At 42.8% G+C, this 71,865-nt stretch overlaps 3 protein-coding genes across 4 annotated transcripts; all 3 read right to left on the bottom strand.

Annotated features, from left to right (window-relative positions):
- Positions 1 to 17,721: 17,721 nt before the first annotated feature.
- LOC311103388 (MICAL-like protein 2) lies at positions 17,722 to 29,417 on the bottom strand. The gene is made up of 18 exons (XM_084144952.1): positions 29,133 to 29,417; positions 28,109 to 28,157; positions 25,926 to 26,067; positions 25,365 to 25,543; positions 24,039 to 24,169; positions 22,894 to 23,409; positions 22,599 to 22,749; positions 22,171 to 22,280; positions 21,496 to 21,701; positions 21,264 to 21,374; positions 21,100 to 21,162; positions 20,869 to 20,933; positions 20,565 to 20,688; positions 19,317 to 19,419; positions 19,116 to 19,189; positions 18,870 to 18,984; positions 18,647 to 18,693; positions 17,722 to 18,567 (listed from the first exon to the last, which is right to left on the bottom strand). Exons 1-18 carry the CDS (start codon positions 29,273 to 29,275, stop codon positions 18,464 to 18,466), a joined length of 2,433 nt encoding a protein of 810 aa, XP_084001078.1. The 5' UTR covers positions 29,276 to 29,417; the 3' UTR covers positions 17,722 to 18,463.
- Positions 29,418 to 33,384: 3,967 nt separating this feature from the next.
- On the bottom strand, positions 33,385 to 34,795 carry LOC311103888 (visual system homeobox 2-like; the record flags this gene model as incomplete). The annotated part of the gene is made up of 3 exons (XM_084145519.1): positions 33,385 to 33,825; positions 34,097 to 34,254; positions 34,561 to 34,795. The coding sequence occupies 3 exons, from the start codon at positions 34,793 to 34,795 to the stop codon at positions 33,385 to 33,387; spliced, it is 834 nt and encodes a 277-aa protein (XP_084001645.1).
- A 6,252-nt stretch (positions 34,796 to 41,047) lies between these two features.
- On the bottom strand, positions 41,048 to 68,522 carry LOC311103410 (integrator complex subunit 1-like). Of its 2 annotated transcripts, XM_084144979.1 has the most exons (48): positions 68,434 to 68,522; positions 68,010 to 68,091; positions 67,628 to 67,912; positions 67,301 to 67,497; positions 67,074 to 67,211; positions 66,809 to 66,974; positions 66,423 to 66,528; positions 66,093 to 66,279; positions 64,465 to 64,610; positions 64,012 to 64,153; positions 59,536 to 59,712; positions 59,263 to 59,371; positions 59,070 to 59,190; positions 58,850 to 58,927; positions 58,571 to 58,752; positions 58,355 to 58,451; positions 58,141 to 58,232; positions 57,980 to 58,040; positions 57,678 to 57,875; positions 57,333 to 57,462; positions 57,055 to 57,234; positions 56,731 to 56,880; positions 56,454 to 56,633; positions 56,208 to 56,312; positions 55,816 to 55,983; positions 55,520 to 55,631; positions 55,256 to 55,414; positions 53,074 to 53,220; positions 52,791 to 52,889; positions 52,493 to 52,614; positions 51,953 to 52,210; positions 47,540 to 47,699; positions 47,192 to 47,323; positions 46,425 to 46,605; positions 45,874 to 46,003; positions 45,693 to 45,808; positions 45,476 to 45,563; positions 45,045 to 45,316; positions 43,789 to 43,918; positions 43,547 to 43,680; positions 43,177 to 43,369; positions 42,752 to 42,879; positions 42,511 to 42,617; positions 42,189 to 42,302; positions 42,022 to 42,092; positions 41,808 to 41,899; positions 41,498 to 41,607; positions 41,048 to 41,362 (listed from the first exon to the last, which is right to left on the bottom strand). In XM_084144979.1, exons 2-48 carry the CDS (start codon positions 68,065 to 68,067, stop codon positions 41,247 to 41,249), a joined length of 6,624 nt encoding a protein of 2,207 aa, XP_084001105.1. In that variant the 5' UTR covers positions 68,068 to 68,091; positions 68,434 to 68,522; the 3' UTR covers positions 41,048 to 41,246. The 2 variants fall into 2 exon arrangements, with proteins under 2 accessions (XP_084001105.1, XP_084001104.1); XM_084144978.1 differs by lacking the exons at positions 66,093 to 66,279; positions 66,423 to 66,528; positions 66,809 to 66,974; ... (3 more) ...; positions 68,010 to 68,091; positions 68,434 to 68,522 and having other exon boundaries at positions 45,874 to 46,000; positions 64,465 to 64,606.
- Positions 68,523 to 71,865: the final 3,343 nt, after the last annotated feature.

The raw sequence follows: 71,865 nt of genomic DNA, 5'->3' as shown, positions 1-71,865 counted from the left end.
TCCTAACGAGTCATGTTTTTGTTTGCTAAGAGGTTGTATAGGTCATTGATTTAAATAGAACGCAGGCCTGTACTCTCAAATGTTCATTTGTGATGACTTTCTCACTTTCTCCATCCAATAGATAAAGCATGTCTGTGAAAGGACACATTATAATTGAGTGGAATTAGTTTAAATGTTCTGCCATTTCAAACCACACACAGTAGCCTACATTGTGCTTCGATATACATAGCTTAACTAAATAAGTTCCGCTGCCTTACAGGGAAAATGATAACAGGACAGTATGTCCATAGTGGCAGAGACCCTGCAGTTGTGTATTCAGTTATTTACTGGTTTTAAAAAGTGTGTGTGAGCAGGGTGAGCTGTGAGCTGTGATTAACACCCCACTTGGCGGTGGAGCCCAGGGACGGTGGTGTAAACGCCATCCTTCAGCAGGTGTAGGTTACAGCAGAGCATATGCCGTCAGGTTGGATGGGGCTTCTCTGCAGAGACTGTGCTCCATGATCGTTTCCCTGGGCCTGCCTCTGCTGGGAACGGGCGTCACTCACACAAACACCATCTGCCAGGAACAGGTTCACCTGCTAGGAGCATTTAACAGAGGGCCTAAGAGTGGTGCCTTCCACTCTAGAAGAAACCCCATGCACCTGCAGAGAGTGATGCCTTCCTCTAGTAGAACCTGCAGAGAGTGATGCCTTCCTCTAGTAGAACCTGCAGAGAGTGATGCCTTCCTCTAGTAGAACCTGCAGAGAGTGATGCCTTCCTCTAGTAGAACCTGCAGAGAGTGATGCCTTCCTCTAGTAGAACCCGCAGAGAGTGATGCCTTCCTCTAGTAGAACCTGCAGAGAGTGATGCCTTCCTCTAGTAGAACCTGCAGAGAGTGATGCCTTCCTCTAGTAGAACCTGCAGAGAGTGATGCCTTCCTCTAGTAGAACCTGCAGAGAGTGATGCCTTCCTCTAGTAGAACCTGCAGAGAGTGATGCCTTCCTCTAGTAGAACCTGCAGAGACAGACAAAAGGTCAACAAAAACGCTTTGTTCTGTTTTGTTCTGTTTCTGCACAGCGACACGGCTCGTAGTTTCTCTTTAGAAATCGTCCATGTAAACATTAGAACACCAGAGACAGGAGACACAGGGATGGATCCTCCGCCCCAACCCAAGACTGCTCCAGGATACCTTTCCCTTTGCTAAAGAGAGGGGAAAAGACACCTGAAGTGTTTGACGCTAAATTAGGTTTTCAAATACAATAATTAGCAGTCTCCCCCTAAAGGTAAATTACCTGCTACCCAATTGAGCTGCGTTCTAATTATAGGCGTACGCCTCAGAGCCATTGCCAAGGATTCTCGTTCCTGTGGTGGAAGATGTGAAACATGTTCAGATACATGGAGACGTGGTAACGAACGGCCTGAAGAAGACAGAGCTTAAACACATTGTGTGTGTGTGTGGATGGACCCATGCTGTGTGAAACGCTACTGTGAGCCTGACACTTCAGCTTCAATGGAATTTAGTGATTTCTCACATATAATAATTGCATTGTGTAATGGCTACTCTATGGTGGATCACTCACGTTTTTCACTCACGTCAAAATGGACAAATTAAAAACATTTTTGTCAGACTATCTGTGCAGACTAGTTTTGGTCTCTTGCATATTGTAGACGTCACAACACTATAAAGCACTTTGTACAGATACAGGATGGTGAAAGGGTATAGAATATTTGCACTCACCAGGTAATAAAAGAGATCCAGTCTGTGATGGAGGTCTAGGTGCCCTTTGGGTCTTGGCATTTTCCATTGTTATAAGGACTCTATTCTCCGCATGGCGGCAGTGTGACTGCAGACTGGTAGGGGACGGGCTGGGGAGACACTGGAGAGAGGGGCCAGTAGTCATTTGAATTCATCACTGCTTCTGATTCCCTGACACTAATTAATATGTAAATTTCACATTGTTTGTTAGCTGCTATGTCAAACTTTGATGTGAGGAGATTTACTGTAGATTGAGGCCTGGATACCTGCCAAATATCCTAGCCAGTCGGTAATCTAATATTTTATTTAAATAGATAGACTAATAAATGTCTCTATAGCTTAGAACCTGGGAGACAGGCTAATGATATTTTATTAAGCCAGAGTAATTGAGGATCCCATCAAAATATGTAATTAAACACTTAAGCATAATTATGCAACACAGTAGGAACCCTGATGAATGAATTAAAGAAACGTCAATACATCAATTTATTTGGATTCCTTTGTCCCTTTTCTACTTGTCATGATTAACATTTTAATTGGCTTCATTTGTGGCCGCGTAAAATAAATGTATACTTTATTTTTCATTAGCAATAAAGCTGGGAAATTAGAGCTGAGATGTGTTCATTGTAAAACAGAGAAGAAAGTTGTCATGGACACAAATAGATCTCCTCAGTTTAAGGTAAAATGTGAAAAAGAAAGAAACTCAGTCAATTGATTCTCCTCTGTTCTAAACATCATGCATCCATTCTACAAAAACATGTACTCCTGCTGCATAAGGACCAGCACAAGCTCTACGTTGGATTGGATATGGGAAAAGTGTGCTTGTGCGTATGCATGTTAGTGTGAGTGCCTGTGTGTGCCTGTCTGTGTGTGTGTGTTATCAGCAGGCTGCCTAGGTTTGATGCATACCTGGAGAGCAGCTTAATATCCTTGGGCTGCCACTACATGGCAGGCCAGGAGAAAGATTCACACACACACACACACAAACACAGAGACACAGGCAGAGACACATCCCTGGCCCCGGTGGAGCCATTTACCTTTCTCCAAGTAGGTTCAAGATATTAATTAAGATAAATCTAACTCAATTCACACATTCTGCCATCTGGTTATTTATCAGAATTATGTTAATCATTTCTGTAGGGCACGAGAATTATTACCCATTTTGTGTATAATTCATATTAATATTCAGAATGAAATAATTCAGTATTCTGGGTCCATATGGACCCTGTACACCGTAACATCTCTTCAGCAGAGTAGAATAAGGGAAAACACACAGACAACGCATTCACATAATGCATGTGTCAAGCATTCTCCCTTAAGTGTTTTCACAAATAATATGGCCATGCAAAAACTGTAATCACATGCAACCACACAGCCTGGAGTGATTATGATATAGGTCATACATTTTAATTGCCTTAGACTACTAAACAATAATTTTATTGGTCCAACGATCCATTCGCTCTACTTAAATGTCAGAGGAGCCAACCCACGATATGAGATGAAGTAGTCTGACAATGACACATTCTGCTCGAGTTGCTTATGATTTGGACTAATCCAAAGCAGCATTGTTGGCTGCTAGCGGGGGTAGTTAATTAAACACAGAGGAGATAATTAAGATGAGATGACTGTGTGGATCACTGGTCAGTTTGCCATTATTTGGGGGACAGGCCTGGCAGGTGGCACAGTGCTCTGTCAGGTGACAGCTCACAGCCTGCCCAGCAGATCAGATCACATGATAGCAAGTCAGCTCACTGTGGTTCCCCCTGGTACAACCCCCTACTGTTACACTGAAAATCTTAGTTGTTCAACCAATACTTTATTTCTGGGCAGCTTTGAGCATGACTTTCCAGCTATTTAGTTGCAAACTGGTCATGTGCCTGGGGCAGGGGAGAGGCAGGGGTAAAGGGGAGTGCCAGGGCTGAAGCAGATCACACTCCAGCACAAGTCAAGCACTAATGAGGGTGAGGCTGGGGCCAGACGACGGCCATGTGATTACATTTAGATCTGGGGGGAGATCTTGACCCACGGTGGCCCGCATCTAAGTGACATTTACCCAGGATAACCACACTGCAGCTGAGGCTTATTAACCTTTTATAGACCTGAGCACCTCCGCCCGTCTTACTTGGCAAATGGATTATTAAATAGACCAACTACAACATGTAGGCTATTTTGGGAAGTCCCGTGACCATCTGTGCACTAGCTTTGGGTAGGGGTTAAGTGTAGCGAAGTAGTAATCTTTTCAATATTCCTCTAGCGACATTATTTGAGACTTGTAGAGCACCGTCCCACAAGTACCAATGATTCCCTGCAGGGAAATAATCTGGCATACTTTCAGGAAATGATATCCTGATTCCCTTCATAAATTGTAAAGTATCGCTTCTTTCTTTCAGCAATTTGGACCATTCAGCTGAACATGGAAGAAAAGCATGGATATTGAACAATTGTAACTATCTCCTACCCAATCGATAATAAATATTGCATTTCAATGGTTAAAATCTGGATCACATTTGTTTTCGAATTATGTCAATGCGCTGCCAGACAGACTGAGATTCTTGTTCTTAATAGAAAACCACAGAATGCATAAAAAGAAGACAGGCAAAGCTCCAGGCCTAATATCATGCTTGTAACCACCATACATCGGACTCCTATGTCTGAAATGCTATATAGCTGATTTTCCACCCAAACCAAAAGTATTTTAAGTCGTGTTTAAGTGTGCTGTATCCACCAGAGTCTGGGGTGCTTTGCCATGTCAAATCAATGCTTTCGAGTCGTGGAGAAGTCAGTCATATTTGACTCGGTTTTGCATTTAGGAGTAAGTGGATCATACTTTAGGCATTACCATGCTTGTGTGGCAAATGCTTTCTCATATTCAAATTGGAGATTATGGCGCAGTGTGTGAGAAATGTCACCTAAGAGCAATGACCTACATTATGTATAGCATTCCTTCAGGAGCCAGTGGCTTTATTCTGCCACCACCACTCAACACTGGCCACCATCTCCAGGTCTGAGACCATGCCCCTGAGTCAAATATGGGCTCCAGTTTAACTTAACAATGCATAGAAGAAACGTTAGCATTGGGTAATATAGTAAACGTTTAGCATCAAGCCTTTTTGTGTTCTGTAAACTAAAGATCTCACCTAATAGATCTCTAGATAAGTATATTTGATAAGGGGGCTTCACTGAGATGTATAGACATTCCAAAAGGAAACTTCCCATATAAATTTTTGGCATTTCTCAACACTCACAGTCCCAACATTTGACTCCTCCATGATATGAAGAAATTAAATGCAGATATGAATTTGTCAGTAGACTGTTACTTGCGCACTGTCAGTTCAGAGCCACAAGTCCCATACATCTGAGATTGCAAGGGTGCATGCATTTTTTAACAATGCAAGCTGATGGGCACAAAAAGGCATACCAATGAGATATAGAATGAATTTTAGCACCTTGAATGTCAGCATTAACATACAGGTAACTGCCTAAATAAAGGAAACAATGAGGGATACAAAGTATATTGAAAGCAGGTGCTTCCACACAAATCCAATCAAAATTAATTGTCACATGCGCTGAATACAACAGGTGTAGACCTTACAGTAAAATTTTTACTTACAAGCCCTTAACCAATAATGCAGTTTTAAGAAAAAGAAGTGTGAAGTAAAAAATAGATAAGTAAAGAAGTACCGAGTCAATGTGCAGGGGCACAGGTTAGTTGAGGTAATTGAGGTAATATGTACATGTAGGTAGAGTTAACAATGCAAATAGTCCAGGTAGCCATTTGATTAGCTGTTCAGGAGTCTTATGGCTTGGGGATAGAAGCTGTTAAGAAGCTTTTTGGACCTAGACTTGGCGCTCCGGTACCGCTTGCTGTGCGGTAGCAGAGAGAACAGTCTATGACTAGGGTGGCTGGAGTCTTTCACAATTTTTAGGGCCTTCCTCTGACACCTCCTGGTATAGAGGTCCTGGATGGCAGGAAGCTTGGCCCCAGTGATGTACTGGGCCATACGCACTACCCTCTTGCCTTGCGGTCGGAGGCCGAGCAGTTACCATACCAGGCAGTGATGCAACCAGTCAGGATGCTCTCAATGGTGCAGCTGTAGAACTTTTTGAGGATCTGAGGACCCATGCCAAATCTTTTCAGTCTCCTGAGGGGGAATAGGCTTTGTCATGCCTTCTTTACGACTGTCTTGGTGTGTTTGGACCATGATAGTTTGTTGGTGTTGTGGACACCAAGGAACTTGAAGATCTCAACCTACTCCACTACAACCCTGTCGATGAGAATAGGGGCATGCTCGGTCCTCTTCTTTTTCCTGTAGTCCACAATCATCTCCTCTGTCTTGATCACGTTGAGGGAGAGGTTGTTATCTTGGCACCACACGGCCAGGTCTCTGATCTCCTCCATATAGGCTGTCTCGTCGTTGTCGGTGATCAGGCCTACCACTGTTGTGTTATCGGCAAACTTAATGATGGTGTTGGAGTCGTGCCTGGCCATGCAGTCATGGGTGAACAGGGAGTACAGGAGGGGACTGCGCACGCACCCCTGAGGAGCCCCCGTGTTGAGGATCAACGTGGCAGATGTGTTGTTACCTACCCTTACCACCTGGGGGCGGCCCGTCAGGAAGATCCAGTGCAGAGGGAGGTGTTTAGTCCCAGGGTCCTTAGCTTAGTGATGAGCTTTGAGGGCACTATGGTGTTGAACGCTGAGCTGTAGTCAATGAATATCATTCTCACGTAGGTGACACAGGTGTGGTTCATGAGTTAATTAGCAATTATGCTTAGGGTATAAAAATGCCCAGTTGCCCATTAGTTTGGCTACCATGGCTAGAAGAGATCTCAGTGACTTTGAAAGAGGGGTCTCAAAGGAGCATAGGGGGTTTAAACTGTGTGAGTGTGTGCGTGTGTGTGTGTGTGTGTGTGTGTGTGTGTGTGTGTGTGTGTGTGTGTGTGTGTGTGTGTGTGTGTGTGTGTGTGTATTACTATCCTTGTAGGCACCAAAAATTCTCAAAAGTCCCCACAAGGATAGTAAAACAAGAATAATTACCCCGCATGGGGACATTTCCCATGTCCACACGAAGACAAAGGCTATTTTTAAGCTTAGAAGTTAGGTTTAGGGTTAGGGTTACAATTAGGGTTAGGGAAAATAGGATTTTGAATGGAAATACATTTTAGGTCCTCACAAGGATAGTAAAACATATGTTGTGTGTGTGTGTGTGTGTGTGTGTGTGTGTGTCACCAGATTTCAACCCAATTGAACACTTATTGAAGATTCCTGAGCGGCGCCTGAGACAGCGTTTTCCACCACCATCAACAAAACACAAAATTATGGAATCTCTCATGGAAGAATGGTGTCGCATCCCTCCAATTTATGTCAAGGTGCATTGAAGCTGTTCTGGCGGCTCGTGGTGGCCCAACGCCCTATTAAGACACTTTATGTTGGTGTTTCCTTGGATAAGAGTGCTGTGGGTTAGCACGGATATGTTAGCCGAGCTACAGTAGTACAGGGTTGAACCAGAAAGGTCATTTTACATGTAGTATAATTGTGTGACTTGGTTCTGCTGTCTAAAAGTATTTTTATGATAGTGGAAGAAGTTTAAATTGTTAGAGGCTAGTGTTGAAAAATGTAGGCTAGTGTAGTACTGACTGTATTGTAAATAGTAGTGGGATAGTAGCCTTTAGTGGGATAGTAACAGAAGTAGTGACTGCAGCAGTAGTGGACATAGTATTAGTAGTAGTAGTAGTAGTAGTAGTAGTAGTAGTAGTAGTAGTAGTAGTCAAGGTTATAATAGTAAACTAACATTGAAACTAAAACGTATCATAACAAAACAATTTAGTAAACTGAATTCAAATAACTAACAAACCTGTTTGAAAAACTAAAATTACACTGACACTATTATGTTCAACTCTAAAATTAACTGAAATCAAATAGAAACCTGATTTATGTTCAGTTTGAGTTTTTTTCTCTAAAATGTTTTTCTAATGGGGTTTTCAAGCTTCTGAATCTGGCAGGTCACATTGAGATTTACTTTAATTTAAAGGTCGACTCAGCGAGATGCCGTTGCCACAAGCAGCACCGCAGATTTTGGTCGTGTTCCCCTGCTCAGACGTTGCACGCATCAACCAATGGTTGCGTACCACGTCATCGACTGTGCAGTCGAGCACCAGAGTGCTATAACATGTAGGTCGTGTTCCTCTTCTCAGACATTGCTGACGCATGCCAGATCCTACAACGCCTAGATATGTATTATATGTGTTAGTTAACCACATATGGTATAGCAGTCTTATGCCTGACTGCATAGTCGATGACGTGACACAAAACAATTGGTTGATCCATGCAACGTCTGAGCAGGGGAACGCGACCATGATGTGGTTAGCTGATAAGTAAAATACCTATCCAGGTGTTGTAAGATCTGGCAGGCGTCAGCAATGTTTGTGCAGAGGAACGTACCCATTGCAATGCAAGACTTTGCTCTCACACAGTCACACAGAGTATCTGTGCATGCGCACGGGTGCGCGTCACACTGCTACAACGTGGTAGCTACGGGACCAAAACAGTGGAGTAGTTTAGCCTCGCGCTTGGTTGTTGAGGAAATTGACCCACTACTACTGTTTACTTGGTGCTTCTATTTCATCTTGCTGAGTCTACCTTTAAACCTGACCAAACCTAACATACTGTATGACCTGACCCATCTCCTTATGCATTACTGCCCCACAGTGGCAAGAAGTAACATCCCAAAAAACACTCAAACTATACAACACGTAAATGGCTCCTAACCTTCCACGCTACTTTCTGTCACTAACACTGAAACTGAAGCTAAATCATATAAAAACTAAATAGATTTTCTTTATGAAACTTAAACTAAATAAAAACGTGTAAATAAGATCTGAAAACTTACTGAAACTAAACTGAATTTCAAATAAAAATCTTTAAACTAATATAAATAATATAAAACATAAAACTATAATAACCTTGGTAGTAGTTGTAGTAGTAGTACATTGACTGTGTAAAAGTAGGCCTAATAGTAATAGTGATTGATGTAGATTGGTAGGTTTAGCTATGCTAAGTAGGGTAGTGTTTAGTGAGTTTCAAGTTTCAAAGTTTATTTGTCACGTGCACAGGATACAGCAGGTGTAAAACAGTACAGTGAAATGCTTACTTGCAAGCTCTTTCCCAACAATGCAGAATATAATATTTTTTTTTACTAATAATAATAATCATAGAATAAAAGATAGAAACACTAGGAATAAATACAGAATGAACAATGACACGGGGTACCAGTACCGAGTTGATGTGCAGGGGTATGATGTAATTGAGGTAGATCCAGAATGTACATTTAGGTAGGGATACCTATATGGCAACAGGATAGATAAACAGGATAGAAAAACAGCAACAGCATATGTGATTAGTCAAGAGTTAGTGCAAAAAGGGCCAATGCAGATAGTTAAATAGTTAACCAATACCTACCCGGACTAACTATTTAGCATTATTATGGCTTGGGGGTAGAAGCTGTTCAGGGTCCTGTTGGTTCCAGACTTGCCATGCGGTGTCAGAGAGAACAGTCCATGACTTGGTTGGCTGAAGTCTTTGACCATTTTTAGGGCCTTCCTCTGACACTGCCTGGTATGGAGGTCATGGATGGCAGGGAGCTCGGCCCCAGTGATGTTCTGGCCGTACATACTACCTTCTGTAGCGCCTTGCGGTTGGATGCCAAGCAGTTGCCATACCAAGCAGTGATGCAGCCAGTCAGTCAGGGAGTACAGGAGGGAACTAAGCACGCACCCCTGAGGAGCCCCGTGTTTAGGGTCAGCATGGCGGATGTGTTGTTGCCTACCCTCACCACCTGGGGGCGGCCCGTCACAAAGCATCATCACCGGGGTTCAGCTGTGTGCCCACTGTGCCACCATTAGGCACAAATTGGGCACATTGCCCTAGGATGAGCTACTTTTGTAATGTTTACCATGCTTGCCAAATCAGAGCTTAATATCAAACTGATCATGCAATATAATATGCTTTGATGTATTTGACCATTTTCAACGATGTTGTCTACTTTAAACGTCTTCTGCAGAACCGCTGGACCGATCGGCACCAAATTTGGTATATACTGTAGCATCTATGGTTGCACATCTTCAAACGCACGATATTCTAAGACTCTAGCTGAAACAATATGGCCGCTATGAGCCAATGGCTTGATTGAATGGTTTTTCCTGTCCAACAGCGCCATGATGTGGCCAAACTCAACCATACTGTACAGGTTAGCTAGACTCATATCCTTGAGCATGTGTGTCAATTTTCATCATTCTGAGTCAAACAGATCGAGAGATATAAAAATGTGCCTATTACAGCGTCACAGTGTGGTCGATATGAAGGTACTTTCATATGTTGAGTCTTGACAGTGTTTGCAACCTGTGTTCCAAGTTGTGATAAAATACAGATATCTGTGACTGATTGATGTGCCAGACCACGCCCACGTGAATGGTTATTGGTCAGTAGTGGCCATGTTGTTTAACATACTAGCCTGGAAAATAGTGGGTTGAGAGACCTTGGTCCATAGATGCCAGATATCAAGTTTAGTGCAGATCGGTCATTCGCTGCTAGAGGAGTAGCGTTGTTCTTCACAAAATTCTAAATGCCGGAAAATCCATCATGGCGGACTTTATGTGTCCTTGAGGCAAATGTGTTCCTTGTGAGGAGAGGGACATGCATACCGAATTTCAGGACTCTAGCGCAAACAGGGTGAAGGGTGTGAGCTTTCAAAGTTAGCATTTTCAAATCGCTTGTTATAGCGCCACCATGTGGCCAATTGGCATGACATAAGAGGGTGTGGCCCATGGGCCTTTACGATCATGTCAAGTTGGGCTGTCCTAGGCCTTACCATCTCAAAGGAATTTGCATGTTATTTTCCTTGGGGGAAGAACCTGGAATAATAATAATAATAATAATAAACGCCAACAAATACAATAGGGTTGCACCAGCTTAGCTGCTGAACCCAAAACAGTCATCAATATAGCAGCAGTGTTAGTGGTTGGTGGGTGTGTGAATGGTGATGTGATCGTGTGCACATGAGTGTCAGTGTAGGTGAGGATGATGTGTGTAGAGACCAGCGAGTGTGCATAGAGTCAGTGCAGATAGTCTGTGGGTGAGGGTGGGCAGTCATTGTCAGCTGTTCAAGAGTCTTATTGCTTGGGATAGAAGCTGTCTCGGAGTCTGTTGGTTTGCTAAGGTATCGCCTGCCGGAGGGTAGCAGAGAGAACAGTCCATGGCTGGGGTGGCTGGAGTCTTTGGCAATTTTTCGGGCCATCCTCAGACACCGCCTTCCTGTGTTAGGTTGTTACAGTGGGTTAATTTACTGGGTTGGAGTGAGCTGTGTGGCATAACCAGTCTTGGAATGTGTTCCCCCAGTGCTATAATAAAAAAAAAATTGAAAGGCCTATTGCAGTTAATTTAACAGTGGGAAGTTAGCTTAATGAAAGTAGCTGATGCAGTTACTAAAACAGCAGTACCTCTTGATTGGTAGATGATTGGTTATTTCTGTTCTGATTTCACATTTGAATAGCATGGAAACAGACCAAGATTTCATACCCTTGAAGTTTGTCTAAGTTAAGAGAAAATGTAGTTGATGTGGTTACTAAAACAGCTGTATCATTTGATTGGTAGAAGATATCTGTTCTGATTTCAGATTTGACTAGCAGAGAAGTAGACTAAGATGTCATACGCTCTAAGTTTTTGACTAAGTTGTTGGGAAAGTGGTCAAAGCTGATGTGTCAAAAGTTACATTGTTAACAGTAAATAAAAGGTTGGAAGTGATGGGAGTTAACAATGGGAGCTTTAGAATGTTGAAGAAATCCAATTAAGGTGGATGAAGTCTTTTTAGGATGACAAAAAGCTTAGTTTAAAAAGTATAAATGGTTTCAAAAAGTTGTATACAAACAACCTATTCCAGACCAATCTGGATGTTTTAAAGTTTGAATTGAGTTTCTAGCGTAAACGGTGTAAGAGGAGCAGCGTTCCAAATAACTAAGTCAGAATTAAGTTGTACATTATTTAAAGTGAGACTGGCGTCGCAACATGTTAGCCCTGGGCTAATTACTGCCCTAGGTTAAGTATAGCCCGGGGCTAAGACTGCACTGCACTGCACTCAACTCAACCTTACAGTGCATAATGCAGTGTTGGAGTGTGAGGGAGAGTCAACAGCTTTTTCTAATGGGCACAAAGCAGGCTCTCCTTCATGCACATCCTCAACATGTTAGATAAATGAAAGCGTACAATAACCATACAACGTAGTTTGGGTTTAATGCTCCAAAGTCATGATGAAGTGTGCCAGCATCAGACGGCTGGTAAAAAGCCATGTGAAGAGGCTCAACTAAAGCCACAGACGTTCATCATGGCTTTTACGCTATCAAAGTCTAATCTGTCGGGGATTTCATGTGTGTTAACACAACTACAAACGCAGAGAGCAAACACTTCGACAACAGTGCATAAATGTCTCGATATATTAAACAACCAGACAATAAACAACCTATTCAATTCCAGGGATTTGCATGAGAAATGGGAGTATTAGTGAACACAGACAGACGAGTCCTCTCAACACAGACATCCTCAATATCTACTTTCAGAAGAAGACTGATTTCAAACATTATCCTGTGAGTGAGAGGAAAGGAGAAGAGAGCCAAGCCCGACAGAGCGAGAGCCATGTCTACCTCTCAGTTTTGGGCATATCTGTGCTCACAATACCATAGATTAGTACAGTGTCACCACAGAGCTGCAATAAGCTAATTGCTTAATTAGCTGACCCAATTCGATAAGCTTCTTTTAGCATATTAACAAGAGCTATGTAACAAATAGCTGTGATTCATGACGACTGGGTTTATTTACGGGATTACAATTATGAGGGTGAAATACAAAATGTTATGGTCAATAATGCTCCTTTCATGAAAGTTCTGTAAAATAACATTTGTGATCATGTAAAACAACATTTCCAGTCCATCACATATTCATGATTAGAATGCTCAGACTACTTGATATGCACAGCTACTTTACGTCCTCTCTGCGTCAGTGTCAGTGTGTTCCTGTCTAAACAATTCAGTTCAATCTGGGAATGATTTCACTGCACTCTCAATAATTCTGGACAATGGAGCATGAGGGTTAAACATAAAAATAATTTTCTTATTAGATTGAAATAGACTCATTTACATTTTCTCCTCGCATACTTTACATATACTGTATGATCTTTTGCACAGCGCAGGGAGGTCTGGGTAAAAGAGCACTATTTGTATAAGATGAACTCATCTATATGCTAATTCATTGCCATGTAGACCTGCTTCATTTCTCTGATTCATTCCTGTTTACCTATTAGCTGTTATAGATGCAAAAGAAAATTAGAATATTAAAAACCAAAAAGCTGAGGGCTACAAAGCATTAGCAGTACATCACCTGTTATTATAGTCATATTAGGGTGCCATTGCTGGCCTTTGTTTAAGCTGCACCCAAGAGCCAGGCTCCAAGTGAGGTTTCATAAATAAAATGAGCCATCCCTTTAGTTAAGTGGGACCTGGTGCACCTGACAAACCATAATGGGGTTTCAAATGTACCTAAGCCGAGACAATGTCATATGGAAACGGGTCCAAAGCCTGTCTTTAAAAATGTAGCTTAGGTTTCTTTTCAGGGGGCAGTCAAACTTAGTGTCTCAAAGCAACTCTGTTACACTTGCTTAGAACTACTGTGCAAGTTGAATGCAACTACCTTTACTAAAACGACGCATGGCAACACCAACATGGGCTTATATGGGAGATGTGACAGATCATATTACAACCAGAGCCTAAATGCTAATGTAATTTCACATGAACTGTGCTTAAAGAGATCCAATCGACCATTCGCTGATACCCACTTCCATTGTGTTTAAGAGGATGACAACCTCCCTCTTATTGTCTAAGTAATTCACTAAAATTGCCACTTATAGCCGCTCAGAGTCGTACGTTTCATCTCGGAGCTTCCTCTGGTCTTTGCTACTCATCCCATTCCGACTTCCTTCCGAAAACGCCACCACTTCATTAACCTTGCCAGGCGATAGATAAGACAGGCATTGCATCAAAGCCGTCTGCCCACAGAGAGAGAACAGAGTCCAGTCTCTCCACTACACAGCAGCCTTCACACACCCAAGCAGAGACACTCCACTTTTGTGTTCTAAACTCTCTGCCACACATAGGCTGTCTGAGAAACTAACTACTGTATATCCGTTATGTGTTAAACAGTTTTGAGGGAGGAAAGTGTGTTGTTGTTTGAAAGCAAGATGAACGTCCCGCAATGCACTGTCCACAATTGGAGCACTGTCCAGAATACATCCAGTAGTCTGAAGGGAACATATTGTTTCTTGTGCTCAGTTACACAGAAACACTGTCGATGTTGCATTGACCTATAACCTTAGAGGCATGGACATGACAGGAGTGCTTGATGGAAAAGGCAGTGGAAAATAACTATTACCAAAATACAGTAATTGCATCTGACAGCAATAATTACTGTAGCAACATAATACAAATATTTACCAAAATAATTTACAAGACTTCTATTTCTACTACACGTTTGTTTCACTTAATCCCTCTGCCCACAATTTCTCAAAAAAATGAAGGGTAGAAAATGATTTTCCTTTGGAGGAAACTGCAAATCCCTGTCTGGATTCTGTTAAAAGGCTTAAAATGTCACTAAATGCCAGGGCTGAAACTCCTGCTAACATGTAGGTCTTTAAGACAAGATGTTAAAGCGTTGAAAGTTACCTGAAATTGATGAGGTTAATATTCTTATCGCAAGCTGAGGGTTCTGTGAAAGTGGATATTGAAAAAAGGTAGACTGCACCGTAACCCTTCATATTAGAGGGTATCAAACAGGACTTCTGCATTGTAAACAGCAATTGCTCATTGAATTGTTTATCATAGTATTTAGATACTGGAATACAATGGCATAATTCAAAGAAATTAAATATTGTGGAGAAGACATCACTATCTTCATATGGGGGTATTACTAAAATATTACACCAACCAAGCTGTTCTTCAATAGCAGACTAGAATTCAACATTAAATCACTTAATACATCCCTTTACTGAACATCTGAAATGCCAAATATGTCCACAGAGGCCTCTCACTTATGATTAGCACACTTTCTGATATCAAAAGGACCAAAGGCCAAATTTTGTTCCTAGGTTTCTTTGGAGACCATCCTCTCTGGGTTTTCAGCCAAATGTGAATCACAAGTAAAATACAGTGAAGTCAGTCATCCACTGAGCCAGCACATAGGCTGGTGAGAGTGAGACATTCTGGCATCTATTAAGAATTACGTTATGTATATTGTGTTGGGAGGGGAATTTTACTGATCCACAAAACCAGCAGGAAAAGGATAAGTGTGAGAGTTTTATAAGACCCTGTGGTAAAGCAACTGCATTGCAGAATCTCTGTTAAGTTAAAAGTTGCTGTGGCGTTGAGCAGAAAGTCAGGCAGAATCCTGCATGCCCACTGATAACATGGTTGGATTAGGGATGTTTAAGGGAAGTGAAAATTATTCATTTGAGATGGATGAAAGCTGCACTTGTCAAGTCTACCAGTCATGCACTTTATATATTTCATTTCCACTAGCCAGCATGCATAATTTCTCCTCAATGCAAATTTCTACACACTGTAATTGTGAGCATATTTACCTCGGCCCTCTCAAAAAACGTTCTCTGACACAGAAAAAGTATTGTCTCTAAAATATGAATTCTCCATTGAAGGCAAGCAGTGAACAAAACAATGCGATTCAGTTTGCCATATTGAGAATCTAATTTCCTATATGCATTTACAATTTAATAACTACACAACTAATAACTTTTATTTTAAATAATACTTTAAGATCAAATTAATGTGATGAGGGTTAGACCCTGGTTTTAGCACATTTCAATTGTGTATAGTGTCTGTCAGTCCACTAAAAGGGCTGCAACTACTGTATTATTATAAGTCATAAAGTCTTTCCCTTTCACTTAGTGTTGGTCTTACAGCCTAGCAACTCATAGAACATGTCTGTCTCTGTACAAATATTATGATCTCTCTGATGAGAATTAAGTCTCCAGCCTGGATGGCCAATAAATTAGAGGCACGCTTCTCGTTTACTCATCAGAGCTAATGAGCCTGATAAAATTACCTCGAGGATCATAATTACAGGCTAGTGGCAGAGACTCTGGCACTCTGAATGAGTACAACACACACACACATTTTATACAGAGAGGGTTTTAACCCATAGGCCCTCAAAATGCTTACTGGTGCCTTGTTACTATAGCAATTAAGCTAAAACTATCAAATAGAAATGATTATACTATATATGGGTAGTGTATTTGATTGTAAAACATGCATAAGAATGCAATACATTTCTATCCTCTACATTGAGATCTACTGGTAAGAATACCTTCGGTGCCTGTAGAGTACTGCACCATTCCTTGTAAAAAATAACTTCAATTAATTGAATGTAAAAACCTGAATAAGTCAGTATAACATGTGTAATTTGTCAGAGCCAGTCCAACACATTATTGCCACCCTTTCATCAAGATTAACCACTCCATCAGTAATGGCATATTTTGATGGACGGCAGCAGCGTGGACACAAGAGCTCACCTCAGAGGATTTCATTTCATCACATTCACAGGACAAATTGTTTTACTTATGAATATTAATGTCCCTCTAATTTGAGGCCGTTGTTAATGCTTGTCGCTAGGAGCCTAGCAAATCAGGTCCCATTCCTGTTAAAACCATGTATTAGACACCCCCCTGACACTAAGCCCTCGCCTTTGATTCTTAATTGCAGAGGTGCAAGCATTTGCAGTAGATGGGGCACAAAGCTTTAATTAACTCTAATATCACACGTATTCGGTCTTGACTGTCACCCACATCACGCATGGTGTACTGCACCAATATCATCCCCAGTTCCTCTCAGCTAGAAAGATGCTGTTCCAAGTTCGTGATCACAATTTCACGCATCTTCAAAAATTGGGGGATGTCGTTTATAAGTAGCTGCAAATATATTGACTTGAGCAAATTCTTGATGCCTTCCCTAAAACCCACATTAAATGCAGAGAAGTATGTAGCTCTGAATGATCACTGCTGTGCTTTGATACTTAAGTAATGTCCCGGCCTAGCTGCTCCAGAACATCATGTTGGATAAGGACTGTGGTCTGTATGGTAAAATCAGGCTGTAACTTTATGCTTGTATGGGATAGAAATCAAGGAGTATAGGTTTAGATTGTTCAGTTCCTAATGAAAAGTCTGACTTGTGAAGAACTCTAGGAATCAAATCATATTGAAAATACATCCCCTACAGTTGATCAAGGAACATGTTAATTGAAACTATAAGCAATTATATGCCATGAGATTTTGAAGTAAAAAAAGGCCTACCATTAAATTCTACAAGACCTTAAAAAAAGTTACATATTAGTGCTTTCAAAACCAAGGATGTTCAAATTATTTATTGGACAGCAAACTCATTACAATTAAAAATATAAATACACTTTATGTACACATTCATTTAACATCCCTTCCAATTTTTTAAAGTCACGAGACATTGGAACCTGTGCATACCTTAAACAGTATTTTTACAGATGACTCCAAAATGCCAACATTTTTTAAAACTTAAAATATTGCAATTATGGACCAGGCATAAAACAATGCTTCAGTACATACATTAGTATATAATGTTTAATTAAACCAGGTTTAAGATTTAAAAAGCTCAACATAACCACTAGTTTATAAGCCTTTTCCTGGCCCATAAGCTACTGCTCTACGTAATCTTTCAATGTTATTGCATCAGCAGAGTTGGAACATTTTGCAGCATTTATAAAATTAGCAAAGAAATTAACTGTCTGTACTGTGGCAAATTGGATTCAGGTTCATATATATATATATATATATATATATATATATATATATATATACACACAGTAAAACCATGGTGCCACCTACAGCACAACAGGAGAAATACAGCTTTTAAAATGTGGCAGCGTAGAACATGCTTCTCCCCACGTCATCCGGTCTGCAGCCTGATCTCACTCAAAATGTTATTAGATGTTTGTGGTTACTAATAACATCCTTTTTGAAGCATAATAAAATAAATACGTCGGTATTAAAATAATTACACCTACTGGAGCTAAAAAACATCAGCACGCATTAAGGCAATTTCTCTTCTTTTGATACTAACAACTTAAAATCACAGTGATATGGATTTCCCTTTACCATTATACGGTGCAACAATACCAGTTACATTATTTTGCATTTGACTCATTTTAACAGTGACTCTTCAACACCTCTTCACAACAATCCCAAACTAGATGTGAGGAAAAACAGTGAGTGAAAAAAACAAGAAGCAAACCATAAATTATGACATCTTAGATATACACCACAAGGAACAAAACATCAGATTATGATCAGTCAAGTGTCATGAGACCAGTCTCAAGAACAACAACTGAACACTAAATGTTTTCAAACAAAAAGCCTTTCTAAACAAACCTTTGCGACGAAACACCCACTCGATCTGATATGTAGCTGAATGTTGGTCTTTGACCTTCAGGCTCAGCAACATAAACTTGTTACTTATTAGCTGAACTCCAATACCACAAGTTGATGTATACACACATACACACTCCGTATCACTTCTTGAAAAAGTTAACCCAATTTAAAACATCCCAGACACTACGACACATACTGCACCCCCCAGAGCAGGATAGAACAATTATAACACAGTCCCCTGATCACTCACTGTGACCTTTTTACTACTTTTTCGTCTGAACAGCATTTTGAAGGAGGACTTCCTCTTGATTTTTGATTTTTTAAGTCCTGTCCACCAGAACAAAGAGGAAATTACATTAAGCAAGGCACGTCCCAGGGTTTAAAAACAGGGGCATTTTAAACTCACCAAGAGTCTGCATCATTTCATTCAACTGCTGATCCTCTTCATCTTCCCTGAAATGGAGAACATGTTGTGGTTTTTCAAGTTAGACATCCAGCTTGATCTCAGTGACACTCCAGTCACCACTTGAGACCATTGCAGATATTGAAATGCTCCAAAAATTATTTTTTTTAAAGGGTCACAACGCACATCATATTGTACAAGCAACAAAGTTGCACTATTTCCCTACCTGAGCCTGTCCTCATCCAGTCCTTCTACGATGGCGTTTCTACCGTTCACAATCTCCATCAACCTCTCCATCAGCCTGTCCTCTCGCCGACGCTCCTCTGTGGACTTCAGATGATCTGTGATACCAGGGATAAACAGACCTGTGTTAGAAATAGGAGCGCTACACTACAAAATGGTAGCTGCAGATCTGTTTGGGGGATGTAAAGTGAACAGTTGAGATGCTGTGTGTGAGCCTTGTGCCTCCTACCTGGTTTCTCCAACAGTCTGCGCAGCTCACCTTCCACCCCAGGCTGCTGCTCCTCCAGGTCTTGAGTCTTAGCTCTGACAAACGCAATAAGTGATTTTTAAGCCACTATAAAATCCAAAAGTGTGTGTGTGTGTGTGTGTGTGTGTGTATATATATATATATATATATATATGGGCAACATTTCACTTGACAAGTACTCACATGTACACAAGCTCCGACTCCCTCCTAATGTACGTCTGCTTCTTTCGGATCAGGTTGAACCAGTCAACCATCAGAGGGTCCATCAAAATGTCCCCCTCGCCCTCTGCAAAAGGCCAGTGTCAAGGAAGTTCATTGGCAATTCATAAAATAAATGACATTTATTTGTGCAAGATTGAATTAACAAAATTAATCACATTGTTCCAGTCCAACATGCACATTGAGCCTTTGTCAGTGCCTAAGGGCTGTGTGTATACAAACACACACCAGCCACAGCCAATTGTACAAACTGGCCTGGGACAGAGAGAAGAGTGTCCCATTAACTCACCCTGCCTTCTATCAGCAGGACAGCCAGGTGCATGTAAGGAGTGAGTAAAGCAGTGAACCGGATGATAATACTAATATAACTGTGCCCAGATGGTGACCTTGAGCAGAGCAATCAGGCACCCTATTCCTCCTGCTCTGTCTGCAGCCACAGCCAGTCTCTTGGGCTGTTCGGCTCTCAGCACCACCTCTCAATCGCTCAAGGGGGACGGCTAGTATCAGAGGGAGGAGGGGCCTCATGTGGGCAGTGCCCGCATCTCGCCTCATTTGGCCATGGAGGGAAATGGAACCTGTTCACCAGTCACACCTCTCCCCTCCAGGCTGTGTGGGTTTGGATTCCTGTGTAAAGTCCCAGGTGGGCTAGCAGGGATAACAGGCTCACCATCAGAGTACAACTCAACACTGAGAATAGTGGAGGGACTGGGCCATTTCAATTGAAGTACATTAATAAATATCTAATCATAAAGGCTGGTCTATTTGGACATAAACTGATGCAGAACCTCAATTGCATACTCCTCGCATCCTCTCTCCTTCTCAAAACCCATTGAGGAGAAGGTCAGAGGGGAGGGACCTCTGGCTTTCTCATCCAATGGGTTGAGGCGGCGGCGAGGAGAGAGGACAATTGAGATTCTCCCATGGTGTCCTTCAAAATCCTGTCCTGAAAAAGACCCAGTTAGGGTTGAAACAGTCAGTCTTCTTTAACATAACTTTAGTATCATAACTGTGTGCAGAATCACTTGTTGTTTATGTCCTTCAAAAAGCCAGACCAGTCCCAAAACCAACAACTTAACAAAAATGTAAAAGCGAAACAGTATGCACAGGACACCACTCTCCCACGTGCTTTGGCAAATGAACAAATCGCTATTAGTCAACATCAACAAAGGAGGGAGGAACACGTGGAGTAAAGAGAATTTCCTTGGAAAGTACCTTCCTCACAGCTGCGAAGCCTCTTCTCCATCTCCACTCCCTTCCTCTCCAAGTCACCCAGGCAGTCGTCAATCTCACGCAGCTCCTTCACTATCTGATCCATGGGGATATGATGTGACTTACACTGAACAAAACAAAGAACAACCCATTGTGTAACTACCAATTGCTAATCCTGTGTAATTATCTAACTATGAACTAGAAATTTCATTAGAACATTACATAATTTCACATAGGATCATTACTGCCTCTGATAAGCTTTAGTAACGTGCCACTATTTATGTATGAGACAGAACTGTCAACTTACCAAGGGTAACCTCATTTCAGACCTGCAGTTGTTTGTGGGTGACAGATACTTTCCATTTTTGGAGCCTAAGAGGTAGATAAAATAGGATTATTACATATTTAATGGCTGACAGTCAGGGAGCCATTGTTAACTTCTGAAAATAAACAAGCTAAGACATAAAAGATTAAAACATCTCAATGGTTGAGAAAGAACGTCTGGTAATGGTGATAGAACATGAAGGCCCAGTCTAACCTGTGGAGCCCTGGTGAGGCTGTTTAGGAGACATAGGGGGATAATAACTGACATTCTTTGAGCCTAAAAAGCAATCAAAATGTAACTGATTAATAAACTGCAATATATATAGACTCCAAATACATTCTTGCGATGCAATCACTGAGTGGAGTTCTTGTCTTTACCCGATCCCGCAGAGCTGTGGTGAGGCTGATTTGGAGTGGGGACCCTGTGCCAGACAGGAACCAGGGGAGGAGTGGACGACAGAGTAGTAGAATAATTCCCATTTTTAGTGCCTAGAAGGTGAAGCGCGATATAATTTAAAACCCCAACAAGTCATCGAAAATGTTAACGCAATCATTTACGTGACAGTAATCGCTACTCTGCCAACTATAGAGGATAATCAAAAGCATGTACCCAAGCCTCCGGAGCCGCGACGGGGCTGCCTGGGAGACGGAGCTCTGTGAGACAAAGGGCCAGGTGGAGGAGGGTTGAAGGCTGCTGGGGGATTCCGAGGAGAGGTAGAGCTGATGTTGACGATGATACGAGTAGCGAAAGACTTCGAGATGGCTTCAGGTTTGGGTTGCTCAACAACGATCGCTCGATCCTCAGAGTCAGAGATACTGGAGAAAGAGGGTGCATGTAAGGAGCAAGAAAATATTGGACTTTCCCTGAAATCAACCATTTTGGATTGAACATACAGTAAGTTCAGACAGAACATTCAGCCTCACCTTATATATTTAGGAATAATGGGAGGTGAGAAAACAGTGGAGGGGTCATCAGGGGTAACTCTGGGAAACTAGTTAGTGTTGCACTAGGGTTCATTTCAGCCATAGCACTCCTTGGGACTTGTGAGGATGGGGGAGGAGAGTGGCTGCAATTTCAGCCAGTCAGCCATAACAGAGCAGGGCGAGGCAGGATTAATCCGCAGGCTGGAGGAGTGGATACATGAGATGCCCAACTGGTTAGCTCTCCATATCAGATATAACTGAATCTCTCACCCGGGTGACAATACCTGACTTCCCTTTGTGTGGATGTACAGGATTAGAAAGAGGTTGATTAACAGATAACTGATGAGCAGTCCAGACTTACTTCAGTCCTGGTCCATTTTTAACAGGCTTGAGCTTTGATCGCCAGTTAACAGGAGCCTCTGCACAGTCTGCATTTACAGCCAGAGAAGAAAGGAGAGTGCATGATTCAAGCTCCTTATCAAATTCTACAATTCAATTTAGTGTATATAAAAAAAAAAAGGGCTAAACAAGATGGGATGACAAAAAAACAAGAAAAAAGTCTGATAGTGAAGACTGCTAATGCACTAGCAGCTTATCTTAATGCTCTTAAACTGGATGGAAATGCTGTTCGTGGCTACATCCTTGTCTTAACAAGGTAATAGAAAGCGTTCCAGCTTTTGAAGTTTCTCTTGTTCCATATGACCTATAGTAAAAACCTGATCTTGATTTTAAAAAAGTTCTCAAAATTAAGTGGAATTGAAAAAGCTTGCCTTTGGTGGTGGAGGATACAGTTGTTGGTCTGGCACTGGCTTTTTTGACAGTGTTCAGCAATTCCTTATTGCTGGTGAAGGGTTGGGCTGCTTGTTGTCCTGCTGTGCCTGACCCACATTTAGCCTGCTTCCAGCTGGGGAGGTCAGCTGAGCTTGGCAGGTCTCCAAACCTGGGGAGACAATACTTTCACCATTAGGATGGGAAATGTACATACAGTATTAGCTGACATCCACAAAATGAGATGAACTGTGGCCATGCGCACTTGAACAAGAATAAAATCCTGTAGGTAAACCCACTGGCCTTCTTTTCTCACCTCCTTTCTGCTGGTTGGATAACAAAGTATCTGGTGTTATTGTTGTTGCAGTTCGCCTCAACTAGTTTCTTGGTAATGACAGCCCTGGCTCGGTTCTTCTCTTCCTCAGGACTCAGGGGCACCCTCGGCAGTCCTGAGGGGGCTGGGGGCTTCTGGCTGCTGGGGGGGCCCTCTGGGGATGAGGTAGATGACTGGAAGAACCTCTGCCGTGCTGCCTGGGTTCTCCGGGCCGAGCTGGTCCATGGTTGGGGAGCTGGGGTGGTGGTGGTCTCCACAGGCTTCAAGACCACCTTGACGGGGGTCAAAGGCACAGAGGTGGGACGGGTGACAGACTGGACTCCACTGGTGTCACTTTTGGATTCAACATTGGCACTTGGGGATCCGGTTTGGATGACAGCCCCAGAGGAGGGAGGCTTGTTGCAGCCATTCTTGGTGTTCTGGTGGTCATTACAGATGAAGCTACCTGGCTCCTTCCCTGGTTTATTGGCCCCAGCCAGGAGGATGTTGGAGCATTCACTGCACATGGTGAAAGGTGCAACGTAAAGGTGTCAACATGTTTTATTTTATTATTTTTTTAGGGGGTAGATCAGCTTTAATATTGCAGATAGATTGTAACTTCCATCAATGTAATTGTCTACATCACTTCCAATCATAGATAGATAGATACACATACCCTTTAAAAAAAAATATTTCCCTTTATTACTTTCCAACCCCACCACCCCTCCCCTAACTGGAGTAAACAACGCTTTGGCCTCTACTTCCATCTTATACATACTATATACATTTTATGGACAGTCAATTTTACAATAATTCTATTTTGTTTGTTTTTACTCCTGAACGTCCTCTACCCTCAACCTCTCCGATCATTTTCATGATGTCCATCCGGTTTGCTTCTATATGCCATATCTTTCTAACTGTGCTCTTTCACAAAAGCTCTCAACCTATAACCTACATACTTATTATGGACACAGTATGCTTTACACTAGTTGTTATTAGTCCCATCCTTCAGCTCCATTCAACACCTTCCATCTATCTCTTAACACCATCCATACTGGATTTCTATTTGCCATATATTTTTCAACTGTACTCAACACATTTTAACCATAATGATGGAGCTGATTTCTATGTTTAAAGTGGACATTTACTTGAAGCAGCTCCTGTGGTAAAGCTTCCCCTCGATGAAGTGCCGTTGGACCAGATGAACGTGGCATTTGCACACAACACATTTACTGCTCAGAGTGCCTGTCTTATTGGAGCTCTCCACCAAAACCTCCGTCTGTGGAGGAGAGAGAGAAAAAGAGATGTTTTAGAGACACACTACATGACCAAAAGTATGTGGACACCTGTTCGAACACCTCATGGGCATTAATATGGAGTTGGTCCCCCCCTTTGCTGCGATCACACCCTCCACTCTTCTGGGAAGGCATTCCACTACATGCTGGAACATTGCTGCAGGAACTTGCATCCATTCAGCCACAACAGCATTAGTGAGTTCAGGCACTGATGTTGGGCGATTAGGCCTGGCTCGCAGTTGGCGTTCCATTTCATCCCAAAGTTGTTAGATGGGGTTAAGGTCAGGGCTCTGTGCAGGCCAGTCAAGTTCATCCACACCGATCTTGACAAATCAGCATTAAGATTTCCATTCACTGGAACTAAGGGGCCTAGCCCAAACCATGAAACACAGCCCCAGACCATTATTCCTCCACCAAACTTTAGTTGGCACTACGCTTTGGGGCAGGTAGCATTCTCCTGGTCAAACCCAGATTCATCCGTAGGACTGCCAAATGGTGAAGCGTGATTCATCGCTCCAGAGAACACGTTTCCACTGCTCCAGAGTCCAATGGCGGCAAGCTTCACACCACTCTAGCCAACGCTTGGCATTGCGATCTTAAGCTTGTGTGTGGCTGCTCGGCCATGGAAACCCATTTCATGAAGCTCCCGATGAACAGTTATTGTGTTGACATTGCTTCCAGAGGCAGTTTGGAACTTGTTCATGAGTGCTGCAACCGAGGACAGACGATTTTTACGAGCTACGCGCTTCAGCACTCGCCGGTCCCAGTCTGTGAGCTTGGGTGGCCTACCACTTCGAGGCTGAGCCATTGTTGCTCCTAGACGTTTCCACGTCACAATAACAGCACTTACAGTTGACCGGGGCAGCTCTAGCAGGGCAGACATTTTACGAACTGACTTGTTGGAAAGGTGGCATCATATGACGGTGCCACGTTGAAAGTCACTGAACTCTGCATTAAGGCCATTCTACTGCAATGTTTGTCTATGGAGATTACATGGCTGTGTGCTTGATTTTATACACCGGTCAGCAACGGGTGTGGCTGAAATAGCCAAATCCACTCATTTGAAGTGGTGTCCACATACTTTTGTATATTCAGTAGTTCACCAAAATGTATGCCAGTCAAACATCTGATAAAGAATTAAATAAGAGACATTAAAAAAGCCATTTGTACTCCTCTAACCTGGACAGCAGCTCTGGTTGCGTCGGGGGAGGTTTTCACCATGAGAGAGGAGCGAGGTGGTCGATTCTCTATGGCCGTTTTAGACACTATGGTTTTGGCCACCACCGGGAGATTCTTCTTTCCAGACGGCTCCTCCTTGGAGCCCTCTGCTGGTCTTTTCACAGCACCCACCCCTCCAACTGGAAAAAACATTGGCCATCAGAAATTAGAGCGTTGAGCCACAATACTCAAATCTACAATCCCTGAACCAATCGCTCAGTAGAGATGCTTTGTGCATGTGAAACTGAAATAGTTTGGATATACAATATCTTATAAAGCAATAAGCATTAAAAAAAACATTTGCCAAGCTTTAAATGTACTACTGATCGTAAGGACAGGCACATTAGACTAAACAGGTTTGAAGCAATGTTTTCACCCAATTTAACCCTACATGACACCTGTGTACTTCCCATGATCACCTTAACTGTACACCTCCCCAGGAAAGGAAACTTAACACTTATAGTGCAGCATATAGGCTAGTGCTCCAATGTAACAAAGCTGCCTCAAGACAGACAGTCTTACTAGGGTTGCGTCCGTGGAAGTAGTTGTAGTACTGGGAGACGTAGGTGAGGATGCTCAGTCGGTCTGGGATCCTCAGGGCCACCATGTCCTCTGCATCCAGCAGAGCAGCGATCCCCAGCTTGTCCTCCGCAACCCGGAAAGCCTGAAGTTAAAATAAACACTTGTTTTATTAACCAACCCTAAACCCATAGAGAGCCAACAATTAGAGGGGCCAGATGTATTGGAGTACCCCTAGCAAGCAGAACACTGATAACAATGGTTTATACAAAAAAAATTAAAATTACTTTTTTTGAACATTTACAAAGCAGAGTTAATACTAAGGAAAAATCTTTCATCATTTAAATAACACTTTCACAATGTTCTTGAGGGTTTCTTAATATACATAGCAGCTACTTAATTTAACTGTAAACATAAGCCAGACAAAATGGTCTCTTCATAAATAGAAAATAGAAAAGTCCAGCCAGCAGCTGTTTGTGGCCCCATGCTGGGGAGGTCTGGACAGAGGGTGAATAATGAATAGCACATTTCCTGTGCACGCTCAGCCCTGGAAACACAGAGGGAGTAGGAGAACGGGACATTGTTTAGGATCAACCTGAATGTGCTCATTAAAATGTTAAAGTACAGCCTTGCAGAACGGCATATCCGTTCGTGTTGGAGCAGGAGAAAGGCCAAACAATTTCTGCATTTGTGAGATTCTCTGTATAACAGTAACGGAATTGGCCATTGTTGCTGTACCGTAATGAAACAGTCTGGACAAGACAACTGCATATTTGAGTTTGTAGTGACAGATAGACCCACCACTGAGAGAAACCTGAGAGACACACATGAAGGACTGGGACCTCCTTGTCATGAAATACAGAGGACTACTGTCACTGTGTATGGGATTACCATGGGTAATTTACATGGGTGTTTGGACTCCACCACAGAGGAATTCGGTTGGTCAAATAGACTAGTTACCAAAACAAAACTGTCCTCGTCAAAGGCCCAACTGTGGGTTAAAACACATTCTTCTTATGCAACCCCCCAGCAGTGTAGTGTCCCACCGTACTGTCTAACATTTGTAAACAGAACTTTATCGTGCGGATCGAGTGGCCCACGGATAACAGTAAGCCTCATTCATAATGAATACTCCAGGGAGCCTCTTCTGGTTCTCAGGTTCTTAACGGACACTGTGGGGGATCGGCACGACTAGCAGCTAGTGTTTTGCAACAGATCCTGGAGTGCATAGCACACTATGTGGTCTATAATCCTCAAAAACAGAGGAAACCAGCACAGAGAGAATTCCTAATTATGGACAAGTCCCAACTGCGCTGCTGTTTGACTCATTCTTATCACAACGGTCCTCACACACTTCCTGGTATGAAGGAAATAGGGGGGGAACATAAAACATTGTCAACTTAGACAGTCCGGTGAACGGAAAAACCTCAACTCCACAAAGAGTTAAAATCAAGTTAAATACAACCAAGTCAACCATAATGTCTGATGTTCATCAGGTGTTCATATTTAAGCCGCCATCTGTCGAAGTAGTATCAATAGAAATGAGTGTAACTAGCCAAAGTCACATATAGTAATGAGCCAAAGTCACTATCGAGTGACTTGTTAGGCAGTGTAAGACTTACTGACTTGACACGTTCCATACAACTCGCACATGACATTCTCCTCACAATAAAACAGCAACATGAGACAGACCTTGTATAGCACCAATAGCAGAGATGGTTTCCCAAACTACAGTTGGTATATGAATAACCTGAAATCTTAGGAATACATGTTGTCCAGTTATCAACTGGGAAAGACGTTCTGCATTTGGCCACTGCGTGTACATACTATGCATGTTACAAGCAATAGGTCACATTTATGGTGACCCATCACATTCTTTTCATGAGTTGCATTTAATATCACCCTTCAGAGCAAAACTTTTGCCCCAGTTCTATAGAAACACTTCTGAGGGATATATCAAAAATAACCATGAATTGACTGGTGCACAATTCCAGTCCTTTGGAGACTTCGCTAATAAAGAATAGGCCTAAATGTTACCACAAAGGACTTGATGCATTTCTAACGCAATAATCCACTCAAACCAACAGACTTCCTGATAAGATGGCCAAACAGTTCAGTAAGGTCATGTCAATTTACAACCTTGAACAGTGCTGATGTTACATGCATAAATAGACAGTAAATCTTACCAAGTTGTTGTTGTCAAAAACATCCTCTTTATTCAGGGAGTCGTAGTCTCTGAATATGGAACACAGGGAAATGAATCATTCACATTGTGGAAGTTGATACAAGGTCATTCTCATGTGAATTTGGGTGACTAACTGCCCAGGTTTCTGGGATACATAAATAATATTATAGTGCACTAGTACAGCAAGAAAGCTTGTGGGAATGGTTATGCTGTGAGGTTTCTTTCTGTTTTAGACTTTGAGTACATAAAATCAAAATGTGTTTTCTTGTTAAACAAGAATGATGTTTGACTTAAGATTGACTAGGGAACATTTTATTTCCATTCATGTGACATTATGCAATGTGTTGATTTAAAAATAAAGGATCACACGTATACCTTTATGAAACGAACATTTCTTACTTGTAGTTCAAAATTCACTTATATTCATATGGATATTTGCCTATGCTAATCTAGCCTCATCTCTCAACCAAAATGTCAAGCCTCTGGCTAAATCTGACAAAGGGATCCTTGAGAAGGGGATTCCCGCCACCATTGTTAAGCAGACAGGAAGCCACTGGGAATACTTTCTTTCAAAATAAGTAGTAGAACTTGATAGAAACGATCGCTATTTGCTATTGTATGTACTGCTCAAGGGATTACATTAGGCCTACACGAGAACATTACTTTTCTAAATCATGATTTGAAGCTATAGCCTAAACTACAAAATGTGTTTGTAAAGTAGAAGACAAAGTAAAAGACAAAAACATGAACTGCTTGGTTATGATAAAAGTACGTTGACAGAAGGCCAAGGTTTCCCTTACTCGTGTACCGAGTTTGGGAAACGCCGAGGTAGCTATTCATCATATAATTCAAAATATTACAAGTTCTAACTGTGGCTTTAACAGTGAGTACCCACTGTAGTGTTTGACGTATTGATTGTTTGCAGCTGCTAATGATTTGTTGCACCTGATTCACCATAACATTGAACATCAATTCTTCAACCAAATCAAATTATTATTTTTTGGTTAAGTCATTAAAATGCTTACATTAGGTCCGGTCTGTACTTATGGATAAGCGCACAGAACGCCAACCCGTCCCTAAAAGAAGTTGTCATGTTGATGATAGCCACATCTCGGTACCCATTGCACTGAAGTTTGCACCACTGTTGAAGCGCCTTGATGGCAGCCATCCTTCCCGGAGCGCGTTGTCCTGTCAAATAATTGACTTCCGAAAAATATATATATACCAAAGAGAAGTATGCAACCAGTGGGTGTTATTTCTTATTTGAGGGGATGTGCAGGTAGTAGAAAGAAAGATATCGATTACCGAGAAAGAAAAGCCAGCTCAAACTATCCAGTGTTCAATCATCAGCTGATGCTCGCGACTGATAGGCTACCATTGCATACCACATTTAAAAGTATATTGGCGTGACGCAAGGGGGCGAGGCTTTGGTTCAGTAGCCTAATTACCGCTGTTAATTAGCATTTTACACCACTGGTGACATAATTGCACTTTTCAATAATCACAGTGTTGACAATTAATCGGTCCTTTTAGTCTCTGTCCGGTTATCAAATATATCATTTGCATTATGTCCTGAATAGCCTGTTTCAGAGAGGTAATCATTGGTATAAAAAAATATATATATATAATCAACGTTTACACTATTGTTGAAGTCTGTGTGGTTTTAATTTCAATAGTTTTACATTTTACATTTTAGTCATTTAGCAGACGCTCTTATCCAGAGCGATTTACAGTTAGTGAGTGCATAAATTTTTTTTTACATGGACAAAATAGGCTATAGTCCAACATTAACGCACTAATGAGCAGACATTAGTGTTGAAGCCTTAATGAGCAACTCAATTAGGCTAGGAATACAAAGGATTCTGCTGAGCCCTTGTTTGCTCATTTGCATATGGGACATTTTCATTGGAAAAAACAATTAGACATATTTTAAGTTACATGTTGCAAACTCAGAAGAGGCTTAAAGTCTCCATGAAACGAGTTAACCCAGAATCCAGACCCATTGACCCATTTTGGGTCACCAATGGTGGTTTCAAATTTGAAGATGGAGTGACTGAGGGATACTCTCTAATTGAGATTGGACAAAAGAACAACTTGAGTGTGTCTGAAATTTGAGTATGACCCAACATAGGAGAAACTGACCCTCACAGAGAACTCGACAACCTGAACTAGATGCATAGCCTACAAAGAGATTAGATGGACATTGATATATTTACAAACAGAAAAAAAACATTTACTTGGTGTAAATAATACAAGTAGCCTAATACAAAGTAGGAACAACATACCAAAAAATAAAACAAAGACCATGGGAAACACTTTACAGTTGCTATGTGTAGTAACACTGTAATTACACTAAAACATTGTATTAACATGTTTTTTTATATTAATTGTTTTAACATAAGTGCAAAATAAGTGTTACCAGACCTTGAAATCTACAGAATATAAAGATATGGATAGTTTAATTATTACTGAAGCAAATGCACACGGGCAATATGCATATTGACTACAATATTGACTGAATAAAGGAAGGACAGGACAGGACAGTAATAATAATACATATGGGTTTTTCTCGTTTGGGCAAGACTGTCCTCCGTCCTCTCTCCTCCGTCCTCTCTCCTCCATGACTCAGAAACCGATAAGGGGTCGAGGAGTGTGTCAAGTCATTAGTAGGCAAACGAAAGTATCCTCCCCTCCTCGATAGCCAACTTTCATCGAGGATATTCATGTGTATCCTACTGCGGAATAGTTTTGAAATCTTCCACACCCCCTTTGAATCAGCTTTTGTTTTGTCAGAGGAGAAAGACATGCACACGTTTAAAAACAATATGCTACTTATTGTTTGTTTTATCTATAAAATGTCTTGCACAACTAACGTAATTTGTTTTTATCACTTTACACTTATTTTGGGATCCACCCCTGTAAACGTAATTTGCCTAATGATGTGTGAGTGGAGAAGGACCATATCATTTCAAGTAAGCGCATTTCCATCCACATTCACTCTCCTCGCCGACTGTCCTCGATTAACCTTTTCCTTTTTCAAAGGAGGCAAGAGAGGATGGAGGAGAGAGGACGCAGGGGGTGAGCAAAATCTAATCGATAAAAGGCCCATGAATGGAGAAGAGAGTTCATTACCAGAGGGGGGCACTGTTAGACTACAGAGAGACTTTTGAAAACATACAGGAGACTCAAGCTAACGCTCAAGCATGGGCATAAGTGACATAGGCGGGCATAAGTGACATAGGCGGTCACCCCCCGGCCTTTAGGGGGCCCCCAACCCCAGAAAAACTGAGTCGGGGACTCAATTTAATGTTGAGCTTTAGAATAGTAGAATACACAATGTGCAATGTCGAAAATTGGTTGTGCATGAGCAGTTCTCCTCTTGCTATGTCAGTCACTCAATTAGCTCTTGTCAGTTAGCATTTTTTAGATTGGTAAATTAGTCTACCCAGCTATCTAAACTTGTAGTAGTCATGGACAAATTAATTACCGACCTGACACGAAGGGCATGTGTGCAGGGGCCCTTACCTCCAGGGGGCCCCCATTGATTTTGTTAGTCACTCTCAATCAGATATCATATTAACATGGCATAAGTCATGGCAAAATATGTCGAATTTCAGTAAATAAGCTGTAAAACTGCAACTTTTTCTCTCTGCCCCATGATTAGAATTGCATGAAATGTATTATAAAATTGCTAAAAAAAAATATCCGCCTCATGGCAAAATATGTAGAATTGCAGGAAATTAACTTTAAAACTTAAAATGTTTCTCTCCGCTGTCAAGAGGGCCCCCAAAAGGCTAGGGCCGGCCCTGCACTCAAGATTTACATTCTCCTTTCATTTAATTCCTTCCAACTCGCTATTCATATTCCCAGATTCTGCATTGGAATTTGCAGTGACCTTGGCCAGGTGGTGTCATATCCCATGTTTCATCCACAGAACTAAAGGCTGTTCATGTCGTACAGGAGATTGGCCATACAAAAAAGGCCAACGTCTAAACCCAAAGGAAGTGCTCTGACTGGGAGGCTGAAAATCCATTAGACTTGGAACAGCTGCTCTTTCCATGCTCTGAAAATCAACATAATACGGTTTAGTAGGACAAATAGTGCCACCTCTGGAAATGTACTGATAATGATGATACAGGCTATTCTTATAGTCCCATCATGTAAATATGTCTTAGCCTACTGTACTTTTTTTTTTAAACATCGATATATAGTATAGCTCAAGACGATACAATATGTGAGTCTTATTGATCTACATTTCTACAACACTGATAAAATATACAAACAGTGGTAGCCTATCTGATGTATTTAAATGACAGCATTGTTTTCAACAGTTTAGCTTTCGCAGGAAACAACAACATGTATTTGCCTCGTAATCTTCAGAAAGCGTTCCTGTCATTGGGGGCAGTCATGTTTCAGCCACTTCCATTGTTTCCTGCGAGGGCCTGTGGCAGCATGCAGACATCCTGCTTCTCGTTCTGCAGTGAAGGTAACAGGATAGCCCCGGCCAGGGCTTGTCATCGATGAGATCACTGAGAAGTCATCAGAGCGTTACCTCTTTTAATCTTACCCTAATCTGATGGCTAATGTAAGAGCATTTAGTCACCAGTAATGCAGCAGAATATCTAAAGACCCTATACCTAAATAACACTTCACATCCAGAGGTATTGGATGAAGGTCATGACTGCATATCTGCGTTTTACATGTATTATGTACAGATTTATTTAGGTGTGAAAAACGATGAATATATTAAATTAAGAATTTGTTCTTAATTGACTCACCTGGATGAACAAAGGTTAAATTAAATACAAAATTAAATGAACCACCTCAGTAGGGAATGTAAAATGATAATAATGTAATCTTAGTTTTATGTTTTTTTTTTTAAGTAACACTGCTTCCAACAGGAGTTCAATATATAAACTGAACTCGTTCAGCCAAAGTGTAAAGAAACATGAAGGATAATATGTCAAGATGTTGCTATGGATATACTATATATTTTGGAAAGCATTCACCTCTTGCTAGTCTGAGCATTTAAAATACACGTTTAGCGTGATTGTTGATAGAAAAGGATGTCCAGTACAGAAACATAATGGCATTTCAAAACACTTAATACATTTATATAATATTAAACAAAAAATCAGCACCTTTTGTAAATGTTAGTTCATATCCTTATTGAATAACAGAATAATACCCAGGATGGGGTATTTAGGCAAGTTGCCTCAACCATGATGAGGTCTTAGGGACCTGTTTGCAAAAGCCATGCAGAGAGAAAGAACCATATCAGTTGCTCTCTCTGTCGTCAGTGTTCTGTGTTTGTGTCTGCAGTGCCGCTGTCTCTCCTCCTCCTGACCTGGTCACAGTGCTGTGGATCTCAGCCTCGTGCTCCCTGGCCTTGGCCCGCAGCTTGGCAATGCTACAGGAGCGGAACTCTTCTGGACTGGGCCCTTCCATCCCCTCCCATTCCCCTGCTGGCCCCTGAATCGTCCTCTGTATGGGGGTGGTCACCACAGCAGAACGAGGTAGGTTAGTCCAGGGATAGTTTCCTTTCTCCTGCCTCCTCTCCCAGTGCTCGCCGTCAGAGCTCTCTAGCTTTGGTAAGCTCTTGTTGGGTTTGTCTGTTGTTGTGTCCTCAGCATTGTCCTTCCTGGGAAATGGCTCTCCTAGCTGGCCCTGCAACTTCAGCTGTCTCCGCATCTTAGCACGGCGGTTCTGAAACCACACCTGGTGAAAATAGAACGAATGTAATATGTAGAATAAGAGAGAGTGAAATCTCTTACAATGCAAAACATTAGTTTTGAAAAATGTTTCAGTATCCACTAGATTTAACAGTTTTATTGTGTATTCATAAACAAATAATATTTTTTAAAATATATAAAATACAGTAGCATTGTGGCATGAAAGCTGATAGAAACATAGATGGCTTCTAGAAATCAGAGTTCATGCATTAGTGAAAAGTGTATGGTTTGGAAGGAAGAAGGTGTTGGGACCATACCTGCACTCTGGCCTCGATGAGGTCCAGTCTGAGGGCTAGGGCTTCCCTCATGAAGACGTCAGGGTAGTAGGTGGTCTCAAAGGTCTTCTCCAGCTCCTCCAGCTGCCAGCTGCTGTAGTTGGCCCGCGCACGACGCTGCTTCACTGGCCTCTGTTCATCTGGAAAGCACGGCACAACCGCCAATTACACAATCGCCAACGGTTGACAAGGAACTAATGGCTCTAGATTGGATCATTAGCGCCGACGTTCATTAGGCCCTCTTTAACCGTGCTTGATAATTGATTGTTAGTTAAGAGCTGTTAGAAAATATTTTGTAAACATTTACACTGCCATCAGATGGTGCTCAATGAGTCTCTATGAGAAAATACATTCCAACAACTAACAAGCAACACATATCTGTAATAAATGGTCACACATGAATGTAAATATCCATGTGCTAAGGCAGACTGTTGGTTGGAACTCACCCATGCTGTCTGTGAACTGCCCCATCCCAGCTGCCTGTGTGGCCAGGAACAGAGCCTCCTTGCAGGGCTCTGGTTGCAAGTAACTCCGCAGGGACTCATAGCTGATCAGGGGCCCAGGGATCAGGAGCTGTGGAGGGGAGCCCAGTCTGGTGGGGAACACAGGGAAGAAGTGTGCTGCAGACGAGTGGAAGACCGCAGGCAGAAGAGTGGAGACCAACTGCCCAGGGCCAAACATTATCCAAAAGCTCTTAGAGGAGTCCAGAGTCTTAAGTGTCCATCCACTGGTATAAAGGGGACAGTCTGATCCCCAAACACTGATACCAAAACAATGGGACGTATCTCAGGAGTTATTTCACAACATCAGAGTAAACATTCTTGTTGAGGTTGGCTCAAGATGGAACAGAGTCAAGTCTTGAGGCTTCTTTACCACAGTGAAATCAAATAGGGCTGTTAATGAGAAGTACATCACCAGGTCCAGAATGAAAGAACTCACAGAATCTTTAACCATCAATTCTGAGGGATGAATTGCAGTCATCAGCCATACATTGACTCTCAATCCAGAAGGCTGCCTAAGATGAAGGTTGACATGGAGACTCAGGCGGAGCTCAGGTGAGATGCAGGTGATGGGTGGGGAGGCAAGAGAGGACTGCACTCAGCAGGTAAAGGGAGTCTCACCTTAGTCTGGTGAGGTTCTCTCCTATCCTGCTCTTCCCCCTCCTCCCTCAACAGTCACATGACTCACAGTGGGCCCAGACTGACTCCTGGGTGTGAGTGAGAGGGCTGGGCTTCAAAGAAATGGAGACAGGAATGTGAATCTGACCCATGATCCATCTCCAGGTAGATTTTCACACCATGGTATCATTCAATCAAAGTCGATTTAAAACCACAATGTACCTCTTCAACACACCAATCCCATACAACGTTTTGCATTCAACTTACATTATAGAAGCAGCTTCCACCCTTCATTTCATGTTGCACTCTGCATGGATTTGGTGTCTGAGGTTTACTTTGGACAAGTTAAGACACCTTTTAGCTTCTGAAATTTCAATCAAAGTGATGGATCAGACATCAAGGTGTGGAAATGACATTAAAAAAACAAAGCTTGAACGTTCAGTTGAACACGTACACCACAAATATTTGAGAATATATCTTGTCTTTTAATTAATAGTTGTCAAGCAGAATAAGAAGAAACGATTCCGATGACATAAACTGGTACAGCCCTTCGGAGATGATCAAAACAAGCTCAGAGGTGCCAAACACAGAGCCACTGTTGCCAAGGTAAACAAGTTCACGCTAATTACACCACCTAATTGACATGAAGTTGAATGATGACAATTAGCTGGATCGAAAATGTTTACCTAACACTTATTTCCTGATCTGATGTTCGTTTTGGATGTTAGATACTCTAAATTAAGTCATTATACACTCCAAAAGTTTATACAATTAAAAAGAAATGCTTTCCTAATAGCTAGGTCTAATCTTTCAAATTAAACGTTCAACAAAAACAATGGAAATGCTGTCATTATATGACTCAAGTGGTCCCATCTAGTCTCTACTAGTCTTCTATCGAGAATAGGATCACCTGTTCAAATAGAAGCTATTGTTTGGTCTTCGGTTGAAGACAGAGTTCACTGACAATGGTTGTGGGTCAGGGCTCCTTGGCCTTTGAAAACAGATAACTTTCACAGCTAAGCTTCAACTGGAATTTGCACCTATTTAATGTTTTTATATATTTATTAAAACGTCTTCTCATTCTCTCTGAGTAATATACACAATCCTAACATAAAGACTATAACAATTACATTGACATAGAGATTCAAATCGATAGGGATGTAATGGAAATAATGATAACTGCAAGCGTTGGAATTGTAAATATGGTGAATTTTTATGATTGTGTGCAGGGCTCCCTTGTAAAAGGGGCCTTGGGTTCAATGGGATTTTCCAAGTTTAAATCAATTTAAATAAAATCAAATAAACCTATAAAGAGGTATTACCAGTGTTATAAACAGATGCAAGCAGGTTTTGTTCCTATGTAATAAGTTAAAGTGTTATTCAATCCCTCTTTCATGTCATCAAGTAAACTGCCCCAAATCACAGCTTAGTACGGGGCCTCAAAGTAAATCTCCACACACGCTGGAAGGAAGGTAATACAGCACTGTACTCCAACAGACCGTGACAGAGAGAGCACATTCTCTCACATAAGAGCACGTATCCACTACACTTATCCACCACAAACCTTATACACAATAATTAGGTCTCACACCTTCACACACACTCTCTCTCACACACAAACACACACTCCTTCTCTCACATAGTCAACTCACGTTCCTGTGCATACTCTTAGAGATCATCCACACCTTTCCCAAGCGGTCCAGCTGTAGCCTCGGTGTTGAAGGATCTCTGATGAGTTGATCATGATGAGCACTGACTGTCTATGATGTGAATGAAACACAGGTGTGTCAATTAATCCGGAGATACATTTCACCTAACACACCCCGCTAACTGCTTATCGGATCAGACGGTGGCTAGAACACGCCACTGTCATGGTTGTCACCACTAACTGGCGGTTTGAACTGCATACCTTTGATCAGTTCCAGAACATCAGCAGGAGACATCTGGCCAAAGCAATGCTCCCAACACCAGGGGAAGGTGAATCACTGTCTAGTCAGAGGACAGCACCTCTCTCTCCTCTGCAGTGGGGCTTTCATCCACACCTGTTCAAACACAAAATAAAGCCTACGCACAGGTATAAAGAGGTCAATAGGCAAACATCAGAAATACCTGGACAATCTCTATGTTAAGCTGAATCTGTGAGCATGTTCATTGGTGCGTGTGTATGCGTGCGACAATGGGGCATCAATGTTCACTCTGATCCAGCAGCCCCCAGTAATTTCTTGGCTTTGCCATTTCTAAAGTGAAAAGGAAAATAGATTAAAAGTGTCTAGTTTGAAGGGTGGCTAAATAAACATTGTGTGTGGGGTGGGACTGAAATACTGAATGGCCATCTCTGTTCCATTTGTCCTTGGCACACGGGTAGACAGAGGGATTTCTGGGATGTCTGAAAGTAGATCCCACTCCTCCTGCTGTGTTTGGTCTGTCCCGGGTTTCTCTAATGCCCACTGATCCAGCTAATCAGGGGAGAAATTGGTGAAGAAACAGCAGGGGTGGTTTAGCCATCAGTAAGGGGCTCGTGCACAAATGAACTGCTTGTGGATAATTGAAGGAGGCATTAGGACAACAATGGCAGTGGCTCACACCAGTCTTCACTGGTCTCTCAGGTATTCCCAGGTCCCTGGATCACATAGCAGCCCCTGAAATCCACAGCAGGCTTAAATAAAAATCACAGCATCATTAGTGGGCCTTCAACATTGGGGGGCAAAATGCACCTTCTCCATGGATTTAAAAAACCCACCAACGTTGTTGTGCCTCTTTTTCCATTACTGGCTTTAGTTTGAAATGGACTTGTTTGAGCTCGTATTTATGGCTTACAAATGGAAATGGAAAGGGATAGTTCCAAAGAGGACAAGAGAAGCAATTTAAGGAATGTGGGAATGAGAAATACCAATACTCTGCAGTATAAGAACAAAATAAAGAGAAGCTATTTAGGTTAGTGCAGTGTTAGGCAATACATGTATGATACATAACAAAAGCCTTCAATGTTCTTTTTAAAGGACCTTTGAAACTGGCTCAACTATCAGATTTAACTGTGGATGTGTTAGTACAGGACCTTAGATGACAGAGATTGGTAACAATGCACAATATCATTCATACTCATCCATTAGTGACACTTCAAAACATCAGACTAAAGTTCTGCCAAATGTCTTGTGAAGATGGATGATGTTATTTAGTGTCATGGAAATGTGCATATGGCTGGTGTAATTTGCAGTCTGAAATAGCAGCAGTGAGCACTGATAGGATCAACTTTTAATGAGAGCATAAGTGAAGCTTAAGGGTTGTCACTTAACTGGCTCTGTTGTTAATGACTTTTCAGATGATCAGACAGCTTTTTCAGACAGGGTCTACCTAAACTCCAACTCCCTCACTCATTTATTTCTGATTCATTGCAAATTGTCAAAAATCTCATATGAAATCACAGCAAGGTTATCTGATCATCGGTTGCTTGTGGTTGCACTTACTTTTACTGACCAACTTGAACTTTAAATCAAAGCATGGCAATACAATTGAATTCCATATTTTATTAAATCATTATGATGGATGTGTTTGTCACATCCAGGGAAGACAAAGGGACATGTGTTTTAGAGCAGAGAAAGCCCCTATCTGCTCGATGCCTCACTCTCTCTGGTTGCTAGGAGTATCCTGCAGAGAGCAGGCTGATTGGTTTAGTGCTGGATCACTGGCTATGGGATAAAGCTGAGAGCCAAGCCTGCTTTTCATGACAAAACGTTCAAGGGAAAGCGGCCACGATCCAAGAGCAATCACACTTTAGGCTTCAAAGTGCCAGGGAAAAAGAGAGGCGAGAGCCGGTCCACATTTTTTCCACGCCGGCCAAGTGCAACTCATGCGTGGAGGAAGACGAGATGATCTAAGGAGAGGAAGACAGGTGTGCAAGGGCAGGTAGAGGCACATCGGGGCCCCTCCCAGGGGTGAGTGAGAGACAAGGACTCACCCCCACCTTCCACCCTCCTGCACTGTCCACTTTCACATGAACTAGCAAATCAACATATTACACATTAAAACAACTCTTTAAACTCATCTTTATGGGTTTACAATCTGTGACTTTTCATAAAGCCATGATAGGGCTTAGTTACAAAATACCTCATGTGCAGCAGTAAAGATGATTGATATAAGGGAGTTCATGAAGCTTAACTCGGAGCATGGCACATTGAGAGGGTTTTAGTACAGACCACAGCACCAGCTGCTTCTGAGGGCATCAAACGCTAGTCTGATGTGATGATGAATCAAGGCAGAGGTTGTTAGCATGTCAGTGGCCCATCAGGCTAGTTAATGACAGCCCCCACTTTCCACCTCCTCTTCCTCACTGGCTGTCACTCATCTCTGTTCTGCCTCACTGCCACCAAGCCAATGGGATGCTGGCGCCTCACCAAGAGCCCAGGCAGCTACGGCATTTGTTGCTAGCTGATGGATAACCACAAACACAACTTTCAACTCACTGTGTGCTATATAACACCTTAAGGTGCAATTAACACATCAACCAAAAAACAAACAGTGGGAGGAGAGCACAGACAAGTATAATTAGGGCAAGAATAATTGCAGTACATAGAAATTGGGAAAGTATAGAGATACAAATAAATACACACAATACAAACGTGAGGTGACATGTTTTCATACACAATAATCCAAAGCTTTTTTGTGAACAAATTGTAGTACAATAGTTTGCAGTACACGCAATAACAAACACATTTGGACAATTAGTCAACCAGTCCAAGAGACAATTTGTATCCAATTGATTATGCACAGCAGTACGTATGATGGTGAAAACCTTAACGGGCAGAATCACTTGCACATTTTAAGACATTTCCACCCCTAGCTTCCCATCAATTATGACATGTTAAAAGGATAGTGGGGAGCAGATCATTGGACATATGTGGACCTCATTGAAGGAGGCTGCTTTCATCAGGCCCATGTGTGCAGTATCTAGAGTGGCTGTCAGTCCCAATGGACAAAAGCGTCCCCTGACCCACCAGTGTGGGCATGTTCCACCTTCACATAGGATTCTCCCATAACTAAACAACTGCTTCCGCTCCATGTCCCACCATGTAATCCAACACCAGCAAAGTACATTTCAGTGCTGGCCAAAACAGCCTGCCCACATGCAGCCTTCAACGAGCGCTTTGGTCTGTGTGATTGAACAATTACTGCCTTGGTTAATTTCCCATAAATGGGCGAGGAAGGAACACTTAGCTGGGTTACCTGCACGTTGTTTCGCCTACCCCTTTGACTCCACTGAGAGGGTTTCTATGGCACTGGGCAAAACAACTCACACTTTCATGGCAAATTGGTTTCCATCACAGCGTTCATTGCATGCCTTTAATTTGTCTTCTACACCCCAGTGCAAAGACTGCATAACTATGACAGCCATTTCAAACATGATCAGGCTCAGAGAATGCATGGAATGAAATATGAAGGCACCAGGGTCTTGCTCCATTAACAGTTGCTTCGTTTCTGTTGTTTGAGGTAGTGAAATGTTGATGCACAAAAGCAATAATTAGTTCTGGTGAAATTCCAAAGATAGTTCTACACAATTTCAGCTGGTAACTGACTTCTCACATTGAAATGCTTAAACATGCCACTGACACCATTATAGTATGAACTCTCTGGGATTAGAAGCAACAGAAAAAAAGACATGTCATTTGGCACCCTGGTTTTATGTAATGTTATTCCTATTATATTTGAGAGACAGAAATCCATCATTTCAAAAAATTTTTTTTTTTTATTCAATTTATGACAGTGGTTGATAGCCAGTATTCATTATTTCAAAAATAATAGAAGCACTACCACTGCAAAACAAGCATGAGTGAATTTATTTTAATTTCCTTTTTTACAAGAATCACTATCACCATCTAAATCCATAAATCCTGATAAATTGACCAAACAGATAAAAAGCACAGGGCAGTTGTGTATGACTTGAGTCTTACTCCACAATACAAAAACGTTATGGTGACACTGTCTCCCGTCAGAGGAGAAGGACTTGTACCTCCGGGTCGTCATGTTGTTGCCTCCATGTGCAGGACCTTCATGGACTCAGAGATCATAGAGCTGGTGTCAATCTGCCCATAGATCCCCACCAAGAAGGCCTTGTGAAGTAAGATGTCTGCATGCTCTGAGGAGAAAAGCACAATGAATCCTTATCCATCTTGAAACACAGAACAGTTAACTTTCCAACTTGTGAGTTTAGACCCATAATAAGGACCAAGCACAGAAGCTGTGTAGTGCTGAGAAGATAGGACAATCATACCTTGACAGAGCAGCACGTATTCTGGCAGGTTCCTAAGCGCTGTCTGCACCACGTCAAAGTTCCCACTGCCCATACAGTACATGAAGGTGGGCAGGAAGTCTGCTGCCGTGCTGCAGCACCGGAAAGAACACATCTTACTTAGGACACGTAACTTTAAAAAAACATTATTTTACATGAGGCAACACCTTCCAGGTACCACTACAGAAACATTTGCAGCCAAACATTCCTAGACCATGACAACCAGCTCTCTCTCTAGATTCCTATATAAATCAGCAGAGAAATCCTAGAGGTGTCAGCAGGCTAGTCTTACCATGGGTTGTTCTGGATGCAGCGCAGGGCCAGGCTGAAGGCCATGTTACGACACAACTCCTCAGTAGAACTCATCAGTCTCTGCAGGTCATTCTGAGGGCAGGGAAGGCAATGAAAACCTGTTTATTTATACTGTACATAGTGGTGCAAAGCAGAGTCTGTGTTGGGGAATTATTTGTTCATAATAAAGGTCTGTTATTAGAAGGTGAACTTACAGTGAAGTGCTGAATGATCTCAGGATTCCTCTTGGACTTGTCCTCCACCTCGGTCAGAACTTCCAGAACATCTGAAACACAGCGGGTAGTAAAATGTTGGTAAAGTTCAGCAAAATCCCTGAAGTCACATGTTAAACTGACATGAGAGTATATTATACATGAATGACCTTCTATGGCTTCTCCCCTGGAGATCTTCTTCAGGTACTTGGTCATGTCAGCTGCAGTCAGTGGAACGGAGGCTGAGATACTGACCATGGGCAGGGAACCAGAGGACGACTCATCTGATAGGAGGAAACACAGAGACGTGTCAAAAACACCACAGCCATTGATACAAATCAACCTTCTCGCTAAAATGGGTATGTATCTGTATACAGTCAAAATATGTAATTAATATATTATATTTTCTTTCATTTGCCAAATTGTTGATGTGTTCTGATTCTCTTATGTTTTTTCATTCAAGGCGAAGTTTCCACAAGCGGATAAGCTTACCATCTCTGTCCTCAGCAGAGCTGTCAGAGGAGCCAGTCTTCACAGGCAGGGTGAGGCCAGCTAGCAGGGACTTGAGCAGCAGGTCAGAGTGCTCTGACGAGAGCCCCCTAGTGGGACAAACAGAGAAACAAAAGTCACTCCTTCGCTGCGCCACACAACATGAAATAACAATTAACATTTAAGCAATTGTGTTGCCAATCCTAACGTCCCAATAATAATTGTGAAAAACTCAATGACTTACTGCAGGATATCGGAATGCTTCTGTAGATAGGGAATGGCTGCTGCTGCATCGTGGGTAATGTACTTCTGAATGAACTGCACAAATTTACTGAAGAAGGCCAACGGATGCATACGAGGTCTCCTGAGGTTCTGCATGGAATATGGACAACAAACATGATTAACTCCATGATCAATATGAGCTTTATTTGAATGCACAAAGCAGTTGACCTTATGGAAATACTACTGTTCTATGGAAACATATTAGATCTAGTCAAGATATCCAGCCAACCACAGCTGTAACAGTGACAACAATGTATTCCTTCCCCACCTATGAGAAGACAAATACCTCTGAAACACTAAAAAGAAAAACTCAAGCAAATATCACCAAACCACCTGTAAAAGCCTCTGAGGTTGATCTGTGAGTGCGTTCTGTGTTCATCCCCTCACCTGCAGGATCTTCATGAAGGAGAGCAGGCAGTCTTGCAGCGCCCTCTGGTGTTCACTGTGGAACACTAACGGCTGCAGCAGCTCCAGGATGGCCAGCACGTTGCTGAAGAACGTCAGGTGGTTCTGGCTCCGGAACTCCTGGAAGTTGAGGTGGATGCGTCCGTGGAGAAGCGCTCCGATCATCGGCAAGTGTCTGGAAAGTCAAGAAAGGTAAGCTGAGATCATTCTCCAGATGTTCCACCTCACTACAGCAAAGGTGAGAACAAAAACATTCACCATCAGCGAATGTAGCTACGAAGCTACAATCTACCATAAGAGGTGCATGAATTCATATGTCCAACATGAAGTTTGTAATGAAGATGGTGTTCACCTGAGAAGGAGGACAGGGTGGGACACAGCCAGCTTCCTGCAGGCCAGGTTAGCGTCTGACATCCGGTTCTCAGCCGACTTGGTGTCTCCCGTATCGCCTAGCAACGTGACCAGACGGTGAACCAGGACGTCGCGCTGAGAGGGAAGGATCACACATCAGTCATTAAGACTTCTATAACGGCTTCTGTGTTAGTCAATGACTGAGAAACAGTAAGGAGACTGCCCGCTGAAGGTCTAGTCTACCTTGCATGTGGTGCCGTCGGCGGCCCCCTCGCTGCTCAGAGTGGCGTCAGGTAAGGTCACGTGCTGGATGACCTCTGGGAAGTGCAGGTAGAGCTGGAGCAGGAGGTTCTGGCACCGCTTACTCATCACACTAAGGAACACACAATGCAGTTAGTTAGCGAACATCAGACAACAGTTTCTACACAGCAGACAGTGACAATGGTCTCCTACTACAATCCTCGTCTGATGTGGGCCTAGTTAGTTGGCTCATACATGTCAGACCGCCTACGAATCAACAGGATGTGTTCACTGGTCATCACTGCCGGTGTTTTCCATAAACAGCAACAACCTTGACCAAGAGTCAGATTCCACTCTGTCTCTTCAACAACCATCATGTAATTGGAGTAAACACCAGCTAATCAAGCGATGAGCTTTAAAAGAGGAGCCTGTGAGGAGAAGGCCTAGCACACAGGGAAATGTTTATCTCACACAAGGCCAAACAGTCTGCTTTGTAAGACGGGTTTTAAGCAACCCATGTTTTCAGTCGCAACTATTTGTACAAGACAGCTTAGCTGTGCTTAAAAATATTGTAATTGGAAAGATAATTTTGCTGCTTGACCTTGGCCAGAGTTTCCCCATTAAAATGGTTTAATAACCAGAGGCAGACTCTTGAAAGAAGGTTTGGCTTCCACAAAGAGGAGTTGCACCCTGATCTCTGACAGACGGCTAAGTCGGAGCAGGAATCCACAACACAGGCAGCAAGTTTAGAGCTGCAGCCCTAATCCTCTTGGCTTTATTATAATACACTGAGCTTTTAAAGAGATCACAGAACACAAGACTTCTGGTCGTTTTAATTTAACACCAATAGACCTAATTATCGCCTTTCCCCTGGTCCACACAGCATTGTCTGACAGAACATTCAGTCTGTGAATTTCATCTGTTCGGTCCAGGGGTAATCTAGTGATATGGCTCCAAGTTTATCAGCTCGGTTTAAAGAGGTCAAAGACCAAGTTCAATACTGGGGCTAATTAGGGAGGGTGAAAAATATGTCTAACTAAATGAACTGTGGGCACTTTAGTGAACCTTATGGGACCAAAATGTTATGGAGTGTCATGTCTGCTGTTGCTGAAGGAACAGATGGGGTATTGAGAGAGAGCGAGGTCGTCTCTGTCTAGAGTAAATCACATGGCAACAGATCACCCTGTAAATACTATAAAATTCACATTGGACAAGCCTGACTAAGCATGTCAGTCCGAGAGCCAACACCCCACCCATACCTGTCTCCCCATTTCTTTGTGCAGTTGATGAGGTATTCCGATACTTTCTTCACTCTCTCCAGGTCACCATGGCAACAGCTTTGGAGCAGGGGCAGCCGTGACTGGATGAGGGAGCAGGAGGTGTGGTCCAGGGTGCTCTTGCCATTGCCGGGGCCGTTAGCAGTGGGCGAGGAGTCGCCGTGGCTGTTCAGCTCAGACTCTGACATGATGAGGTCCACCAGACTGATAAGCTCCTCCAGGTTCAACCGCAGGACAAACGTATCTGTCTGTTTCTGGAGAGAGAGCGAGAGAAAGAGAGAGGGAGAGAGGGCGAACAAGAGAGAAGTATTGGAAGCAGTCAGGCTGAGGAACAACAATGTTCTCTGGTTTGTGTCATGTGACTGGATTAATTGAAGTCATTATTTGAGGGCTAGACTGGTGTACTATACTACCTGTGGAGTCTTCTGGTCCCGGCCCTGCCAGATACGAGGGATGTGACTGCAGGCCCACAGGAAGTCCAGAGCAGAAGATGGGTCCAGTCTGGAGAACAGCATACGCAACACCATTACAGAATATTACAATACAACTTTCACTATTAGGGCAACACCATCATGTCAGTGTGAATACTACTGCTGAAGGTAATGATTTGACTTTGATAGGCTAACTGACCGCTGGTCTTGCTGCTTGCTGAGAAGAGCACTGATGCACTGATGAAGAGTTGTCCAGTTGGACTGATGGGTCAGCAACGCCAGAAGGTATGGTCTGTAGGAGGGAGTTCCTTTACCCTGGAATAAACCACATGAAGTAAGGTGGTGAAGTACACACACACACTGATATTTACTGAGATTACCTTGTTGAGAGCAAAGAGCAGCTTCCGCTGAAGGTCTGGACACACAGATGTGACCTCAGGGTCAAGAAGTCCCAGCCAATCAACAAGCAGCCCTGAGCTGGACCCGGTCTTTGTCACCTCGGAGCTGCTGCTGAAAGGGAAGTGAATAGATTGACAGGCTCAAGGTCGGGCTACATGAATGATGAATCTATAGAATCCCTCAGTCAAACAAAGTACTGATTATTAAACATACAATAATAACATTTCTAGGGCATTACAAAACACATAAAGCCATAAACAGACAAACAAAATGCCTGTTTGCTGTTTTCTATGAGATCAATGCCACGTGTAGCTCAGTTGGTAGAGCATGGCGTTCGCAACGCCAGGGTTGTGGGTTCGATTCCCACGGGGGGCCAGTATGAAAATGTATGCACTCACTAACTGTGAGTCGCTCTGGATAAGAGCATCTGCTAAATGACTAAAATGTAAAATGTTAACCAGATTTGTTTGTTGTTGTTTGAGTAAGTCAAAGGGACAAAATGATTTGAGCGTGATAGACTTGACCTGCTTACTTGTTTATATCCACCTCTATTTTCACGGCTTGCTCTTCAGTCTCCTGGAGAAGCAGTGCCATCACCATGGCAACAGGGCCTGCGGTGGTAGAGCCGGTCCCCGTCTCTGTTCCAATAGTCATTAGCAAGGATAGCAGTTCCTCCAAATATGGAGACTTCCCCTCCACTAGCCCCTGTAACACTGGGAACAACAAACAAACAGTACTGAGTGTTATGAGATTACATGTGATGTGATGGTTGCAACATTCCCGCAGCTACGGTGGAACATTCAGAAGTTCAAAAAACAAACCTGGCCATGACGCTGAGCTCAGGAAAAATCTTGTGATTCAAAGGAGAAAAATAAACATTGTGGGGGCAAGCCAATACCACACACCAAAACGATGAACTACCAACTACAATTATTGCGTAACCTAGATCACCAGCTTGGCCGCAACCAGTTTAAAGTCAAAACATCCTTCATCTGGGCTTGATGGAGACCTGAGCTCATATTGGACATAAACAAGCTGGAAGCCGCTGGTCTGGTTTGGTTTCAGAGAAGAGCTTATAAAAACTCATAAGGAACAGGTCAACAAAGGAAAAACAGAGACACACAGACGGCAATGAAACAAACTGATGTGGGGAAATTGCGTAACATCAGCCACCACATCCAGACTGGGGCAAGAATAATTGATGTTCTAGCCTGAGAGAGAGTTGTGAAAGTGTCATTTCAGACTGAAAAGAGACATACTGTTCCACAATAGAGTGAACGAAGCACTAAAGTACCATACCTTTGCCTATCAGTTCTGGCTCTGCGTTACATCTCTCCCCTGCCTTCAGTGTGGCGATTATGGCTCTCACGGCCACCTCGGAGTCCCTCCGATAAGCCAGGGCCTCAGCCAGGTGGAGGAAGCCTGTACGAACTGCAGAGGATAGGCACACTTAGTTATCATCACATCGTTAAGGTTGAGATAGAGTGGAATACTCGACTAACTGTGACTAAGCCCAAGTGTGAAATGACACCCCATTCCCTATATAGTGCAATACGTCTGACCGGCATCAAAAGAAGAGCAATACATACTGTATATGGGCAATAGGGTATCATTTAGGACACAGCCAAGGACATAAGGAGCACCCACCATCAGTGAGCCGGTGCTTCTGGGAATACTGTCCAGCGAAGGACTTGAGCAGGGCCCGCAGCGGCCCCGCGTCCACGGCCGAGTTCTCCAACCATGTCATCATCTCCATGACAGCCTTGAAGAAGAGAGAGGAGAAGGCCACGTCCTGCGACACCAGACGCTGAGTAGAAGAGATGGAGGAAGATCAAGAGAAGGAGAGAAATACATGTTAAATCAACTCAATAGTCACATCTGTTTGGTGTAATGGCAAACAGCCATATATTCAGTGATGACTGATGAATGACAGACACACACACATACAGTACTCAATATTCACACTTGAGCAAAAGTAAAAAGATACCTTAATAGAAAATGACTCAAGTAAAATTCACCCAGTAAAATATTACTTGAGTAAAAGTCTAAAAGTATTTGGTTTTAAATATACTTAAGTATCAAAAGTAAATGGAATTGCTAAAATATACTTAAGTATCAAAAGTAAAAGTATAAACCATTTCAAATTCCTTATATTAAGCAAACCAGGCGGCACAATTTTTTTATTTTTTTTTATTGACAGTTAGCCAGGGGCAAACTCCAACACTCAGACATAATTTTACAAACGAAGAATTTGTTTTTAGTGAGTCCACCAGATCAGAGGCAGTAGGGATGACCAGGGATGTTCTCTTGATAAGTGTGTGAACTGGACCATTTTCCTGTCAAAATGTAACAAATACTTTTGGGTGTCAGGGAAAATGTATGGAGTAAAAAGTACATGATTTTCTCTAGGAATGTAGTGAAGTAGGCAAAAACATAAATAGTAACGTAAAGTACAGATTCCCCAAAAAACTACTTAAGAAGTACTTTAAAGTATTTTTACTTAAGTACTTTACACCACTGCACACACACACACACACACACATACATACATACATACATACATATATATATATACACACACACACACACACACACACACACACACACACACACACATACATACATACATACATATATATACAGTGGGGGAAAAAAGTATTTAGTCAGCCACCAATTGTGCAAGTTCTCCCACTTAAAAAGATGAGAGAGGCCTGTAATTTTCATCATAGGTACACATCAATTATGACAGACAAATTGAGGAAAAAAAATCCAGAAAATCACATTGTAGGATTTTTAATGAATTTATTTGCAAATTATGGCGGAAAATAAGTATTTGGTCACCTACAAACAAGCAAGATTTTTGGCTCTCACAGACCTGTAACTTCTTCTTTAAGAGGTTTCTCTGTCCTCCACTCGTTACCTGTATTGATGGCACCTGTTTGAACTTGTTATCAGTATAAAAGACACCTGTCCACAACCTCAAACAGTCACACTCCAAACTCCACTATGGCCAAGACCAAAGAGCTGTCAAAGGACACCAGAAACAAAATTGTAGACCTGCACCAGGCTGGGAACACTGAATCTGCAATAGGTAAGCAGCTTGGTTTGAAGAAATCAACTGTGGGAGCAATTATTAGGAAATGGAAGACATACAAGACCACTGATAATCTCCCTCGATCTGGGGCTCCACGCAAGATCTCACCCCGTGTGGTCAAAATGATCACAAGAACGGTGAGCAAAAATCCCAGAACCACACGGGGGGACCTAGTGAATGACCTGCAGAGAGCTGGGACCAAAGTAACAAAGCCTACCATCAGTAACACACTACGCCGCCAGGGACTCAAATCCTGCAGTGGCAGACGTGTCCCCCTGCTTAAGCCAGTACATGTCCAGGCCCGTCTGAAGTTTGCTAGAGTGCATTTGGATGATCCAGAAGAGGATTGGGAGAATGTCATATGGTCAGATGAAACCAAAATAGAACTTTTTGGTAAAAACTCAACTCGTCGTGTTTGGAGGACAAAGAATGCTGAGTTGCATCCAAAGAACACCATACCTACTGTGAAGCATGGGGTTGGAAACATCATGCTTTGGGGCTGTTTTTCTGCAAAGGGACCAGGATGACTGATCCGTGTAAAGGAAAGAATGAATGGGGCCATGTATCGTGAGATTTTGAGTGAAAACCTCCTTCCATCAGCAAGGGCATTGAAGATGAAACGTGGCTGGGTCTTTCAGCATGACAATGATCCCAAACACACCGCCCGGGCAACGAAGGATTGGCTTCGTAAGAAGCATTTCAAGGTCCTGGAGTGGCCTAGCCAGTCTCCAGATCTCAACCCCATAGAAAATCTTTGGAGGGAGTTGAAATCCGTGTTGCCCAGCGACAGCCCCAAAATATCACTGCTCTAGAGGAGATCTGCATGGAGGAATGGGCCAAAATACCAGCAACAGTGTGTGAAAACCTTGTGAAGACTTACAGAAAACATTTGACCTGTGTCATTGCCAACAAAGAGTATATAACAAAGTATTGAGAAACTTTTGTTATTGACCAAATACTTATTTTCCACCATAATTTGCAAATAAATTCATTAAAAATCCTACAATGTGATTTTCTGGATTTTTTTTTCTCATTTTGTCTGTCATAGTTGACGTGTACCTATGATGAAAATTACAGGCCTCTCTGATCTTTTTAAGTGGGAGAACTTGCACAATTGGTGGCTGACTAAATACTTTTTTTCCCCCACTGTATATACACACACACAGTGAGGGAAAAAAGTATTTGATCCCCTGCTGATTTTGTATGTTTGCCCACTGACAAAGAAATGATCAGTCTATAATTTTAATGGTAGGTTTATTTGAACAGTGAGAGACAGAATAACAACAAAATAAATCCAGAATAACGCATGTCAAAAATGTTAATAATTTATTTGCATTTTAATGAGGGAAATAAGTATTTGACCCCCTCTCAATCAGAAAGATTTCTGGTTCCCAGGTGTCTTTTATACAGGTAACGAGCTGAGATTAGGAGCACACTCTTAAAGGGAGTACTCCTAATCTCAGTTTGTTACCTGTATAAAAGACACCTGTCCACAGAAGCAATCAATCAATCAGATTCCAAACTCTCCACCATGGCCAAGACCAAAGAGCTCTCCAAGGATGTCAGGGACAAGATTGTAGACCTACACAAGGCTGGAATGGGCTACAAGACCATCGGCAAGCAGCTTGGTGAGAAGGTGACAACAGTTGGTGCGATTATTCGCAAATGGAAGAAACACAAAATAACTGTCAATCTCCCTCGGCCTGGGGCTCCATGCAAGATCTCACCTTGTGGAGTTGCAATGATCATGAGAACGGTGAGGAATCAGCCCAGAACTACATGGGAGGATCTTGTCAATGATCTGAAGGCAGCTGGGACCATAGTCACCAAGAAAACAATTGGTAACACACTACGCCGTGAAGGACTGAAATCCTGCAGCGCCCGCAAGGTCCACCTGCTCAAGAAAGCACATATACAGGGCCGTCTGAAGTTTGCCAATGAACACCTGAATGATTCAGAGGAGAACTGGGTGAAAGTGTTGTGGTCAGATGAGACCAAAATGGAGCTCTTTGGCATCAACTCAACTTGCCGTGTTTGGAGGAGGAGGAATGCTGCCTATGACCCCAAGAACACCATCCCCACCGTCAAACATGGAGGTGGAAACATTATGCTTTGGGGGTATTTTTCTGCTAAGGGGACAGGACAACTTCACCGCATCAAAGGGACGATGGACGGGGCCATGTACCGTCAAATCTTCGGTGAGAACCTCCTTCCCTCAGCCAGGGCATTGAAAATGGGTCGTGGATGGGTATTCCAGCATGACAATGACCCAAAACACACGGCCAAGGCAACAAAGGAGTGGCTCAAGAAGAAGCACATTAAGGTCCTGGAGTGGCCTAGCCAGTCTCCAGACCTTAATCCCATAGAAAATTTGTGAAGGGAGCTGAAGGTTCGAGTTGCCAAACGTCAGCCTCGAAACCTTAATGACTTGGAGAAGATCTGCAAAGAGTGGAACAAAATCCCTCCTGAGATGTGTGCAAACCTGGTGGCCAACTACAAGAAACGTCTGACCTCAGTGATTGCCAACAAGGGTTGTGCCACCAAGTACTAAGTCATGTTTTGCAGAGGGGTCAAATACTTATTTCCCTCATTAAAATGCAAATAAATTTATAACATTTTTGACATGCGTTTTTCTGGATTTTGTTGTTGTTATTCTGTCTCTCACTGTTCAAATAAAGCTACCATTAAAATTATAGACTGATCATGTCTTTGTCAGTGGGCAAACGTGCAAAATCAGCAGGGGATCAAATACTTTTTTCCCTCACTATATATAAATATATATATATATATATATATATATATATATATATATATATATATATATATATATATATATATATATATATATATATGCGACAGACAGAGTGCGAGACAGAGAGCGACAGCGAGAGAGTGCGACAAAGAGAGAGCGAGAGATGCAGCACTGTTGCACTGTTTAGAAGGACAGCAGAGTACATCAATCATACCTGGTAGAGGTGCAGCTGGCGCAGTATGGGGCAGGACAGGGCGTGGCTGCGGTTCATGGCCATGACGAGGGGCCCAACGTGGGCAGAGCTGAGCAGGGCAGCCAGGGCCTGTAGGAGACGCACTGCCACCCCACCCTGCTGGGGGTGCCCCCCCTGTCTGGCACGCACCAGCTCTTGGGCCAGAGCCTGCTGCAGGGCCAGGGAGAGGGGCCGGGGAGGGGTGCTGGGCCTGCGGTGGTCCACCTTCAGAGGGAACATCTGTGGAGACAAAGCCAGAAGTATTAGACCCTCAGTCAGCACTCTGAGAACAGGTGGTAGATCTGACTACATTACTAACCACAAACAACTCTGTCAGCTAGGATAATCAATCATTTCACTGTAGGCTACTTGTGCAGGTATGATTAAAAAATCCTTGGTGTCTGTTTTATCAGACAAACTACAAGAAAATGGTTGGTGAAATCAGAGATAAAAAAATGATTGGCTCCATAAACTTCAGACAGGTATTAATGTGTCAATCTCCAGGCAGATATACATTCTTACCTGAAGCAACATGCCGGTGAGGTCATTCTCAGGCCCAATCACTGGGATCTGATTGGCTCTCATCTTCAAGGAGCCACTAGGAGTTTCCACAGTAACTTTGGCCCTGTTCACCTCAGTACTATCTGTAAGGTTAAACATCATAGTCTTCAGTTATTGACAGGTATGGACCCAAAATACCAAAACTGTGTTTTTACTGGGCTGTTCCAAAACTTTTATAAGAAATGTACCACAGAGAGGCATTAGAAAACATAAATAGCATATTAATATGTAATCACGGAGTAGTAAGAGACTGACTGACCTCTGCGAGGAGGGAGAGAGGAGCTGAGCAACCCGTGGAAAGTGTGCCCCCCTGTGGCACCTCGCTCATGCTGCACCTCCACCAGATGAGCCATGTAGTCTGTAGCACAGGACATACAGAAACATCAGGAATAGAGAATATACCGACAGCACTAAATAGTCAGACTTAGACACAGAATCATCAGGAATAAATTATATGAGCACTAGCTAAATAACTGAGGCAAACATTATCCACGTGGAATAGATATAGTGTTGTAGGATAGTTAGTGGTCAAGCGCTCTCACTCTTGTCCATGATGTTCTGTTCCAGTGTCTGTGAGTCGTGGGACACGGCCTGGTCCAGGTACTGCAGCAGTTTACTCATACTGGACACGGGGATGCCAAACGACTGGACAAACAGCAGCAGCTGCTGGGGCTCCAGATCCTGCAGCGCTGCAGAGGACAGACATAGTATCAGAAATACCATCATTATTTACGGTAGTATTTTACACCATATACACTGCTCAAAAAAATAAAGGGAACACTTAAACAACACAATGTAACTCCAAGTCAATCACACTTCTGTGAAATCAAACTGTCCACTTAGGAAGCAACACTGATTGACAATAAATTGCACATGCTGTTGTTGTCTATTCCATTTGCACAGGTGGAAATTATAGGCAATTAGCAAGACACCCCCAATAAAGAAGTGGTTCTGCAGGTGGTGACCACAGACCACTTCTCAGTTCCTATGCTTCCTGGCTGATGTTTTGATCACTTTTGAATGCTGGCGGTGCTTTCACTCTAGTGGTAGCATGAGACGGAGTCTACAACCCACACAAGTGGCTCAGGTAGTGCAGCTCATCCAGGATGGCACATCAATGCGAGCTGTGGCAAGGTTTGCTGTGTCTGTCAGCGTAGTGTCCAGAGCATGGAGGCGCTACCAGGAGACAGCCAGTACATCAGGAGACGTGGAGGAGGCCGTAGGAGGGCAACAACCCAGCAGCAGGACCGCTACCTCCGCCTTTGTGCAAGGAGGAGCAGGAGGAGCACTGCCAGAGCCCTGCAAAATGACCTCCAGCAGGCCACAAATGTGCATGTGTCTGCTCAAACGGTCAGAAACAGACTCCATGAGGGTGGTATGAGGCCCCGACGTCCACAGGTGGGGGTTGTGCTTACAGCCCAACACCATGCAGGACGTTTGGCATTTGCCAGAGAACACCAAGATTGGCAAATTCGCCACTGGCGCCCTGTGCTCTTCACAGATGAAAGCAGGTTCACACTGAGCACATGTGACAGACGTGACAGAGTCTGGAGACGCCGTGGAGAACGTTCTGCTGCCTGCAACATCCTCCAGCATGACCGGTTTGGCGGTGGGTCAGTCATGGTGTGGGGTGGCATTTCTTTGGGGGGCCGCACAGCCCTCCATGTGCTCGCCAGAGGTAGCCTGACTGCCATTAGGTACCGAGATGAGATCCTCAGACCCCTTGTGAGACCATATGCTGGTGCGGTTGGCCCTGGGTTCCTCCTAATGCAAGACAATGCTAGACCTCATGTGGCTGGAGTGTGTCAGCAGTTCCTGCAAGAGGAAGGCATTGATGCTATGGACTGGCCCGCCCGTTCCCCAGACCTGAATCCAATTGAGCACATCTGGGACATCATGTCTCGCTCCATCCACCAACGCCACGTTGCACCACAGACTGTCCAGGAGTTGGCGGATGCTTTAGTCCAGGTCTGGGAGGAGATCCCTCAGGAGACCATCCGCCACCTCATCAGGAGCATGCCCAGGCGTTGTAGGGAGGTCATACAGGCACGTGGATGCCACACACACTACTGAGCCTCATTTTGACTTGTTTTAAGGACATTACATCAAAGTTGGATCAGCCTGTTGTCACGATCGTTACCGGAAGACACGGACCAAGGCGCAGCGTGATAAGCGTACATCTTTTATTTCGTACACAACACACGAGCAAAACAACAAAACGAAACGATACGTGAAGTCCTGAGGTTATAACACAACAAACCTTTACGGATCAAGATCCCACCAAGACTAGTGCAAAACAGGCTGCCTAAATATGGTCCCCAATCAGAGACAACGAGCTACAGCTGCCTCTGATTGGGAACCACCCCGGCCAACATAGATCAAAACGATCTAGAATAAAAACATAGAAAAACAAAACATAGAAAATCCACACCCTGGCTCAACATTTAAGAGTCCCCAGAGCCAGGGCGTGACACCTGTAGTGTGGTTTTCCACTTTAATTTTGAGGGTGACTCCAAATCCAGACCTCCATGGGTTGATAAATTTGATTTCCATTGATAATTTTTGTGTGATTTTGTTGTCAGCACATTCAACTATGTAAAGAAAAAAGTATTTAATAAGATTATTTCATTCATTCAGATCTAGGATGTGTTGTTTAAGTGTTCCCTATATTTTTTTGGGCAGTGTACTTCTACCTGCATGTATTTAATGTGTTTGGACTTGTACCTGCATCCACCAATCGTGCGACCTCTGACCGGATCATCCTCAGCTTCAACCAATCAGGTAGCAGCAGGGCCTCCTCGGAGGTGTCCACCAGGAAGGCGGTGGGGAGAGGTTTCTTGTCGGGGAACCAGATGTCCAGGAGGTTGAAGAAGTCACTCTCCTCTGAGAACAGAGACACATGAATCATTCTATATACTGAAACTGATAATGAGGTACAGTAGATAGGCCATGTTTGTAACAACAACTGTGGTATTCAGAGATACATACCTTTGGGTGGCCCCAGTGTCAGGAGAATGACCATGGCATGGACCACCAGAATGTGCATGGTGGCTGTCTCTCCTGTGGTCCAACGCAGAAACACCTGGTCCTGAGATTCTGACTATAGAAAGGGTCAAAGGAGTAATATAATTTCAGTGACAACTGTATTGACAGCAAGCACCTCTAGTTGAAATTATCGATAAGGGTCTACCAATATGAAACCGTCAGTCTGAAACCATCTTCCAGTTAGATGCAAAAAACGTATGGTTAGCCCCACCCCCTCCCAGTAATGATCCAATCCTCACCCAGCTGTAGAGGTCCTCTCCTTCCTTGGTCTTCCTCATCCTCCTGATGTAGCTGGAGAAGATGGAGATGAGGGCTGAGAGCACAGCGTCTGACTCGGGCCGGCAGGAGTGCTTGGAGAACAGGCTGTTCATGATGGTAGAGCGCTCGACAATCAGACGGGCCACATCCTACAGGATCACAATTCAAACCCATCTCAGTATCTAACTATGAAGGCAATACAGGGTGTTGTTCAGTGGGGAAGAAAACGTTTTGAAAACTACCTGAACTTGTTCAATAAGAACACAGACTTTAGTTCTGCTTGCAAAACGTTTTGCTACGGGGTGCTCTACTGAACACACAACCCAGGTAAATAATAGGAGGTATGACTGAGGATAAGAGGTGTCATGGCTACCAGAGCGAGGTCATTGTGAGATGCCTGCTCCTCCACTGGTGCATGCTGGGACAGGTAGATGAGGTAGGCGCTGATGGTCTGTGGGTCTGTCTCCATGTGGATGGCCTGGGGAAGAACAGAAACACAACACACATTCTTACCACATCCCTTCAGCAAAAAAACTCACTTAGTGTCAACTACAACCTGACAATGAGGCCAAATACGGTTCACATTGGTATGAATGGTCTAGACCAGATCCCCACTGACTTGCTGCAGAGCGGTGGAGGTCATGCCCCGGACGCTGTCGAACAGGGGCAGCTTGGGGAGGTCCTGCAGGAGCCACTGGTACCCTGGCAGTAGCTCAGCATCTCTGGAGTCCTCCTCCATGGGCTGGTCCCTCTCCTCTCCATCCTTCAGACCCCCCTCAGTCAGCACCAGAGACAGACCCTGAACAACAGCAGAACAACCATAGTAGATGAATACATCTCCTGAGTAAATCAATGAAACACTCATATTAGTGTGTGTCCTGTCTCTTATAATGCACCTTCATAGCCAGGACTCTTGATGCCACTTGAGAAGAGCTGAGGCGGCGCAGGAAGTAGTCCAACACCTCACATGTGGTCTGTTCGTCAGCTTTAGGACCCAGCAGCAGATCCTGCAGCCGTCCAAGGAGCTGCCTCTGCTTCTGTTGTCTCTGGTGTAGGGAGAGGGAACAGAACAATGACATTTGTTGGTTTGTGTGGATGAAATAATGAAATAAAACATGACAAGTTGATTCTTTGAGATGCTGGAGTCAGTGATTTCTCTGACCACAAAAGCCATTCAAAACAAACAGAAATATGATAGCTGTTAAGAAACGGCAGCATACTTGTCTTTTCTTGGCTCTCTGCTCTTTGCTCTCTCCTTCCTCATCATCCTCGATGGGCAAGTTGTCATCTGCAGCATCGTGAAGCAGGAATTCACACAGGCACTGCACGGGCAGCACGTCCAAGGACCCCTCACTTGACTGCACCAGGTCAGCCAGCCAGGGCATTGACTGAGAGGAGGCCTGGGGGAAACATCGAACACAGTTGTAGAGTTCCTTCCAGAGAGAATACTTTCTATTGGAGAAGGAAGAGCGGTGAGAGAGGATGTGCTCTCGTTTACCTGTCTCTGGATGATGTTGAGCAGGAAGTCAGGGTTGCGAGAGCGGCAGAGTAGGTGACCCAGGCGAAGGGACTGGTTAAGGCTCTTCACCTGCTCCTGGACTGCGGGAGGGGGTTTGCGAGGGGGGCCCCTAGAAAAAAGAAACAAGTAAGATTACCATTTATTATCACATGACTGAAAATTGGTTGGTTTTCCAGACCCAGATTAAGCCTAGTCATGGACTAAAAAGCCGATTCAATGGAGATTTGAGCATGCTTTTTTTGGTCTAGGACTACACTTAATCTGGGTCTGGGAACTGTCCCTAAAAGTGGTTTACAAGGTGCAGGTATGAAGCAGGAGTCTTACTGTGGGTCCAGACTGGTGAGCTGGGACAGCAGCAGACTGTTGCTCTCTGTAATGGTCTGCTTGGTGGAGGCAGCTGCCAGGTGGCTCTCGAAGGCCAGGATCTCTTGCTTCTCTCTCTGGGACACCTGCAGCTCCCTGTTGATCATCTCGGTCTTGGTCTCCTCATCAGCCACCGTGCATGGAGGGTAGGAGTAGTTACTGCCAAGCAAGAAAAAGTGGGAGGAGAAAGATAAGGTTCGTTGAGTAGTTAGTCTGGTATGTGTTGGGTTTAAACTGATAAATGTTTCATATTTGTGACTTACTTTGTCATGACCATCTCCATGAGCATTTTCAGTGTGGGATAGCCGTCCCAGGCAGCCAAGCCTGAAGAAAAATAAATGATTATAACAAAAGGGAAAACCTGTGGCTAAGGTTCTAATATATACATTGATGATTTGTAGGGAAACCTGGTTGAGACCCATACCTATTTTCTGTGGATTGAAAGCCGCCACCACAAGTAGCAGGAGCCACGCCTTCCAGTAGAGTGTGGCTATCGCCAGGTTCGGAGGAGTATACCTTGAAAAACATCAAATGTGTTATTTACAGAAATATAATTTGTTTTAAGAAAACGACATGAACGTCGACTGCCAGCTGACTGGCAAGTTCATTAATCATACTAAAAAAAGAGAGCAACGTACCCTGCAGGCAGCTGAATGTTCTCTGGGTGGTGGTAGGTGCACAGATTCAGCACTGCATCAATCAGTTGGATCCTCTCCACTCTCAACACATCCAGATCTACAAAAGCAAAACCGGGAAACAAGCTCAATATCCCTCTTTATGTAATGCCAAAAAAACAAAGTTCCCTCAACGTCATCTCTTTTCATGAAAATGTTGATGAAGTAAACTCCACTTACCCATTGCTGTTGCAGATGTTGTACCATCGGACTGGACTCCGGCTGCCCTCTTCACCAGGTGGTCCGCCAGCTCCATAGCGTCGGCCGGGCCCAGGGGCAGGTCTCGGGACAGTCCGATGACCAGGATACGCATCAGAGTGTCCTCCAGCAGAGGCACTTCAGAGCACAGCCGCAGGAAGAAACTGCCGGAGGTCAAATATTTAAGTGATGTCAACGGAGCAGGGACAGACAGACATGAATAAAACAAATCTAAAACAAAGGTTCGGAAGAGATGCTCACTTTCTGTCGCTCTCAGGAGGCCAGTTATCCCACTTGTAGTAGGTCTCTGGTTGCTCCGTGAAAAGCACCTTGTGAAGACTGGGGAAAATAAACACAAGTATATTTTCATCACATGGGTAGAACAATTATCTTAAGTAACTATTGTAGGATGTTAATTAGCTCCTCCTATGTTTATCTTTTTTGAACAATCAAAGTGGCATGAAAACTCCCAAACACATACCAGTGTATATAGTCCTTGGATGGCACTTTGGCAATAGTGGGAACAACAGTGTGAAGCCACCACACAGCATCCCTCTGAATGGCAGCTATATTATTCTGAAAGGATCTCAGACCATCCAGATCTGAAACAGACAAAAAGGATGTTCAAAATGTCCACATTGACGACAAGCAAAGAAGTAACTACAAGAACTTACTCTTCTTCTCTCCTTTGTCCCAGGCAACGCCAGCCTCCTTGACCTGAGCTGTGATGCCCAGCATCATGGAGCACGTGAGCAGGTCTGTCACCTGGATCACAAAGCGTTCCTGTGGAAAACAGACAGAGAGCATGAGCTCAGATCCACAGAACGCATATAAGTTTTTCATATGTGAAGAGGCATAGAAGGGTATGTAACTAGGTAGGGGGTGAGTTATTTCATGGTACAGGAGACTGAGACAGGGTGGGAGTAATATAACGTTTATGAGCTCACTTTGAACTCCATGTCGACGTAGGTGGCCTCCTTCCTTTCCTGCATCAGACCCAGGCAGAAGGACTGGAAGTTGATCTCGTGCTTGGTCTGTTTGATGATCTCTCTCAGCAAGGCTCGTGAGGCACGCAGGTAATCATCCTTATTGGTTAGCAGGTCTTGGAAAACCATGGCCAGGAACTAAAGAGAGGATCAGAAGCGAGAGCGCAGCTTTAAGACGAGCGGTTTCCAAACACCATCTCCTTCTTGTGTTTCAGTTATTAAATAATAAAAGTTAAAATGTGATCACTCCAAGAAAAAAAACATGTGTCCTTCAACCCAAAGCCAATAAAGCTCATCCTGGTCCATTTCTGAACTCGGGCTTGACATAAAATGTTTTACCTGTCCGAAAGCTGAAGTCACTTGTCCCCAATGCCCTTCCCCCCCAAAAAAAAGGTCTGTAACACCATCGACCAAAAGGGCATAGCCGTGGAAAGTAGGGGTGCTGAGGATGCTGCAGCACCCCCAAAAAATTTTTTTTTCAATCTTCACAAAAGCAGTGCACTGGGCCTTTACTAGTCCTGTATTAGCGGACTGATATAGCCGTGTGTAGCGCGGGCAATCTTTTTTTAAAGACTGCTAAGCATTTGGCTCGCATCCTACAGAGGGACGAGAGGAATCGTGACATGGACTAAATATATTTAGGGAGACAAATCTTTTCAAATAGCCTATTCTACTCTGGTGGAGCTGTGGCGTGAATTAAATGTGTAGTACCCTAGGTCCATCTGGCCCTCTGTGTGTCTGTGTGTGCAGATGGAGCGAGTGACACAGTCAACGAGAAGCGCTGGCTGTGCTCTTGTTGCGTCTTGTGAGGGGTTGTAAATCATCATGGGCTCCAGAGCAACTCTGCTTTCCTCAGAACTGGATAATTACAAACTGATTTGCATTTACTCCCTCATCTTCCTCTCTTATTAGGCCCAGGCTACTATATGTGTTGTAGGTAGGTTGCACACACTGAATCATTTCTTTCAAAAGCTTTCCTCAGCTGTAGCATAAGTTGTCTTTTGACTCATCATTCGATTTTTACATCTTGGTATTGTTTGCTCAATTTCACTTCTTAAAATATTTGTCATTCAAAATAAATGTGTGATTGAGAATTGCATAGACTCTCATAATTATTCCCATTTAAAAGCTGCAACTTTAGGACATTAAACACTTTATTAGAATAGTTTGGAAAATAGTCTTCATAACTTGAATTGGTCTTAATGCTTTATGATATTTCAATTAGTTGGTTCGCAACGGCAAGGAGGGTCTTTTTTTCCGACCTCGCACGCATGCATCATTTCTGTCTTATAATTATTTCTCAACTGAAAGGTTTGTTCAAATTTCACATTCGATTTTTATATCTTGCTATTGTTTCTTCTCTCACTATTACCTTAGGCCTCCCATGTCTTGAGGTTATTCAAAAACAACTTACAACTTTGAGATAGCCTAGAACTCCATTTGATTCATTCATTGTCACCAAAGCCCCATATACTACCCACCATTGTGACCTGTACGCTCTCGTTGGCTGGCCCTCACTACATATTCGTCGCCAAACCCATTGGCTCCATGTCATCTATAAATCACTACTAGGCAAATCCCCGCCTTATCGTAGCTCATTGGTCACCATAGCAACACCCACCCGTAGTATGCACTCCAGCAGGTATATCTCACTGGTCATCCCCAAAGCCAACACCTCCTTTGGCCGCCATTCCTTCCAGTTCTCTGCTGCTAATGACTGCTAATGACTGAAGCAGGAGACTCTTATCTCCCTCACTAACTGAGAGAGATGAGAGAGGCCTGTAATTTTCATCATAGGTACACGTCAACTATGACAGACAAAATGAGAAGAAAAAAAATCAAGAAAATCACATTGTAGGATTTTTAATGAATTTATTTGCAAATTATGGTGGAAAATAAGTATTTGGTCACCTACAAACAAGCAAGATTTCTGGCTCTCACAGACCTGTAACTTCTTCTTTAAGAGGCTCCTCTGTCCTCCACTCGTTACCTGTATTAATGGCACCTGTTTGAACTTGTTATCAGTATAAAAGACACCTGTCCACAACCTCAAACAGTCACACTCCAAACTCCACTACTCCACTACTATACAAAATTGTAGACCTGCACCAGGCTGGGAAGACTGAATCTGCAATAGGTAAGCAGCTTCGTTTGAAGAAATCAACTGTGGGAGCAATTATTAGGAAATGGAAGACATACAAGACCACTGATAATCTCCCTCGATCTGGGGCTCCACGCAAGATCTCACCCCGTGGGGTCAAAATGATCACAAGAACGGTGAGCAAAAATCCCAGAACCACACGGGGGGACCTAGTGAATGACCTGCAGAGAGCTGGGACCAAAGTAACAAAGCCTACCATCAGTAACACACTACGCCGCCAGGGACTCAAATCCTGCAGTGCCAGACGTGTCCCCCTGCTTAAGCCAGTACATGTCCAGGCCCGTCTGAAGTTTGCTATAGTGCTTTTGGATGATCCAGAAGAGGATTGGGAGAATGTCATATGGTCAGATGAAACCAAAATAGAACTTTTTGGTAAAAACTCAACTCGTCATGTTTGGAGGACAAAGAATGCTGAGTTGCATCCAAAGAACACCATACCTACTGTGAAGCATGGGGGTGGAAACATCATGCTTTGGGGCTGTTTTTCTGCAAAGGGACCAGGACGACTGATCCGTGTAAAGGAAAGAATGAATGGGGCCATGTATCGTGAGATTTTGAGTGAAAACCTCCTTCCATCAGCAAGGGCATTGAAGATGAAACGTGGCTGGGTCTTTCAGCATGACAATGATCCCAAACACACCGCCCGGGCAACGAAGGAGTGGCTTCGTAAGAAGCCTTTCAAGGTCCTGGAGTGGCCTAGCCAGTCTCCAGATCTCAACCCCATAGAAAATCTTTGGAGGGAGTTGAAAGTCCGTGTTGCCCAGCGACAGCCCCAAAACATCACTGCTCTAGAGGAGATCTGCATGGAGGAATGGGCCAAAATACCAGCAACAGTGTGTGAAAACCTTGTGAAGACTTACAGAAAATGTTTGACCTGTGTCATTGCCAACAAAGGGTATATAACAAAGTATTGAGAAACTTTTGTTATTGACCAAATACTTATTTTCCACCATAATTTGCAAATAAATTCATTAGAAATCCTACAATGTGATTTTCTGGAGAAAAAAAATCTCATTTTGTCTGTCATAGTTGACGTGTACCTATGATGAAAATTACAGGCCTCTCTCATCTTTTTAAGTGGGAGAACTTGCACAATTGGTGGCTGACTAAATACTTTTTTTCCCCACTGTATTTTGCTCATTTGCACCCCAGTATCTCTATTTGCACATCATCTTCTGCACATCTATCATTCCAGTGTTAATACTAAATTGTAATTATTTTGCACTATTGCCTATTTATTGCCTTACCTTCATAACTTACACTGTATATAGATTTTATATTGTGTTATTGACTGTACGTTTTGTTTTATCCCATGTGTAACTCTGTGTTGTTGTTGTTTTTATCGCACTGCTTTGCTTAATCTTGGCCAGGTCGCAGTTGTAAATGAGAACTTATTCTCAACTGGCTTACCTGGTTAAATAAAGGTGAAATAAAAAAAATGAAATAAAAAATGAAATAGCACAGCAGGAGAAATCTAGCATGCATTAAACTTAGAGTGGCTTAATAGGCCAAGTCATATTAATATCAAATGAAAGATAAAATAGAGAATGTGGGCTTCTCTAACAATAAGACACCGGAGTATCTTCTAAATAAATAGACTTTGGCTATTGGCCCAGATCATCCGACATTAGAGAGACAAAAAAAAATGAAAATTCTGACCGGATATTTTGCGCTGCTTTGGTGAGACTCTTACGCCTCGATCACAGGCATTGCATTTTGGTACACCAGAAAACATGAATTTCCAATGGAACGCTGCGTTTGCCCTGCAGCATTGCGTTGTAGAGGCAGTTGCAGTGCGTTCTGGGTGGTGCATACATTGGATTTATCGAAAGTATGCGTCAAACTGTATGTGTAATAATATAATGCCATTTAGCAGACGCTTTTATCCAAAGCGACTTACAGTCATGTGTGCATACATTTTTACGTAGGTGAATGTTGAACTTTTGTTGCACATATACAGATGCTGCGTACCATTTTGCGCAATGACGCTGCAGGTGTGATCGAGGCGTTAGCTCTGTCTACATTGTTCTCTTGCTTTGTGTAAATATAACATATTTATTGAAATAGGCTATAGCAAATAGGAATATAGGCAATTTACTTAGAATGTCAATTGTTTGATATTGTGATTTTTTTACTTGTCCTTTCGGACAAGTGGACAAGCCTTAATGTTGAGCCCTGTGAACCACATATATTTACTTTCCCCTCAGTAACTACTAGTAACACATTTTACATTTTCCGCAGGTGTGTTGTCACTTCAGCATGGAATACTCCCTCACCTTAGGGGCCTGCTCTGGGCTGTGCTGGAGCAGTGTGTGAAGGACTTGCATGTTGTTGGGGTTCCTGGCATTGGACAGCTCGTTGAAGATCACCAGCTTCACCATAGTTCCCAGGTTGTCTCTGTGTGCATTCAGTAGCTCCCTGGTAATCAAAGGCCAGACAGCACAGTTACGTGTATGAATAAAGCGTTCTGCATGAAGGCTTTTGAAATATAAATGGTCCCCTATAGACGTTCAAACTAACAACATTGAACACATCAACTATGTTGATATGCAACAACTTTCCAGGGTTAGGGTTGAGGTTACCGTTGAACCAGGATGTGGACATGAAGCTAGGGTTAGGGTAAGGGTTCTGGTTGAGGCACCTGGGTACTTAGTTGAACATCTATAAACCATGTGTAGGGGAATATCCAAATTAAATAATCATATGGCCATAAGAGAGGACCTGCAGACCTGACACAGAGCATGTAGTGATTGAGGATGACTTTAGGTTTCAGGCGGATCTTGATGAGGTTGGAGATCACCTCCATGTCGTCCGCTCCATGGGAGTTGCAGTTCATACAGAGAGACATGAGAAGGTCCTGAGCTGGACGGGTCAGCTGCAGAGTCAAAAGTCTTCATTATACAGTTGAAGTCGGAAGTTTACATACACCTTAGCCAAATACATTTAAACTCTGTTTTTCACAATTCCTGACATTTAATCCTAGTAGAAATTCCCTGTCTTAGGTCAGTTAGGATCACCACTTTATTTTAAGAATGTGAAATGTCAGAATAATAGTAGAGAGAATGATTTATTTCAGCTTTAATTTTTTTTCATCACACTCCCAGTGGGTCAGACGTTTACATACACTCAATTCGTAATTGGTAGCGTTGCCTTTAAATTGTTTAACTTGGGTCAAACGTTTTGGGTAGCCTTCCACAAGCTTCCCACAATAAGTTGGGTGAATTTTGGCCCATTCCTCCTGACAGAGCTTGTGTAACTGAGTCAGGTTTGTAGGCCTCCTTGCTCGCACACGCTTTTCAGTTCTGCCCACACATTTTCTATAGGATTGAGGTCAGGGCTTTGTGATGGCCACTCCAATACCTTGACTTTGTTGTCCTTAAGCCATTTTGCCACAACTTTGGAAGTATGCTTGGGGTCATTGTCCATTTGGAAGACCCATTTGCGACCAAGCTTTAACTTCCTGACTGATGTCTTGAGATGTTGCTTCAATATATCCACATAATTTTCCTTCCTCATGATGCCATCTATTTTCCTCCAGCATCTTCACAAGGTCCTTTGCGGTTCTGGGATTGATTTGCACTTTTCGCACCAAAGTACGTTCATCTCTAGGAGACAGAACGCGTCACCTTCCTGAGCGGTATGACGGCTGCGTGGTCCCATGGTGTTTATACTTGCGTACTATTGTTTGTACAGATGAACGTGGTACCTTCAGGCATTTGGAAATTGCTCCCAAGGATGAACCAGACTTGTTGAGGTCTGCAAAAAATTTTCTCAGGTCTTGGCTGATTTCTTTTGATTTTCCCATGATGTCAAGCAAAGAGGCACTGAGTTTGAAGGTAAGCCTTGAAATACATCCACAGGTACACCTCCAATTGACTCAAATTATGTCATAGCCTATCAGAAGCTTCTAAAGCCATGACATTTTCTGGAATTTTCCAAGCTGCTTAAAGGCACAGTCAACTTAGTGTATGTAAACTTCTGACCCACTGGAATTGTGATACAGTGAATTATAAGTGAAATAATCTGTCTGTAAACAATTGTTGGAAAAATTACTTGTGTCATGCACAAAGTAGATGTCCTAACCAACTTGCCAAAACTATAGTTTGTTAACAAGAAATTTGTGGAGTGGTTGAAAAACAAGTTTTAATGACTCCAACCTAATTGTATGTAAACTTCCGACTTCAACTGTACATAATTTCATGCAAACAGCTGCATTTACATGTTAGATTTGAGGCTGATGTACAACTCTATTGAGCTGGAAGGTGATGGCTCTTATGCCCACTATTGCCAATTAAATGATGATTCCTGTTAACTAGTGAAGGTGATGTGTGTGGCTGATTGTTACTCCTCCTCTCACCTTTGGGTTCTGCAGCCACATCTCCAGCCTCTGCACAGCCATAAGCCGCACCTCCTTGTAGCCACAGGTGGCAGTGAGCAGACGCAGCAGGTTACGGGATACATTGTCCATGGGCTGCCTGCGGTTCAACTGGTCCTTCAGGACATCTAGAACATAGTCCTCCACACTCTCAGACAGCTCCTCGTACCTACGATGAGATGAACAGTGAATGAACGGAAACTGTTCAATGAACTGATCAGTCCAAGTAGAAGTAGACAGACAATACAGACAGGCAATCAATATATTACTGCTATGTGTTGTAGCCTATGCCTAAATAAGGTACTACCGTACCTTGGCATAACTTGTCCATCATCTTCAGGGCTAAGTTTCTCCTCAGCAATCAGCAATTCAGTCTGGCTGTCATCCTCATCTGGGGTGGAGGGGTGAGGACTGCTCCCTGGAAAGTTTACATTGTAGTCATTTAGCAGATGTTCTTATCCAGAGCGACTTAGAGGCGCAATTATGGTTAAGTGCCTTGCTCAAGGGCACAGACAGACTTTTCACCTAGTCGGCTTGGGGATTCGAACCAGCGACCTTTCGGTTACTGGCCAACACTCTCAACCACTAGGCTACCTGCCGCCCTATGTTAAATTATATAGTAATAATTAAGAGTCAAATCCAATGTCACAGGATTCACACCTGAACAAACCGGTAGGTGCATACATACAGTTCTATACCTGCACTGATATCCCCACCGGAGCGGCCAGTGTCAGTCTGCAACTGCAGCAGCATACTCTTTGGGGGCATTTTGGTACTGAAGGCAGTCTGGATGTTGTCCACAAAATTCTTACAATGGGAACTGTCCACCCAAATTCGCTCCCCCAAAGAGTCCTCAATGTACACCTGAAAAGAACAAGAACACGTTAAAAGGGGGCACAACATTGGTAACAATGCAGCTAGAATACAAACAGAAATCCAACAGGAATGATGAGTGGTTCTCACTTTGACAAAGATCTCTGGCCAGTTCTCATCCTCCTCATAGGCTGCCATCAGCAGGTTGCAGGCTAGCACAGACACCAGACTGTTGCCCTTGGCTTTGAAGTTGATGGAGGCATCCCGGCGAAGAAGACTGCACAAGGCCTGTCCACACACAGATAGAGAAAGTCATGAACCAATCTGTATAACAATTGTATGGAACTGATTGTAAAATGTTGGGTTTCAAATCTCACCTCAATAATGCCTTCAGTGGCGAAGACATTGGGCTTAATCTTGGCCAGGAACATGAGGCTGAGGTACAGTGTTATGTCAGGTTTGGCCCGGTTCATCTTCAGCTGTTTGACAGCTCCACAGAGCACCCCTTCAATGCGATCATCATTTCCATCCTGCTCTGCATTCTCAATCTCATCCAGGAGCACTGCTGGGGAGACTGTAAGAAAACCATTGTGTTAGTAATATGCACAGTCACAGCGCATCACAGAATCAGGATTCACAATCCAGGGATTTAACCACTACCTATTCCTCTGGATAATTTTTTTTGAATTGATACTGTTTCCTACCTTCTATGGGCACCACTGAGGGCTCCTTGATCGAAGGCGATATAGCCCTTTTGTCCACTGCTGCCACATCAGCCAGTCGTCCCAGGGCGCTGACAGGAGGGGTAGAGGAGAGCTTGGGGCGCTTCACGAGGCCGGACAGGCCAGAGGAGGATGGAAGTGACGAGGAAGTCTCTCGTTTACGGTCAGTGGGTAAGGTGGACGCTGGCTTAAGGAGAACTGCAGGTGCTTTGGACTCTCCGCCACTCTTTGACCCCAATGCTATGAAATCTCCTGGAGGAGGGTGACCTATTGGGAACATTTGGAAGAGAAACACGTATAATATTATTGTATGTTTGACAAAGGTTAGATAAAGTGGGTACACATAGCTAGATACTGTACATACCTGAGGGTTTTGCAGCACTAGGCCGCCTGATCGCTGTAGGCTTGGGACGATTCATCATGAATACTCACTGCCAGATAATGTACTGTGTGGGATCAGAGATTTCAACATGAGACACACAGGTAGGTAGCTAGCATAGCTACCTGGAAACTGGTCGGTAAATAATTATCTAATCTCAACATCGAGGCTGCCTATTTGTAAAGCATATTCACATCATGATAACGAATTTATCCCCGAAAAGTGCCTAAAACCTTTGGCATTTGTCAAACTGAAAGGGCTAAGTAGTAGCTACTAGCTAGCTATCTAATGTTATTGTGAGCCATTATAGACAGCGGCTAGCTAGCTAAGGTTACCGGTATGTGAGTTAGCTAGTAGCTAGCTACAAGCAATTACATCGGCAAAAAGCTAGTTAGATGAACAACCTTACGTGTTAGTTCGTTTCCAATATGCATGGGTACTTATGACTGACTGTTGCAATTGCAAACTATTGAATATAAAAAAGAAATAGAGTCGTCTTCACGTCCATGTTGTCTTCCCGAACGGAAGTCCTGCCCCTGAAAGGGTGAGCGTTGAAGAACATCAAAAATGTGCTCCTGCTGTGCAGACCTCAAACCGAATGAAGATTAGGCCACTAGGCTATTTAGGATATAAACATCTGCATTTTGTTATTAATCTAAATTAATTTAGATATTTTTCATTAAAGTCATGTATGAGTAATGTTCACATTGTAATTGTATCTATCCTATAATGTAATTTCCCCAGTTTCACAAGGAGGCCTAGGCCAAGTGTAATAATGTCTGGCAATGGGTGTTGTTATGGGTGGCACTATTTGCCTAAAAGCTTTGGAAAAGGAATAAGGTTTCCAAGAATCCTCACAATGATGTCAGGCATGGAAACAGAAATTACTGCTCATGACAGACAAAAGAAAACAGAACTGTCACCCAGAAAGGCACACCACAAAGCACACGCTGTAAAGCACACATTGACAAAAAAACATGTGTTTGTAATCTAGCCTTGTTAGTGAAAATGCTTTAGTTCTTGTATCTGGTTACAGTTACTACTTATGAAAAACGGCATGGCAATTGTGCTTTCCTTTCATGATACACATTCCATTTATCTGATGACATAGCCAATTATAGTGCATAACATAGCTGTACTATTCCCAAACCAAAAGAGGAGCCATTTATTTTACTTTCGACAATGCTACAGTATTCTCCATGCTATTACACCAGACATGTTTGACACTTTCTCTAATAGCAGCAAACTAGCCTACATCTTATTCAGAGACAATATTGCTGAATACCAGTCTTTCATAGCAGACTACTAAGACAAACTGAAACTGCTTCACCACGTTTCCATAGCTCTGTAACCTGACAATGTGTTACATAAAGTGTTTTTCATATTAAACATATTTTGGAGAAGTCTGAGGAATGCTTAGTCATGTTCCAAATATAAATCCTGTGTCACATGGGAAGTCCACAACATTTTACATTTACGTCATTTAGCAGACACTCTTATCCAGAGTGACTTACAGTTAGTGAGTGCATACATTTTTCATACTGGCCCCCCGTGGGAATCGAACCCACAACCCTGGCGTTGCAAGCGCCATGCTCTACCAACTGAGCTACAGCAGGCCTGTGAAAACAATTTGTGAGTATTCTGTTTCTTCAGAAACCACTCATGGGCAACTATGAGTCAATGTTTTTAAAGAGAAATCCACCCAAAACAGAATCTCCCATTTTGTACGCACCTCAGGAAGCTAAAGTCAATGTTGTAGACATAATACAGTGACAATTGCAAGCTATAACCTTTTAATTTGTTTTACTTAGTACCCAGGGTTGGGTAGGTTACTTTCTAAATGTAATCCGTTAGTTACTAGTTACCTGTCCAAAATTGTAATCAGTAACTTAACTTTACAGAAGTATCTGTCATCTAAATACTATATTATTGCTGGTAACGTAACTGATTAGTTAATTTTTTTGTAATCTGATTACATGTAACTGATGATATGTAAACAGTTACTCCCCAACCCTGCTAATAACTAGACTGAATAAGTTAGTGAAGTCATCATTTATATGTTCATCGTCAACAGTCTGTTGGGGTACTGGAAGTTCATGTTCCAACCCTCTGTAAACAGTAAGGGGGCTCTTTGTTTCAGATAATTTTATCTGAGCTCAGCATCATAGATCATGGGTGGGATATCGTGGGCATAAAAGCTAACATCTCCTCTGATCTTTATTGTTTCATATCCCAGTACACTACTGTATAATATTGATATAGTCAAAACAAAGACATGAACAGACAAGTCCTGCCTCAGGTAAAGGCTTCGACACTGCTGGAGTGGAACATCTGGGGGACACATCTGTCTAATAAATCGCCACATGAGCAAAACAACTCTATGCTGAATTGTAATGAATTGCAGATAGCCCAACTATACACCAAGCCAAACAATCCCATGCCTCAGTGCACATTCAATTATATTCGATTTTTAATTATGTGAATGCTCAGGGGGGGGATTACAGACGCATATAAACTATTGCGAACATAACCTGATGTTAATTCTGTTGACAAGATGTGCTCTAATAAAGAAGGTTTGGGCATTGCTTTAGAATGAGAACCACCCATAACACAAACTTGAGTAATTACTCATCTCATAAGCCACATTTGCTTTCAACTTTAAATGTACTCTGCATGAGAGATCCCAGCACATCAATGTACAACTTAGTCCATATGCCTCTCCTGAGGAAAACTTTCATGTGTTGAGTCACCCATGGCAATGGTGAACCACAGAAATACAACCATACACCAACCTGCCTGGCTCTATGCCCAGCTACAGTGGGTGAACTCCATGGGAGTTAGTCAGTTCCTTGGGCAGGAAATCAGTGGGAAAATTTCTTCTTTTTATTTACTGTGTAATGGAGTGGTCCTCACTAAAGACATCCTGATTTGAACCAATGTATTAATGCATACTGTAAGGAGCAAGTTGATTATTATATGAATATCAAATAATAATTGACAACCCTTCCATATACATTTGACCTTTTCCATTCTCAAACCCCTGCAGCGCAGTCTATGGTTGCGTTTATACAGGCAGCCCAATTCTGATCTTTTGCCACAAACTGGTCTTTTGACCAATCAGATCAGATCCTTTGCCAATAATTGGGAAAAAGAGCAGAACTGGAACGCCTGTGCAAATGCAGCCAATGTGTGTTCATTGTTTCAATGCTTCTATTGGTGCATCTAAATTGATGTGGCAACCTGAAGCAGGTGAATACTGTTGAAGCCAATTAGTCCTTAGCTTTAAAGCTAGTCAGCACTGCTGGTCAATTCTGTGGTCAGTTTGAGGATGTTCAATGAGGTGAGCCCCTGAGTTAGGCTGCAAATGTGTATCACCTGCTTACACATTTTAAACATGCAGTATTAAAATGAGTAAATTATTTTGGGAAGAATGTTGTCATGTTTTTTATCTAAAGTATTTCCCTTAAGAGAATGTCAGTCACCCTTCTCAAACTATATGTTGTCTTGCATGAGTATGGTCTTGGGGCAGTAGTGGCCAGTAATGTTAGTGAGAAGGCGGGATAAGTAAGCTTATCGTTGGGCTCAGAGCCTTAAACAATATGTAGTCTATAATAAATCCAAAACTCAAAATAAATATTGGAAGGACAGGACATTGTAAGGACAGATGGCGCTGCTTCTTCTATTAACCAGTGAGGCAGTAACTTTTGGGTCAGCTGCATAGACATTAAAAGGTCAGATGACCTCAAAAAATTATAATACTGTAATGTAGAATGATGGAACGGGATGGGGATTCTCTAATAGTTATTTATTTTGTCATTAGAAGAACGAACATTGTGCAATC

The sequence above is a fragment of the Coregonus lavaretus genome, assembly GCF_964263955.1.
Source record: "Coregonus lavaretus genome assembly, chromosome: 28".
Taxonomy (NCBI): Eukaryota; Metazoa; Chordata; class Actinopteri; order Salmoniformes; family Salmonidae; genus Coregonus; species Coregonus lavaretus.
This window is presented reverse-complemented; position numbering and strand designations above follow the sequence as displayed.

Excerpts from the sequence above, each read along its gene's own strand:
- LOC311103388 (XM_084144952.1), bottom strand. The coding sequence starts at position 29,275 with ATGGCTGCCATCAAGGCGCTTCAACAGTGGTGCAAACTTCAGTGCAAT. Across the intron at positions 25,544-25,925 it reads CTTCCACGGACGCAACCCTA|TTGGAGGGGTGGGTGCTGTG; the intron begins GTAAGACTGTCT and ends TGTTTTTTCCAG. Across the intron at positions 23,410-24,038 it reads TACCACAGGAGCTGCTTCAA|TGAATGCTCCAACATCCTCC; the intron begins GTAAATGTCCAC and ends CACCATGTGCAG.
- LOC311103410 (XM_084144979.1), bottom strand. The coding sequence starts at position 68,067 with ATGATGAATCGTCCCAAGCCTACAGCGATCAGGCGGCCTAGTGCTGCA. Across the intron at positions 66,280-66,422 it reads GATGGACAAGTTATGCCAAG|GTACGAGGAGCTGTCTGAGA; the intron begins GTACGGTAGTAC and ends ATCTCATCGTAG. Across the intron at positions 42,618-42,751 it reads AAGCATTCCGATATCCTGCA|GGGGCTCTCGTCAGAGCACT; the intron begins GTAAGTCATTGA and ends TTGTCCCACTAG.